General features: G+C 42.6%; 1 pseudogene across 1 annotated transcript; it reads left to right on the plus strand.

Moving 5' to 3' along the window:
• Positions 1–31,791: 31,791 nt before the first annotated feature.
• On the plus strand, positions 31,792–37,217 carry LOC309849969 (ras GTPase-activating protein-binding protein 1 pseudogene; annotated as a pseudogene). Its single transcript has 2 exons — positions 31,792–31,828; positions 36,518–37,217. The product of its transcript is annotated as a ras GTPase-activating protein-binding protein 1 pseudogene (transcript).
• The last annotated feature ends 34,872 nt before the right edge of the window (positions 37,218–72,089 follow it).

Raw genomic sequence — 72,089 nt, forward strand, 5'->3', positions numbered from 1 at the left:
AAGGGGGGAGGAGAGGCACAAACATTCAGTCCATAACAAAAACAGAGGTTGACTTGGGCCATTTTATTCAAAACTGGAACTTCAGCTAATTTGACAGACAGAAACAAATAGTTACCTACACTGGATAGGATACAGATGTGTTAAAGGAGACCGGCATACCAGGACCTGTGAGCACTGGAAGATATAATACAGGAATTTCTTCACACCAGTGACAAGACAAAGCAGAAACATTTCCCTTACCCACAATTAGCCGAGAGCTGTCATTAATATATTTGAAAGCAGTTCCTACTGTATTATTTATACGTTGTGGGATATGGTTATACATTACGAAAATATCTTTTGCTGTCATTCCATGGGGTAGGTTGGTCCTTTTTCATCATTTTGCCTTATTTTTTTTTCATTATCATTGCAAAATCGAGTCTACAAGCATCCCAGGCATTATCACTACTGTATACTGCAAACAACTGGAGCCTGTCTGGTGTGAGTGACATTGAGTGTGACAATGAGTGACACTCTGGTGTGTTAAATGAGCAAACCAGATGTACCATATCCCCAGCAGCCCACGTCTTTGGCCAAGCTTGTTATGACCAGAACATCAGCCCATCAAACTTATATTTGAGATGAATCCAAGCTTTTAAGATAAACAGAATATGAATCCAAAGGAATTTGGGAATTCTTTGAAGATTTAGGAATTTAAGACAATGGGAAATGCTAAGGGCAAAAACAAACAAAAAAAGGATCTAAATATCCAACATGATGGTTTAAAAGATGAACCCTGGAGAGAAGAAAGTATGAAGAAGCTTACAAATAAAATAAAACTACATCAAAATGCTTCATTAAATTCTCCACCAAAAGGTGGTTTGGGAGACTCATCCTCAAGGCTCACTACCTATAGGTAATTTAAGATGAATCAATATGTTCTAAGTTTCAAGCATTCTTGTAGAAGTGTCTGGGTGTGGGTCGGTGTGTGTATGTGAATTTTTTTTCAGTAAAGAAAAAAAAAACCACACACACACACAAAAAAAAAATTGACCAGAAGGGGAGAAAATTGAGAGGCATAAAATTTTTCACAGTTAACACATCATTAAATAAGTAAACCGTCTCTAGTCATCACATCTCAGTTTGCACATTTGGTGACAAAATCAGAATTATTCGATCCTAAATAAGACACACTTTACTGGTCTGTCAGAGGAGGCGATTAACGTAGATCCACAGCAGAGTGGTAAAATTTTTCAGTGGGCACCAATTGTTTCTTAGGAAGGCAACTGTCTTGGTTTTAAAAAATACTCTAATAAATATTTAGGGAAGGATACTAAAAATCTTTAAGCATGTCTTTTAAAAGACGAAGTTTCAAAGCATATAATTAAACTGTTCCTAAGAACAAATGAATGAGGACACCTGGATGGCTCAGTTGGTTAGGCATCTGCCTTCTGCTCCGGTCATGATCCCAGGATCCCGAGATCGAGTCCCACATTGGGTTCCTTGCTCAATAGGGAGCCTGCTTCTCCCTCAGCCTGCTGCTCCCCCTGCTTGTGCTCTCGCTTTCTCTCTGTCTCTCTCTCTCTGATAACTAATAAATAGTCATAGAGCAAAAAGTTTAGGGACAAGAGAAATGATAACGTCTGCGACCAATTTGGTGGAAATGGCCAGTGGATTACTTTTAAAAATAATTATAGATTTGATCGTTTTTAATACACTTTAAGATTTACAGAATAATTCAGCCAATGGCACCTAGAGTTGTCTCCATATGTCTCCCTCCTTCACCCCTACTCCTGCACAGTTTCCCCTTCTGTATGTTACATTAGAATAATGACAGCTATGTGTAACCCTTATCATTAATGAACCAATATTGACATGCTATTACTAATGATAGTTAATAATGGTTTCATATAGAAAAATCTCACCACTCCCAAAACCCTGTGCTTCTGCTACTCATGCATTTATTCTTACCCTTCCTCCTGTACTCTCCCAGCTTCTCGGGTGGCTGGGAGCAGACATGGTATCTTACCCATCTTGGTGTATTTAGCATGCCTAGCACTGTGCCTGGGATTTATAGTTTTTTTTTTTTTGTATGTCTTTAAAATGAATCAGACTCCTAACTGCAGACTTAAGGCAGGTGTCGAACAGTGACAGTAAATAACAAAAGAGGGAATTTAGATACCAAAGGGGTCTGAGATTGCTCCAAATCAGGTCCTGTGGGAAGCAGATGCCAAAAAGAAGGTAAAAATGCAACATATTTACTGGAGGGCAATGTCTATGAAATTAGGGGAGAGAGAGAGGTGGGCAAGGAGATCTTTAGAAATAGTCCAGCTTTAGTACTTGTGAAAACAAAAAGGGAAGTACAACACATTTGGCAAGAGAAACCCCAGACTGAAGTGTGGCTCTGAGCTCTCAGCCGGCCCAACATGGGTCTCCAGAACTAATACCCACCAGAGGATGTCCACACTGCACAGCAATACCGGAGTCCTAGTACCTCCACCATGCCTAGGTAACAGCCAGCACAGCTTAGAGACAGCATGTCTTCAGCTCAGTGCTGCAAAGGGTCCTGAAGGTGATGCAGCTGGAGGTTGTCAGCTGACTGCCTGCCCAGGGGACAGGTTCTCTCTTGAAACAGAGATCTGGGGCATGTTCCGCCGTGACAGTCAGAGACGCTTAGGCCAAGAGCGAAGTCTTTGCCCAAAGGCAATTCCTATTGTAACTCCGGTACATTGTTGGAAATACTGTGGATTTCCAAAACCTCAGAATTATACATTTTGGAAGTTGCATATATAAATATGCTCCTAAGCTAAATAAATATGGATGCATCTGTTGTTTTGAAATATTTCCAACCTATTTAAAGGAGAACATTAGGAGCTAGTTGCTTGCCGCTCGATTGCCAGGCAAGGTTTCCCCCACCTACGCTGTACTTAAATCTACCCATTTATCTATTCCTCCTTTAATTTTTCTGTGTGGGAACTTCTCTTGGGTGTTCACTTCCTAAAAATGGAAATGCATAAACTTACTTGAAGAGTTTCAAAGTTGAATATTTATGCAAATAGGTCCGTGCATAACATGTATTATTAGCAGGATTAAAACTAAAAAGATTCCATTTCTATTGAATAGGTAACGTCTCTTAAAGTTCCTAAACAAGGAGATAAGAAATCATGTGGCCTGGGGGTGATTTTCCAAGGAAAGCATGTGGATGGCATACTAGAGATCATCACAAAGTACAGCAAAACTCTACTTCTTTTCTTGTAGCACTTCTGACATTTCTGTTTTTCTACCAGCTTTTTAATAATGGATACACCCTATGACACATGTCTACCTTAAAGCGTTTTCCTGGACATGTTCTAATGGCTGTCATGGAAACAGCTGAGAACGCTTTATTTTAAAGCCCTGGTGTTAATGATCATATTGAAGTCCATTGCCCTAGACCCTCACAAAGGTATTTTCCAGTCATGCTACCAGCTTTTATATCCTTTAAATAGGTCATTTGGTTGAAACAGTTATATAACTCAAGATTCTGGCTCATTACATGTACTCAACAAATTGTTAAATTAGTCTATGTTCATTTATACTAATGGATCTCAAAATACATATTAAAAAGTAATTTTCTAGAATGAGTTTCATAAAGGAGAAAAATAAGCTTGAGCTTTTCTTCAAACTAGTCGTGCGCTAGTACTCCCTCTTGTTTGTTTAATACTTGTAAATAAATGACATTCTTGATTAAAATGGCTTTTTTATTATCCCTCGAGTAATTCTTAGTAATTAGGTGAAAGTTGTATTTAGTGATCTCTCCAAAACTTGCTGCTCTTCTAATGTTCTCTCTCTCAGCAAATGACATCTCCACCCAGGGGTGCCAAGTTCTATTAATTTTACCCACAACATATATATTTTTTCTGTGCTCTCTCTTTCACGATCACCAAACCAGTTTAAAAAAAAAAAAAAGAAAGAATATTACCTTTTGCCTGGAATATTGCAGTTACTTCTTGAATAATCGTGATCTGCTGCCATGTGATTTCCATGTAATGGCTAGAATAAACATCTGTAAATTCAAAGTTATCATATCATTAACGTGCTTGAAACATGTCCACAACTTCTATTTACAGTTAGGATAAAATCTGAACTCCTACTCTGAGACCAGCCCCATGCGTTCCCGGCATCGTTTCCCGCTTGCTGCTGTGATCACTCATCTCCGGACAAGTAGGCCACTCTTTTCTCTCCCCTAAGTTCACATCCTGAAATTTTCTTCTCCCTTTCTTTTCTGTAATGACTGCTCTTTGTCTCTTCAGTCTCAACTTAAGTGTTGCTTCTTTACAGGGAAATTCTTCCTTAGCATGGAAGGTTGTCGTGCTGGCCTCAATGAGTTTTCCCTCCCTGTATCTGTGCCTTTGACATGTCCTGACTGTGGGCTAAGGGTTCTCTCCTGTCTTTGATTTTGAGCCTGGCTCTGGGGCTTGTTTTGTGTAATAGCGACAATATGTCAGTTCTGAGCCTAGGTCTTAAGAGAGCGCATATACACCTGTGTGTGTGTGTGTGTGTGAGTGTGTGTGTGTGACCTCTGGAGCACCCCGAGTGATATCCCAATGAGCCCTCTCTATGTATTTATGGAGAGAGAGAAAGAGCAGAGGGAAATTTATTTTAAGGAATTGACTGTGGGGACTGTCAAGTCCAAAATCTGCAGGACAGACAACAGGCTAGAAACTCAGGCAGGATTTCTCTACTACAGTCTTGAGACAGAACTCTTCAGAAAAACCTCATTTTTGGCTTCTATTCACGTAGAATCACACAATATGTCTTCTGTTTTTGGCTTCTCTCACTCAGCATTGCGTCTGAGGAGTCCAATACAACCATGTGTGTCATTGGTTCACTCTCAGCACTCTTTAGGATCCTGGCAGGACGTATTGGGTTAGTTTTCAGCTTTGACCTATTGCAATAATGCTGTTGTGATCACCCCTGCACGTGTCTCTTTTGGTGAACGCACATGTGCATGTCCGTCGGGTGCATCCCCGGGTGTGGAACTGCTGAGTCGAAGAGGGTGCCTCTGAACTCCTTCAGTAAAGACTGCCAAGAGTTTTTCCAAAGTGGCTGTACCAACTTACATGTGAACCACCAATGTACCATTGGGCACGGGCTTCATGAGAGCCTCCCCAATGTCTAATATTCAGCCACATTTGAGAACCATTTTTATAGAAGCTTCCCAGAAGCCTCAACGGAGTGATCCAGATTCTTTCTTCTACACTGTTTCTCAACAAAGTCCTGACATCCTTTTCAACTTTTGAAATTTCCAAGCCTGGTTACTTACTATACAACTATCCTTTGACAATTGTCACACACACATACACACACACACACGCACGCGTGCACATACACACACACACACACACACACACACACCACTACCACTACGACTAAGTAATAACATATTGTGTATAGCATGACATCATGTACATCTTGATAATAACATCTCTAAGGATCTATACCCCCATTCGTATTCAATTATAACCACCCTTGTCTCGCAGGCTTCCTGTCAGATCTATTCAGACGTAGGTCCGCACACAGTGGAAAATCTCTAGTTAAGTTCAAACGACCCCTCAGTCTGCCTTCTAAAGCTACTCTCAGCTGCCAGGGGTATATTCAGAATCTGGTAGAGAAAGACTTGTTTGTATTATATCTTAAAAGGGCAGAGATATAAGAGTAGATAAACAATAATTGATCTCTTTGAAAACAGCATTAGGTCATGCTCTCCCTGTGGCTTAGCAACCAGGCCATGCACACGTGGAAGGAATGTCACATGGAAACTGTGAATCCCGGGGGTTTGGAGACTCAGCTCACAGAAATGAGGAGGAAGGTCGGATTCCGCTCAAACTCCATATAATGAAATCTTGTTGTAATGGTTTCATTTCTAGGAATCACGTTCTTGTTTTGCAACAGCTGGGGACCAATTTGTTTCTCTGAAGCAAATTAGCAACCAAAAGCAGTACTCTTCCTATAGCAAAAGGAAAAGGAAAATGATAAACAGAAGCCCCCACCCCTCAGCTTTTTTTCCTTGTAAGCTCTTTGAGGGAGAGAACAGATAACTTTTATTACAGAGGTAACTGGAATATTCGGACTGGAATGGGGAACATAGACTAAATGGAATTTTGTAGAACCCAAAAGTACTGTTTTGGAGCCCAACCTTCAGATTTCAGTGCAAAAACATACAAAATCTATTTACAGTCTTGTTAGCAAATCATTAAGAGTTTGGTACAAACACTTGCTTCCGGTTTACAAACCCATAGCTTTCAAGATCTTCCAAAGTCTAAATCCAGCCACCCGTTCACACCTCATTCCCTCTTTTCCTTCCACCTGTTATCCCATCAAGCTACTCATTTTCCCTCAACATGCCATAGGTCGTCATGACTTTGTGACTTTTCATCTCATTCCCTTCAGTTGGATGACTCCCTCCCCTCTTCACACATTCCATTCTTATTTTCAGACCAGCTCAAATATCACCTCTTCCAGGAAGTCCTCCTTAAATTTTCCGAGTATTAGAAGGTGTTTTTTCTCTCTGCCCCAATAGTATTTCTTTACACTTCTGTTTAGTGTTAACTATACTGAATAATTTTATTTAAATGTTTTATATCCTGTTGCACCTGGACTATATCTCAAATTAGATTTGTCCCAAGAGAAAAGAGAAGGATTTATGGCACGAGGTTAATGATTGTAGAGAACTCCCTGTATTTAAAAAAAAAAAAAAAGGAAATGAGTCATCTGATGGGACACAGGAATGGCTCCCTTTTATAGTGACTCTCGGGCCCCCTACTGTGGCGGGGGGATCCCCCCAATCTTCTCCTTAGACAGTCTCAACACCAGCCCTCACCAAGATCACGGCGGGTGCATGGCAACGACTGACTTTATGAGAATAAGCTTCCCCGATGGACGAACACGAAGAGGGAAGATCAAGCAGGGCTTCAGGAAGGGAGGATGGAGAGGGGCTTCAGGCAGTTCATCTCCCTCCACGATCAGAGAACACAGAGGGGAGAATCGATCAAGGGTGTTTTCATGGGATTTAGATTGCTTTTGTCTTGATTAATCCCTGTAGGAAATAGGTTTCGATCTCTATAAAATAATGATTTTCTTTGCAGCAGCTCCGGCTCACCAGCCACCCCCATGTGTCAGGTCTCTCACGTGGCGGATAGCCCAAGCCTCCTTCGCCAGCCCTCCCCCACTCCCAGGCCAAGTACCGGCACCCAAAGATTTCATGGCCTAAATACATTCTATTTGATTCCAAAGAAGGATTAGGATAATAGCCAGAAATTTTCCACTGCATCTGAGTAAGAATAACAAGGGAGAGTTACAGGAGTCTGAGGGACAGTTCACTGGTTTATTCCCTTGAAGGCATTCCCCTATAGTCTCATTTCTCTTATATCGGGCGAGGGCTCCATTAAGTTTTGTGACAAGTGTTGACTTATGTTGAACATTTATTTATCTATTGGCCTGTGGCTTTATTTACTAAATGCTTCTGTGTCTAAACTGCACTCATCTCACAAATTATTTTTCCTTCATGAAACCCTCTTGCCCGATTTTTGAAATACTTAAAGGAAGATTTCCGTAATCTAGTCTTTAATCGAGCAAGAGACGTGAAGTCTGTCTTCTACGTGATCTCTCTACCTGCCTCATTTGTCTGCCTGTCCCATACAAACTTTAATAGGAACTGATGGATTTAGACTAGCAGTTCTCAAATTCCAGTGCATATTGGAAGCAGTCAGAGGGTTTCTGATTCAGCGAGTCAGGTACAGGGTATGAGAATTTGCCTTTCTAGAAAGTTCTTAAATAGGGCTAATATTGCTGATCCAGGGATTATCCCTTGAGAACTACTGATCCAGAGGAAGCTTGTCACAGACTGAAGTGTGTTAGTACAGATTACTCTCTAGATTACTTCCTCCTAGAAGTACTTTCTAGATTACTCATAGGGAGTTCTAGATTACCAGCTCGAGATTACTAGCTCTAGATTACTTTCTGGGAGCATGGAAGGCACAGTTGGTTAAGCATCTAGCTGTTGGTTTCAGCTCAGGTCATGATCTCAGGATAGTGAGATCAAGCTCCCTCTAACCCCCCAAAATATAAATAAATCCTTAAATTAATCTCTCATCTCCTTAACTCAGACCATAATATTCCAGGTAGATTTAAATCTTATACAGCATACACATTCCTTCTTAGGCTGGTTTCTGCCTGCCTTTGCTTTCTGGGGACAGATGGCCTGCTCCCCTACCCCATCGTACACCAAACATACCCTCCAGTGATGCTGTGCTGTTTTGGTGGTCTCCTGAACATCCAAAAGGCTTTTTCCACTCCTTTGCACATGTTGTTCCTTCTGTCTTATCTGGCAACTTCTTCTTTGACCTTTAAATTCAACTCACACCCCATCTTTCCTAATGATTTTCTCTGAGCAACATCCCCTCTCTGCCTCCCCCCTGACTGCTCCTTCCGACCCTCTCCATGTGCCCACACACAGTTAACTCATTTGTTCTCTAGCTACCACGTGATGGAGTATCTGCTTCTACTTGTACTCACCACACTGTCATTCTGTCATGCTGGCCGCCGCTAACTGAATAGCAGCTCTTTGGTGGCTGGGATGATGTCTTGTCATTTGGGGGCCACAGCCAATGAGTCCTAATATGAATGCACAACTGAGGTTTGATATGTGTTTCATGTGGCTGTCGTGAAATAAGATGGGGAGGGAATAAAGGCATCATGGTGGTGAATGGGTAAGAATCCTAGAAGGCATGGCAATGACGATTAGGGGGATGTGGACCAACTACTTGAGTAAGGCCCATGCCCATGGCTGTAAGGCTCATGACTGTAGATTGTGCTAAAGATAGTGACAACAGTGAAGGCAAGAGCCAGATGCCTTGGGTGTACTGAAAAAAGCGATGTGCTCCACTCTGACAGGTCCATCCTGAGTAAGAAGCCCAGTGAACCGCCTTTGATTCTCTCCAGAAGTCACCTTCCTTGCTTCACCGATAGACTTTTCCATTGACGCAATTTGCTCAGAGGGAGGCTTGCTAAGTGCTTCAGAAGAGTGCCCTGGCCTTGACTCCAGAGATTCCAGGGAGAGGTGACATGCAAAGATGGGAACGGCGGGCAGTGCGTGCAACCTTGCAAGCCCAGAGATGAAACAAGGGCGATTTGTCTCTTTAGACACATGAATTCCTAGGGCTCTGCAAACACACATTTAATGAGATTTTTAAAAAGAAGATTTCCAGTCTTTGGAAAATGTAGACCCTCCAAATCGGCAGTGTTCCTTTTGTGTGGAAGGTGCCAACGAAGGAAGAATGTTTACCTGTGGTCCAAGTATTGCCCCCCTTTTTTGGTCAAAGAAGTCAACACCGTCTTTTTGCCTTCTGGCTTCATCAGTTCTGTTGAGGAAAGAGCCCCACCCTGGACACATGGCTTGGCTGTGCTGCTCATGGCAAGCCTGGAGTGGGGAAGATTTGATGGGGGTGTGCGGGGGCGGGGGCGATTTCCATGGAAGTACCTTTGCCCAAGTATGGATCTTCTCGGGCAGTGAGCTCCCCAGGACTGAAACCAGGTTACATTCCAAAGCCCTCAGCTGGGAGTGGCCTTCTAATGCCTACGCTTTAGTCTGAAGGAAAAAGTCTGTGCAAGGAGGGCTGAGAGCTGATTTTAGACAGAGCAGAGCAGAGGATGACAGATGCAGTTTAGAGAGGAGAAAACACTAGAAAGAGTCCAACGAGAGATTGGTGGATTGGGGAAAATGTTGTCACTGGTCCTAAGGATGCAAAGGGACCTATCTTTCTTCTAATGTTCTCTGACTTTCCATTTGAAAACTGGCAATGATGACCTCCCCACTCTTGCCTTTTTGATTTGGGGATAACCCTTTTCTTTCCACAGAGAGCATATACTCCACAATTGCTACCATTTTTCTTCCAGCCACCCATTTGGACCCTTAAGTTCCATAACTTTATGATTCTTCATGATAAAAAGTGTGGGGGGGGAATAATTAAGCATGTGCCAATTCCTTCTGATAAGTTGAATTTTTGGCAATGAGGAGAGTTTGTAGTCGGCTGTGTGAGGTGCATGGGAGGGAGTATTTAGGTTCATAGGTTCTAAAACCCTTAGAGTTTTAGCCCTGCTCCAGTCCTCCAACTTTACACTTTATTTGGTTGCAGAAAAGCATGTGGGTGCACCTGAACTGGCCAAGAAACCACTTGAATTCTGTCTCATGAGATTTCCAGTAGAACTTTATTTTGTTTTGGCATGGAGCATTCCAAAGCAGGATGGCTTTGCAGAATGGGGCGCAGGACCCATCTGTCCCATTTGGCCTATCATTTCCCAAGCCAGACGTGGCCTTACCTTCAGCACACCCTACTGTCTACCCCTAGACTGGACTGCCCTAATGGTCCTAAAGGGAAGATGACATTACAGGTTCTCCACTTCAGGGGCCACTTTATCTTTATCCCTTATCCCTCTGGAATGCTCTTGGGCACCTGGCTGGTATTAGATCAGGAATGACTGTGCCCAATGTCTCCCACCAAAGTAGGGGAAGTGATTCATCAATCTCCCCTCCCCACCTTGGGGCATTAGGTTAAGACCCTTTAAATATCATGTAGTTTCCAAAAAGTATAGAATTCTTTCTCACCTCTCTCCCTTCTGTCTTCTGGGGATCCCTAGAATCAAAGGTAGCTATGCCAGATCGCGATTTCCTCGGGACCCACGTTTTCCTTACCTGATTTGCCAAAACCCAGTGTCATGGCTGTGTGTTCTGGAAGTCTGGCATATCCTTTTCCCTGCTGCAAATGGCAGCCTGGTTTTTCAGACAGCACAGCCCCGTGTGCTCATGCACAGACGTATGCATCCTACCCCCTAGGCATGGTTCTCTCACTTCCTGACCATCTGGGAGCCCTTTAGGAGCTCAGGAATAGATAAGTATAGAGAGGTAATCACAAAGATGGCGCTTGCGGGGAGCTCTGGCTGGGGACCAGGAGCAAGCTCCCTCAAAGGTCTTGGGCTCTCTGACCTGCAGCAAGGTTTGGCACTGTGGTGTAAGAACGGGGTGAGGGGGGGGGAAGGGTAGTTAAGCCACTTCACCACCTGCTTCCTTCTTCAACCTCATGTCTCCACACAGGAAACTTTTCTCACACCAGAGCTCTACATACGGGCAGGGATGTGAGCTACATCAAAATCTCAAGGGTTAGCAGGTGCTGCATCAGCCACATCAGGGAAGATCATTATCCTTGGGGTGGTGCTGATGCCAGGGAGAATCCCGGGGAGGAAGAGGAGCTGGAGAAGCTCTTGAAGAGCTCTCTTTTCTCTGCCTGAGACGGCCAGGAGCACCTGGACCACTCCTGGGGCTGCCAGCTTACTTGCCTCTGACTCACAGGATGATGGTGATTAAATTTCATTATCATCTGGTTTCCAGCTCTGGAAGCTTTTGGGTGTAGGTAGGCCATACGCTTCAGCTCTGCCAAGGGGTTTTTGACTAATGCGCTCTGGCATTGAATCACCGTAGCTTTTCACACATTCATAATTACACTTCTGAAGTAACACGTATTTCACTGTTATCTCCGGATAAGAGGAGCAGAAAGAACAACAGTGTCACTTAACTCTTTTCTTCTAAGAGATGGAAGCAATTTATGACCTAGTTTTTTGTTTTGTTTTGGTTTGGTTTTTTGTTCTTTGGTTGTTTTTTTTTTTGCTTTAGTATCCTGAACTCCCTTGAGGCCAAAGAAAAGAACACAGCCTTGACAGCTGCAGAGAGGACCAAATGAGGAAATGCAATCACAGCCCCCACACGTGGGAGCAGAAATGCAGGTGTTCTCCAGAGGCACACTTTTCACATGAACACTTCTTCGGGGATAGGATCTCAATAGGCTCCGATTTCCTCAAACACTCCAAGGGATCCATGACACAGGGAAGGCCACGTCGCAGCCTCGGCCAGCGCTTCACTCACCGTGCTGGGCCAGGCACTGTACATAAAAATATAAAGAATGATGTCCATGGGTGATGCGATGGCACCCCGTTATTTTCCAGTTTTAGTTTGTTGTGGAACAGGTCGTTTTGGTTTTCAATCCCCCGTGGGCTCCTCATTAGAAGGATGTTCAACTTACACGATAGTTTCAAATCAGGGACCCCCAAATACAGGGTAACAATGAAATTGAGTTTCCAGAACATGCACAATCTCATTTAAGACTTTGGGCAAAAAAAGTGGAAGAGCTCCTCCTAGATCCATGCCAAGCCAGGAATAAGAGAGACAGGAAACCGGCTGTCTCGATGAGTGTTCAAAGAAGCCCAGATAAAGGGGCCGGAAGCTCTGTACTCAAACCAGTCAATATTTCCAAACCACATTTACATTTGAGTAACTGATATCCCAAACACCTGAATGCACCAGGGAACTCTGATCTGGGGTCCATATGCTCTTGGTTACCCACGCCCCGACACACTCCCTCCTCAGGGGTCTGCTTCTGTTGGGAGCTCTTGCTGTGTAAGTGGGTGTAGAGGGAGGAATTCTGGTCACGGACAGAGGGGCAAGGTAAAGATAGAGGCAGAGGGGGTGGAATGGAATCTTTTCCTACATTTTTTCATCCGAAAGAATGAACACTCTGACCTCATCATCTCCCTTACTAATATTTGCCGTTTTATCATCAAGAATATTACTACTAAGGAGCTACTCTAGCAGGATCTATTCTTAGCCTTCCATTTTGCAGACCGAAAAGGAGGGAGTGACTCTTTAAAGGTCGCATGGCTCTTCAGCGGTGAAGCCAAAGTTAGAAGAATCGTCAGACTTCTAGCTCGGCACTGTTCCCAGGGCAGGATCTCCCTTCTCAGGTGTATTACAGCAGAAACAGGGACTCCCGATGGCCAGGAAGCCCTTCACACTCCAAAAAAAAGAAAGGAAGAAAGAAAGAAAGACAGACAAAGAAAGAGAGAAAAGAAGAGAGAAAAGAAAAGAAAGTAAAGTGACAAAATAAGTGAGAGAGATTTTTATTCTGTCTGCTCCAGTGCAGCTAGTGCAGTCTGGGTGAAACCACGGTCAAGCCCCTTGGAGCAGGTTGGTTTGTCTCTGCCCCACCCCTGCATGAGTGGCCCTTGGTCTGGGTGGACCGAATATGCACGTGGCCATGGGTATGGATGCACCACGTAGATGCGGGAGGCCATCGCTGTGGGCGGCATGCTCACTGCTCTTCTCTGTGACGAGCACATCCTTTATCTGATAGTCTCTACTGTGACCAGGGCCTTAAGGAAGGGAGACCCAAGCCTCTGAACCAGGACCCTTCATACTCATGTTTATATAAAGAAAGATTTATATTTCTATAAAGCCAGAATATCTGTCTCCTGGGCTAGAGAACCACATTATGATCCCCACAAATTCAAATAAATCACGTACAAAGTGAATTGGGTGAACATAAGGGGTAAAGTGGCAGGCAAAGCAGGCAATGGTTCTTCCTACTAGAGGATGGTCTCACGGCTGCCTCTCCAAACCAAACCCGATCAGTGCCAGTAAAGCTAATTTGGTCTGAGTTGCTATGGGAACGAAGAAAGGAGTTCCTGGAAATGTAATAATAATTGCTGTCATCTGAAAGGGCAGCTTTCTACTTCAATATCCTCCCATATGTCTGCATTAAAGTGGTGTTAGCAAAAGGGTGTCAGAAGTCATTTGCATGCTTGTTGGTAAGAGGATAACTTCCAGTGTGGGGTGTTGCTCTGCTGAGCTGATTTGCCGAAGGACAGTTTTTCCATTGTTTCTGGGCCTGAATTCTTTTTGCAGTCCTATATGATTTGGCTGCCTGGGAGAGGATCCAAGCATTGTGTTTCTCATCAGACGCCAGCCTCGTGGTCCAGGTCAGATTGAGAGCCACACATTTGCATGTGGTCAGAGTGTATAGCTTGGCACCATATTTTTGACAAACGCCTCACAAACACTGGAAACTCCCTGGGCCTCTTTACCCAAAGAAATGCTTGTATTTTTGCAGCGGTAAGGAGGAAAGGGAATGCTCATGGATACAGGGCTCAAAGAGCGAATGGCATCAGAAGCACATACCTGAAAGACGGCCTTTGGGGGATCAACTGGTCCTTTGCTATTTGAAGTGCAGCCCACGCACCAACAGCATGGGTGTAAGCTGGGAGGTAGTTAGAAATGCAGAATCTCAATTCCCTTCCCAGACTTGTTGAATCAGAATCTACATTTTCACAAGATCCCCAGGTGATTTGTTCGCACAATGAAGTTTGAGAAACACTGGTCTTAGGTTGTGTTTGGGAAACACATTTCCCTAATTTTACCAACAAGGGATCACAAAGCAAGCCCTGAGAGAAGGAATGACTTGCCCAAGACCTGCCTAAGGACCCGTAGCGGAACCAGAACAAAATTCCAGTATCTCTGAGGGAGAGACTTTTGTCACTATTCCATGAAGCTTCTCAGAAGCTGTGATTGGGAAAGAATTTTAGAAATCGTCACCAAGGAGCACCTGGGTGGCTCCGTGGGTTAAGCCTCTGCCTTTGGCTCAGGTCATGATCTCAGGGTCCTGGGATCAAGCCCCGTGTTCAGCTCTCAGCTCTCCCTCAAATAAATAAATAAAATCTTTAATAATAATAATAAAAAGAAAGGGCATCTAAGAATTTCTGACCTTGTTCTTAGTTTCATGCCCTTGCTGGCACTGTCCCTTCCAACCTCAAACTGTCCATATTGTTAGCCCTGCTGTGCCTGAATTGACCAGTCTGAATATCAATTTTGCGAGTGCTCCATTGGCCTGTGAAAGTAACTCACCGAAGTTCTCTTCAAGATGAAAGCAGAGGCAATTGAGTCTCTGCCCTTCTCTTCCCTCTCTGCAGGACCCCAAGAGGGACAACTGATGGCTTGGTAAATTACTCCAAAGAGGAATTCTTCTTTCATTTTCTAAAAGCTGGAAGCAAGACCTTTTCCTGATAATTATATGAATGAACAAGTGAAAATGAGGGACATAAAGAGATCTCAGATGCTTTTGAGCCCTTCTCAGGGATCAAAAGCAAAGCTCTCTCTGGGCTAGAGCATGTTGGGGGGGTGTCCCATGTTTCATATATGAATCAGCTGTATGAGGGTGAATGCAGACTGTGATAGTTTTGGCTCTCCCTTGGCACCCTCTTCTTCATCTCACCCAAAAGATGAGCCTGTTAGAAAGGGACACATGTCCTGCTTCCAGACATAAAAGATGCCTGGGAACATAATAATTTTCTGTAACTCTCAAAGCCTGGCATAAACTTGGCATTTCTCATTCCTACTGCCCCACTTCTCCCTGTTCTGGGCCAGCTGGTTATCACATCATGGAGCTCATGAATTCCTAGCTCCCTGCTTTTGTGGTAGCCTTTTGTTTCTGGCACCTGTTGCTGTATAACAACCCACCCCAAAACTTCATAGTTTCACACAAATAGAGTTTTATCATCTCTCATGATTCGATGGGTTCCTGGAGTTTGTAGCTGGGCATTTCTGCTCTACATCAACCCTGCTGAGACTGTAGTCATCTGGCATCTTGGTTTGTGGGAATATCCAAGATCATATGCCTTGGCAAGGACAGGTGGAGAGCTGGGCTGATCTGGGTCGTTGGTAGAGCTGCCTGGGAGAGGATCCAAGCATTGGATCTCTCCCTTCTCTCTCTCCACTTGGTCTTTCCAAGTCTTCTTGCTGGCAAGCAAGACTTTCTACAGGGCAGCTCAGGGCTCCCCCAAGCACAAAAAATCAATGTTACCATGCCTTTTTAAGGCTTAGGTCCTGAACTGGCACAGAATTATTTCTATAATATTCTGTTGGTTAAAGTGAGTCACAGGAAAAGCATGGACATCATCAACCACAGGATCCTCACAAAGCCCTCTAGGAACACACAGTTTCCTTCTTTTTGTGAATGACTATCCAGTGCCTTCTTCAAAATCAAGAGTTTTTAACCAAGAAGTCTACGGGTGGGTTCCAAGGGAGTTTGCCAATAACCTGAAGTGGTATTTTTACACAAATTTTGAGTCCTGATGAATATGTACACTTTTCATATGGTTGCTTTTCTGGGGATAGGATCCCAGGCTTTCATCAGATTCTCAAAGGGATTCATGACCCAGAGAAGGTGGCATCACAGGAAATATATACCCCGGACACCGTTCTAGGAATGAGTCACACCTAGCTCTACATATCATCCGCTCAATATTCATGTGTTGATGTGGATCTTTGGAGGATACATTATATGTGTTCATGGTGTACCTCACTAAATAATTTTGAAATTCTACTAGGTAAAAGCCATATATTTTATTTATTTCCAGAATCCCTCATTTTTAGTGCAGTCTTTTAAAATAAGAGATTCTTCATAGGGTGCCTGGGTGGCGCTGGACATTGAAGTGTCTTACTTTGGCTCGGGTCATGATCTTAGCATCCTGGGATCAAGCCCTCCCCCCCAATTCTGGGCTCCATGCTCAGCAGGGAGTCTGCTTGCCCATCCCCCTTTCCCTCTGCCCTCCCCCGCCAGCTCATGGTCCCTCTGTCTCTCAAATAAAGAAAATCTTTAAAAAGAATAAATAACATGGGGGCTTAAGTGGGTAGGAGAAGAATCAATGAAACAAGATGGGATTGGGAGGGAGACAAACCATAAGTGACTCTTATTCTCACAAAACAAACTGAGGGTTGCTGGGGGGAAGGGTTTTGGGAGAAGGGGGGTGGGGTTATGGACATTGGGGAGGGTATGTGCTTTGGTGAGTGCTGTGAAGTGTATAAACCTGGCGATTCACAGACCTGTACTCCTGGGGATAAAAATATATTATATGTTTATAAAAAATTAAAAAATAAAAAACAAAAAAAAGAATAAATAAAAATAAAAATAAATAATATAACAGATGCTCCATAAATGATGTAGGCTGATTTCCTATGATGGATTTATTGGATCTCAATTTAAGAAGAAGGTACATAGAACACTAACCACCACTAGCATTATATTTATCATATACTTGCATCCTCCTTTCCGGTATAAAAAGCCTTTATTTCATTTGATACTTATCTAAATAGATTCTACAAGTTCAGTGGAGCAGATATTACCATAACGTTATTTTGTACCAAGGAAACTGAGGCTTTCATAATCTCCCTCAAAGAATTAGAGAAGGAACCAGAACTAAAGTCTGATTCTCCTGATTTTTACTCTCCCATTGTGTGGCATGATCCTCAGTGATGAGAAAGAGGGAAGACAGTTGGCTCAATGTGAAAAACTAGAAGAGTAAAAATTCAGGTGTATGGAGCCCAGACTTTGGAAGTTTGCAAGTGGAACATAGTTTAGTCTTACAAGAAACCAGAGATGACATGGTGTGGGGAGAGAGCTGTCTTCCCATCCCCTGGCTATGAGGCTTTCCTTGGATGTAACCTCTTTGTGCCCCAATTTTCTCAGCAGTCAAACCAGTGAGAAGTGGTTCCCATACTGACCACACAAGAACCACCCAAGCAACTTCTCGAAATTACACACGTCTAGCGCTCATCTCAGAGATATGGAGTGCAATTCAGAAATTGATTTTCAAAAAAAAAAAAAAAAGAAAAGAAATTGATTTTCAAAAGTCTACATAGATGATTCTGCTGATTATCCAGGCTTGGAAGGCTTGAGCTAGATAACCTAGAAGATCTCTCTATCTTGCTGTCCTGAGATATGGAGAAACCCTGGAGTGGTGCAGGGTGGCTAGCTGTGCAGAAGATTTTGAGTTTGATGTAGTCTCACTTGTTTATTTTTCCTTCTGTGGCTTTAGGTGTCATATCCCCCCCCCCAAAAAAATCACTGCCAAGACTAATATCACAGAGCGTTTTCTCTACGTTTCTTCTTGTTTTATAGTTTCAGTTCCTACTTTTAAGTCGTTAATCCATTTCAAATTAATTCTTGTGCATAATATAAGATGGGACTAGAAACCCAACAAAGCCTGTTCTCTAGGCCCTAACCCAATGTCTAGGTCTTTAAGTCTTTGCCCCCAGGAGATTCCCCTGCTCCTAATCCCCTTAGCCACTGACTGGTTTTCTGAATTAACCCACATGAACCCTCAGTCAAAACCAAATGCCATCACCTACTAGGAACTAGATACTGAGACCTGATATCTCACATATCTTCTGAGATCATTGATTAGGTAACTGCGTACTCCTGAATCTGACCGAAAGTCACTAACATTTAGCCCGTTGAAGACTATAAATTTGGAATACTGGCCTCTCTTTATGAATTCTAATTTTCCACAATTTAGAGAGTCTTCTAGGGGTAGGATCTCTCTGGTGGGCATATGGTCTAAGTCCGAGGTTCTCAAGCTTTTGCATGCAGGAGGATTACTTGGTGGACTTGTTAACAATTGTAGGTCTCACCACAAGACTTTCTATTTAGCAGGCAGGGACTGAAAATTTCCATTTTTCATGAGTTCCTAGGTAGTGCTGTTGCTGCTGGTCCAGTCTGAAGACCATACTTTGAGAGATTCTCGTCTAACTTATGCTCACATATGATAATAAAAATTTATCCGAGCCTACAGTTTCTATGTATATTCTGTTTGGTGATGTCCAAGATATGATGATCACCCATTCCCGTTTTATACCCAGTAGAGAGTGGGAACATTTCCCCAGCCTGAGCTGAACACATAAACATCCCTATATATACCTGTCCTCTTTTGAATGAAGGAGAGAATCTTGGTAATCAGATGTTAAAATATCCTCCATTTCCATCACTACTAGGAAGAATTCATGAGAGAAGAGTCAAGAGGGAGGGACCCTGAAGGATAAGTCAATAAAGTGGACCTTCTTGAAAGTGTAAATGAGTGTGAGTGTTGCCCACTCTGACAGCAGATGGTTGGCTGCATCAGAATGGAGAGTTATACTCATACCAAATTATTTGGATCTTAATAACAATTTGGCAGATTATATCAAGAACTAATTTTCTCCAGTACTCCATCCAATTAACTTATTTGCCTGGAAACTACTTTATTACCAATTTTGCAGAAGAGGTGGGTCCTTTTTTTACTTCTTGATAAGCATATTTAGCTGTTCTCATCATCCCTCCAGAATTAGGGCTTGCACAATCCCTATCTTTGAATTCAAAAAATTTCCCAAAACTTTTTTTTGAGGCTCATGGACTGATAGATTCTTTATGAAGGAAAATGAGGAAGTGAAACAGGCATTACGGGATTTTTCTTTTTCAGCCTTAAGGTCATCTTGCAGTGCACAGAGTATACTTTAGGGGCAGTTTTTGTCCCTTGCCCCTTTAAGGGCTCAGACTATCATGAGACTGTTGAAAGGATCTATCATTTGCATTGGGAAAGGTTAATGTATTCCTTCCAAATATACACTCCTGTTTATGCAAAAGCATGTCTCTTCTATTAGCCCTGCCAAAGCTCTAGTCCAAGCTTGTATTTGAAAACTGATGATTTCAGGTAGATATAAAAGGATTTCTGGGGCAGAACATGTTCTTGTTAATGAATAGGATGCAGTTTTATGTAGTCAAAATCACCTGGAAAGGAGCTAGTTTTCATCATATGGAACACTTAGATTCCTCTTAAATATTCCTGTGTGTTACGAGAAGGGCAGTTCTGCCCAGCCGATGTGCAGGCAGGCACTCTTTACCCTGTGATGGAGGCCATCTAAGATGGGGGACACTGCCACATGTGTATGGCTGCCTGTTAGCCGAGCTAATGACCAGCTCAGGGTGATTTGTGGGTCCTCACTCCACAGGTCTTCTACTAACAATCCAGCAGTAGAGAGAGGGGCAAGGGAACCCCACTTTTCAGAGGAGGAACCTGAGGCATGGTGGAAAACAGATGGTCTCAAAGTACCAATGACAATTTTAGAGAGAACCAGTTTCCACAATTTTCATCCATTGACTCTAACAAGAATTTGGGAATGTGGTCATTTTAAAGATATGTAGTGAAACCTACTTGCTTGACAAAATAGGAAACTGAGGGCGATTGAAATTAACTCCTAGTACTTCAGAGATACAGCTAGTAAGAAATAGAGTCTGGACTTTGACCTTGCTGTCTTGACTTCTAATTCAGGGCTTGCTCCACAATCTTCCTTCTCTTGGACTGAAAAATTACATGCGGAAGATCATTCTCAATCACAAGAATAATGTTATCATTAAACAGACACTTTTATGTTATGACTTAAGGAAGATCTGGGTAAAACTCCTTCTCCAAATAGCTATCCTAAGGCTCATTAGTTTGTCCCTGGAGTTCTACCTGTGGAATTTCAAGACCTTTTGTTCTTGTGTCTTTGTATGCCAGACCTCTGGGAAACCTTGACCTTACATCTTTGTTAATCATCAGTTTAAGAACAAGACCCTGAAGAAGTCAAACTGGGACCCCTGAGGGAGCCCAATGACAGCCAAAAGAAAGGCCAGTCAGGCCAAAACAGATGCCCTGCCAAGGTCTATAGGGATTGAATCAAGCCCAGGAACTTTATAGAACGTGAGAATCCCTGAGCAGCGCTTATCACAGACACCTCTATGCTCCCTATATTCTCAACTCTCCTAGGGTGTAAACTGGTTAAATTTTTTTCAGGGAGATCAAAGGAAACCACTTGACACCAAATGGCAGTAGGAGGTGTGTGTGAGAGAAAGAAGGACTTTGCTGAGAGGGACAAGGTATTTATATGTTGAGCGTTTATATCTATTTTGTCCTATTTTTACCACCAATTAACTCATCATCTTCTCCGCAGCTGGATGCCTCTCTGAATCTAGTTACAAAAGAATCCCATCAAGTCGTGGATCAGAGCATCACCCCAGCTGCCTGGGACCTGAATCTGCGGGACTCAGGAGTGCTTACATGTTTCTGTGGGATGGCTCAGGATTGTAGGCATACCTTCCCCTTTCTGATTAAGTCCCCATCCATTCTGAGCATGGAGATGATGGAGTAAGAGACCCTGACAAGAAATAATATAAGCCAGGAAGGTAGACTTGGAGCCAAGTTCAGAATCTTCAACTTGGGAACTGGATGATCTCACTCAAGAGCTTCCTCCAGATGATACTTACAAATACTCTATCAGAGTCATTGTTCTCAGACCTATTGCCCCAGACTGCAAATCTCTGTTTCCTATTGTGTAAAATGGGAATGGTTTATCATTTACTGCCACATACCATACTATCTAGGGATTCAATGAAGTAACATGTGAGGTCTTGATCTCTAAGAGGCATATATGTGACAGCTATTATTTTGGCTCTGCGCATAATATCATTCCTTAAAGTGTGTGTATGTGTGAGGTGAGGGATGAGGCTGTAAGAGGGGATACTGTGAAATCTTCATCAAATTCTCTCCTATCCTCAGGTTGAACATTTAATTGACAAACACGGTAAATCATTAAATAATTCTTTGTAAATCATTGCAGACTCTTTTGTGTTCCATTTTTCTACATGTGATGAACTAATATGAGAGCCCAGATTGAAGATTTCAGGGGGATTTAACTTACTTCCAGAGCCTTGGCTTCTTGACAACTTTGTTTCTCAAAGTGGGAACCCAGCCTCTTCATTTCCCATCATCTGACTCTCCGGTTCTTACTTTAAGGAGTGAAGCTCCGTGGGGAAACACCGATGACTATGCATCCGATTCCTTCTCATTTGGATCACTTTCTCAGCTCCCGGTTCATTTCCGGAAGCACAGGAACTCCAAGATGTGCAAGAGTCTGGGACAGAGCATTCTCTCTCCTCGCCTGCTAACGAGATAAGTGCAGCAAGTTAAGGCAGCCACAGGAATAACAAACCCTCCAGCACACACTTCCTCTAATCACCATGTTTGTGTTCTTGCCAGTCTGAAAGTGATTTCTGTGATGAAGTGAGGTCACGCTCCATTTCCTCCCCTCCCCTAATTCTGGCCTTCTCAGGAGTATCTGTAACATTTCCTCCTTTCCTGGTAGGGTTTTGCCACTAATTAATGCATTTTTTCTATTGATGGCATTGTGGGCTAGCTTAGGCGTCTGGATCCCATCTGCTACTCTTCCAGAGTCTGAGAGGGCAGTGGGGACAGTGAGGGGTCGGGGGACAGAGTTTATCACTAACCTTCATCTCTGGTGCTTTGTATCTTGGTGAGAAGGTCAGAGATAGAGGGGGAATTAAATATCACTTATGGGGCATCGGAAGCACACCTTCTGATATTTTTACAAGTAATCAATTACTAGTAGGTTTTTACAATAGATTTAATGTCCTGTAGCTCCTAAGGGTGATATAAAGCCCAAATATGGCATGGGAACTTGCAGAGAGAGAAAGAAAAGGAATAAGCACAAAACCTCTGAGGACAAGAAGATCTACATGAGTTCACTTCTATGCCCCTTATTAGGCACCTTACAGGACATCCAGTAACAAGAGTGACCATTTATTAACACCTATCCTATGTCAGCTGCTATGATAGATCTAAGCCTATATCACCTAAGTGTCAGCCCCTGACGGTCCCTAAGTGCTCCAGCTTCCTAAGGTCCTGTCTTTTCACATGGAAGTGACAGCTGGCTTGAATGTCCATCTTAAGTGTATCCGGATACTCAGAGCCCTTCTCCTTGGAGACAAGGAGTCTCAAGGGGCTCATAATTTTTCCATTCCTTCCTGGTTCTCAGTTCCCTCTTTTAAATAATGTATGTGACATTATCTTGCATTTCATTCTGAAAACTAGCAAAACAAATGCAAAAGAAAAGAGTGTAGCAAACCTTCACATTTCAATCACCCAGTTTCAACCATCCATGGTTGAATTTATCTAATCAATTTCTTCCCCTTCCTACCATCACTAGGTCATTTTAGAGCAAATTCCAAACATAGTATTATTACCAGAAGCGATACTGTTTTCATATATATATTGTATTTTATTCAGTATATGTGGCAAACAGACTCTAAGGCGGTTCCCATGGTCTCCATTCCTTGGTGCTCACATCTTTGTATAATCCCCCTCTCTTGAATGTGGGCAGGACATTCTTCTAACCAGATTTACTTCTAACCAATAAAACATGGCACAAGAGAGAGAATGCACATGATGAAGTAACACGAGACTGCAATATCCATCTTGGAGAGTCTGGGAGACTCTCTCCCTTGGTGGCTTTACAGAGGCCAGCTGCAATGTCATGAGCTCTCCTAAGGAAAGGGTCACAGGGCAAGGAAATGAAGGTGGCCTCTAGCTGAGAGTTAACAAGAGACCGAGACCCTCAGTCTGGTAGGTTGCCGAATTCTGCCAGCAGTCACATAAGCTTAGAAATGGACCCTTCCCCATCCTGGTGGACACCCTGACATAGCCTTGCAGAGAACTCAGTTAAGCTGCATTCAGATTTGACCTATAGAAACTGAGATCATACGTGTGTGTTATTTTAAGCCCCTGAATGCATAGTAATTTGTTACATAGCACTAATTAACTACTACAATAAAAGCATAAAGACTTTTTCTTTTTTTTTTTTTAGGGGCACCTGGGTGGCTCAGTGGGTTAAAGCCTCTGCCTTCGGCTCAGGTCATGATCTCAGGTCCTGGGATGGACCTGCATCAGGCTCTCTGCTCAGCAGGGAGCCTGCTTCCCCCTCTTTCTCTCTGCCTGCCTCTCTGCCTACTTGTGATCTCTCTCTCTCTCTCTGTCAAATAAATAAATAAAATCTTAAAAAAAAAAAAAAGAAAAACAAAGACTTCTTTTTTTATTTTATCACAATAGCATGACCACATTGAGAGGTAATTCCTTCATGTCATCAAATATCCAACTTCTCTCCAAGGTTCCCCAGTTACGATTTTCTTTTACAGTTTGTTTATGTAAATCAAGACCTAAAAAGTCTCCATATTACTTTCAGTTGCAATGTTTCTTAAATCTCTTTTAGTTCTGAGGTTACCTCTTTTTTTTTTTTTCTTTACATTTACTTATTGAATAACTGGGTCATTTGTCCTACAGAGTTTTCCACTTTCTAAATCTGTAAAGCTCATTTATTGATTTTATGTTATTTCATTTTATTTTATTTTGAATTCCAGTACAGTTGACATACAGTATATTAGTTCCAGGTGTATAATACAGTGGTTTAACACTTCCATGCATCACCCAGTGCTCATCACAAGAGCCCTCCTTAATCTCCATCAGCTGTTACCCCCATCCCCTTACCCACCTCCCTTCTGGTAACCATCAGTTTGTTGTCTATTGTTAAGTTAACTCTATAGTTAAGAGTCTGTTTCTTGGTCTGTCTCGCTCGCTCGCTTGCTCTCCTCTCTGTCTCTCTCTCTCTCTTTTTCTCTAAAGCTGTTTGACTTTCTATAGTGTTAACATGATCCTTTAGCCCCTATATTTTGAATAAATTTATAGATCCAGAGGTGTGATTAGATACTCTCTTTTTTTTTGAGAGGACAAGATTACTTTCTACATATTGTTGCGTACGTCTGACTGCATCATACTGGAAACTCATAATATCTAGAATCTGCTTTGGGGGATGTTAAGAAAAATCATCGGGTACAGGTATTGTCGGCTTGATCGAATCATTATAAAGTCTCTCAACAACCTTTCACTTAATAAACTTACCTGCCATTAATGATCATTTCCGAGGCCCAATACTTCATTATGGTTACAACATAGTAGAAATAAATTATTGCTCTCCACTTTATAGATTTCCTCTTTCATGTGCTTTCTTTTCCACTTGGGCTCCTGCCTCCTGACATGGTGCTAGGGTGACCAACTTGTCCCTGTTTGCCTGGGATTTCCCTATTTTAAGCACTGAAAGCCCCACATCTAGAGAAATCCTTCTGTCCTGAGCAGACATGGAGGGTTGGTCATCCTACTTGGTGTTGATGCCTCTTCACTTTCCTTTAATGCTTTCTCCTTCTTTTATTACCTGTGTCCAACTCCTCAAACCCTTCTTCATTTCTTAAGTAGTCTTAGCTGACTCTAGCCCATCAGCTTATGCCCAGAGGCCTCACCTTCCAAGTAACCCTTTCCATAATAATCTGCTTCTTAAATAATGAGAGCTCCCACTCTTCCAAAGGAATTCTAAGCTCAGTTCTTAAAGTAACAACTTATTATAGTGCTGCTAGATTTATAACCATCATGGAATATAGGTATTTATATTCCCATTTTAGAGATGAGATCCAAGTAACACATATGTACAAGTATTATATAAATAATAGAGTGTTGCAAGAATGGGGGATATTTCAGTGTAAAAAAGGAAGTGGTAGGAGATTAAGCTCCATTAAAATGGATAGTAAAGGTTTTTTTGTTTGTTTGTTTGTTTGTTTTTTGTGTTTTTCTGTTTTGTTTTGTTTTGTTTTTTTACTTAAGATTTTTGTTAAAGAGTTTGAACCCTACTGCTATGGGCTGAATTGTGTCTCCCTCAAATTCATATGCTAAAGCTCTACCCCCCAGTGTGGTTGTATTTGCCCACAGGGACTTTAGGAGGCAATTAAGATTGAATGACGTCATAAAAGGTGAGATCTAAGCTAATAGGATTGGCAGCCCACACCATACCCACACTATGGAAAAGCCATTTGAGCAGCAAGAAGGCAGCCACGTGTAAGTCAGGAAGAGGGCCCTCAGCAGAACCCAAACCCACTGGCACCCTGAGCTCAGACTTCCAGTCTCCAGACGGTAAGAAAATCAATTTCTGTTGCATAAGACACCCAGTCTATCGTATTTTGTTATGGAAGCCCAAGAAAACTAATACACCTACCTTATAGACAATGTTGAATTACTGGAAGATTTTAATAATGAAAGCAACCTGATCAGATTTGTATTTAAGGAAGGAGAATTTGTGGCAATGTGGAGGGGGGAGCACAAGTTGGGAAGAGTTAGAGGCAAGAAGAAAGTGAGGAGGCTGGGGAAGCTGGCCACATAAGAGTAGGGGGGGTGGTCCTAGAGTGACTAATCTGCATTTTATTCTGAAATGTGTCCTTCAAGTAACTTATCACTGACACCTCACAATCAAGTAGTGGAGTAATGAACTAAAATATCAGAACCATTCTCTTCAACGTTTCTAGAGAGAAATTTTGCAAAGATACAGCTCATGCACCTCCCTGAACTATTAGCACACACAGAGGCAGGAATCACAGGAGAATCTTCTATCAAGTTCATGGTAACATAAGGTCAAACTCCCTAATGTAGAGTTGGGGCAGAGCAGCCTTGTTGAAGGAGGGTTAGAAACTGGAACTAGAATTCTGCTTCCAATTCACTGGTCTCTTCACTGGAACTGTTGTCTTCAGCCTCACAGAAGTTCTGAGAAACAAATAGATCCACCCCGCCATTGAAAGACACATGAGTATGCCTGACTGGGCAGCCAGAGAGGCATCTTGAGAGATACCATGAGAGAAACTAGTAAAGAGGCCCAGGGTTTCCATTCTACCCTCACTCGAGATTCATCACGTTACCTTTGCTGTAAAGGGGAGGGCATCTAAAAAGACACATGAGTGTTAGAGGTAAAGGATCTTATACACCAGTAATTCCATCCTCCATTTCACTGAGCCTCAAAGAGGTACAACAACTAACCCTCAGTTGTGTACAGTGTCTGCACCAGAGCTGGGACTTGGTGTTGGCCTCCTGAAGCCCAGTCCGGTATTCTTGCTACAAACAAAATCTAGACAGCACTCTTCTTATCTCACCGTTGGAAAAGAGAAGCTTAATTCGGGCTGCTCTAAATGTGATTGGCTCTTAAGTTCCCGAAAGAGCCTCAACATCTCTTCATGTCCCCCCAACTCCCTGTGCAAGATATACACACATTGTGGAGACTGCCAACCAGCTATGTTCTGTCTTGCAAAGATTCTCATGGTAAGAGCTTCCTGACTCGAGAAAACAATTCATACAAAGAACACAAATTACTGGGCTCTTTGTCTTTTTCTTCAGATTTCTTAAATCTGTTAAAAAAGAAGGTTCTCTACTTCCATGTCACCATTATACTTTATCACCTAAAAAGAGGAAGACACGAGTTGATGAAAACACCAGATTCCAGGCATCTCCCTTCCCCAGAGGCAATACAGTAGGGGATGAAGTGCATGGGCTCTGGTCAGTGGAAACAAAATGTATCTGTAACATGAAAGCAATTTTTTAAACAATTACTCACTTCCTAGGGCTTTTCTGAGGATTAAATGATGCAATCCCTGCAAGGCACTGTGTCCAGATTCTAGCATATGGTAAGCACCCAAATCAGTAGAGCTTATTTCTCTTAGAATGAAAAAGAAATACGCACAGCTAGCTTCTCTCCAGCAAGGCAAGAATCAAGATTGAAATACCCTGTATTGCTTAGAGAAAGATGTCATGGCAAGAGATTTAATATATTTTATTTTAAAGTAGAAAGTTATGTGGGCAAAACAGATTTATCTTCCAGAGCTTAGTCCCAAAGCCCACATCTTCTTTGAGCAATCTCTACAACATACTTATTATATGGGGGCGCTGCCTGCTTCTGGATTCAGTGATGTCGTCCATCATTACCATGGTAATAATAAGGCCAATAACTTGAACTTAGGTCATAGCAGCTAAAAGGAAGGGTAATCAGTTTGCAAATAATTAAACTGAAATCCATAGCTACTTAAGACTCAACCAAAATTCCTGGGGATAGTTTGTAATCAGCTTAAATCAAGGTAAGTCTTCTAAAAGAACAGAGAATGAAAACCTAAAACAAGCCAAAAATCTAATCATCCTATCTTTATGGTGCATTTACTATTCTGGTGAGTCACAGAAAATTAATAATATCCCAGAGCCTAGAAACAAAGACACAGGCAAAATTCTTTCCATTTAATGGATAAAATTGTGATGATTCTCAAACCTACTTTTTCATGAAAACAAGGCAAATGCATCCTATTTTATGTTGAAAATATTGATCCCTTACATTTTTCTTTCTATAATCTCATAGATTTCAAAGTTAAAGAATTTTAAAAGTAGAAAAAATCTTCCAACACGATTTTATAGATTTTTTAAAAGCCGTATTCAGAGTGCTGATATGATGTGAGCAAGTCCCAGTACTCCTGAGGAACCCAGGGAAGATCAGGACTCCAGTATGCCAAGCCATAATTTGTCTTTTCTATGACACTAGGCTACCTTTATTGAGTCTCTGACATTTTCTTGTTCTGCTTCAACAGAACTTTTCTATCTAGTGAGGAGGTGGAAGATATTGAATCTCTTCCCAGCTGCCCCACATCCCAGCAAAAACAAATAGTGATGTGTGGGGGTTGACAGCATCTTTGAAGTTTCCAAAAATGCCTCTGATCTGAGGGAGGGTACAATCCTTATTTCCATCTTGCAATTATTCTCCTCTACAATCTAACTCCCGCTGAAAAAAAAGAGCCCTTTTTCCCTTCCAAACTTTCTCTTCTCTCCCATGGCCTTTTCAAGCATCTTGCCAGAGAAGCTGGTTAAGAGGGCTCTGTGTGTTCAAGAGATATAAGCAATTGTATTCATGGTCTCTCTCTTCCTTGGCTCACTACCTACAACGTCCACTATTCAGCGTGGTACAATCCAAACTCCTCAACCTCAGGATATACCGTTCCACCCTATCCAAGCCGACTGGTCTGGATTGCCTCTTGCTCGGCTCCCTGGCACACACTGCTTTGCTCTTGTCATCCCACAGGTACAGTGTCTTCTTGCCTCACCACTTCCTGGCACCAGCCTCACTCCTCAATTGGGTCCCCCTTGATCCTCACCAGAAAGGAGGCACAATAATGTTCAGAGCAAGGCAGGCAGCTGTGCCCCACATGTCCATCCGCCACTAACCCCCAGCAGGAGAGTCTTAGACCTGGACTAGCAGAGCTGCCCATGGCTCATGTCTTTCTACCTGCCATAGCAGCCCTTCCCTAAAAGTGGTCTTCTGTCTTGGTCCTTGCTGTTGGGTCCTGGCTAAATTATCCTGCTCACAAGATTAACTCAGGCTTCATTTTTCCCTGTTTCTCAACTTTAACCAACAGCCGGGGCTCCATTCTCTGTAGACTGATCACCAAGACATCAAGCGCCTGCTCAGCCGGCAGACTGAGACCCAGCAAGCGCACTTCCCTGAAGTGGTTCGATGCCAAAAATAACAGCTCCCATCGGTTGTGTTTATTTATGAATTTAATATTTATTTGTAATTTTATTTATATTATTTATTTAATTTGTAGGTGTCATTTATGTTTTATTACAACATTATGAAATGTTTTATCAACATCTCATTAAACCTCATGAGAACCCTGATCATCAGAACATATTCATATTTGAATTTTTCATATGAAGAAATGAATGCTCAGAAAGGTTAAGTAACTTCTTTTTTCCATTTTTTAAATTTAAGTTCAATTAATCAACATATATGGTTTCAGAGGTAGAGGTAGAGGTCAGTGATTCATCAGTCTTATATAATACTCAGTGCTCATTATATATCACATGCCCTCCTTAATATCTATCACCGAGCTACCCCATCCCCAAGCTCCCTCCCCTCCAGCAACCCTCAGTTTCTTTCTTATGGTTGAGAGTCTGTTATAGTTTGTCAATTGTAAGACATTGAATAACTTGGCCAAGATCATTCAGCTTATGAGTTATAATGACATCTTCTTTCAAACATGACCTCAAATCCACCTCCTTCATGAACACTTTCCAATGATTATTTGCTCCTTGGCTCCTGCTCTCAGTCTATGCTGCTGCTTCATGGCCTCCCAGTATCACAAGCTGTAACCATCTGTGTCTCACCCTTCATAATGATCCTCAAGGACAAGGACCTCTTCACAACAAAAAATGTTGACTCCTCCAAAGACAGAGAACATCATAGGAAAGGGTGTTGTTTGACTCATTCGATTTTCAAGCACGCATGAGTGAACTGGGAGGTAGAATGGTTGCTGTTTAGAAATACAGATTAACTCCCCTGTGTGGCCCCTCTGATCAGTGACTCAAGCTTCTTTACAGGATGGGCACAGTAAGTCCTGAGCCTGCAACTGCTTCCTATGGACAGAGGATATCCCACCAGGAAAGGCCCATGGCTTCTTATTCATGAAGCTTCCTGAGAGCAGCAGAGCACAGCATACAAACAGGGAACCACAAAATTTTGCAGTGGGCAGGCATACTATCACTACTTATCAGAAGAGGAGATGGAAGTTCATAGCATTTAAGTAACTTGTTCAAAATCATTCATTAGAAAGAGGCAGAATTAGTTCTCAAACCCAAACCCCTTGTCTCCCATCCACTGCTCCCTGTTACAATACACACTTGCTTTTTCTTGCATGAAAGAACTCAGTGACGCAGGCTCCAGATACAAGAGAGAATGCAGCACAAGAAATTTCCATTTCTAAAGATAAATAGACACTAACAACTTCCAAATTCCCTAGCTAAAAATACTTTGAGACAACGGTGACTAGACCACAGCCTAATGCAGCCTTGATGGAAAGATCATATTATTCTCCAGCCTCCCAAACTCTTTTGTTCCATCAGATGTACATCTCCCTTTGCCTTATTCCCTCTGGGTCACAGGAATTGCACAGACAGTGTCTGAATGACCAAGGGCACCAGGGATCTATGATAATTCAAATACACAAACATAAGGCCTAATTTTAGACTTTCTGAACACAGTGGACATTCTGGGGGTCTGAAGTGCTTCCGTTTCAGTTGTTTAGTCTATGGTTTCTTGTTAGTTAACAGGGTTGGCTTAAAGGTCACCCAGCGCAGTCAGCCCCATCATAAGAAATGGAAGAAGGTCTGAGCAGTGGAAATCACTCAAGCTATGAATTGCATTTGGAAATTGCATCTTCACTAACAGTCAGAAGCCCTATATGTCTTGCTATCTGAGCTTAGAAGCTCATTTGCTGACTGTCAAGGACAAAAAAACTTACTTCTCAGTTGCAGAAAGGGTGAGTCTCTGCTCACTTGCAAAGAGACAGGAAGGCTACTCCCACCAAAAATAGCTTTCTTACCTTCACCTGAGTCACTGGCATTCTATCTCTGGTCTTTGGGTCTTTGTGACCTTTGAAAAAGGTCTCTCCATGGACCCAAGGACAGCAGTGACCTTCATGTGTTTTCACAATACTGCTACAGCATAAGAAGCTGGAATTGTGGTGGGGGGGATGTCTCTGTTAGCAGAGAAGGACCCTGTATATATACTAAACCTTCCAGGGAAGGAGCACTCAGTGAGCGGAAGAGAAGTCTCCACAATGTCCACCAGCCTGGTGAGATGGGTACACTGTACAGAGCCAAGGCAAGCTATGAGAAGCATCCATGGGACACACTTTGTTAAATCCTCCTACTGTGTGCCAGGAAGTGTACTGGCTTGTGTGAAAGCAAAAAGCATCAGTCACAATCTCTATTTTCATAGATAGCACCACCTAAGGGAAAACCAGATATATACTTGAAGAACATATATTGGAATGTAATTTATAAAATCTTTTGGAAGCCCAGAGGCAAGAGCAATGAATTCAGCCCACAGTTGGGTGGAGGAGTCAGAAAAGTCCTGATGGATAAGGGGTCACTAGAATTTGGTATTGAAGGATGAAGATGAACTCATTCCAGGTACAGAAGAATGAGGGAAAGGCAGTCCAGAGAAAACCTATAAACAAAGACAAAGAGATGCAGAAGGACCTATTTGGAGGATAATGGGTACTTTGGAACAGCTCAAGCCAACAAAAGGTTTTGAGCAGAAGGCCTGGGTTAGCTTTGCATGTTAGAAAGGGGATTCTTTTTTTTTTTTTTTTTTTTTTTAAGATTTCACTCATTCATTTGAAAGACAGAGATCACAAGTAGGCAGAAAGGCAGGCAGAGAGAGAGGAAGGGAAGCAGGTTTCCTGCTGAGCAGAGAGCCCCACGTGGGGCTCAATCCCAGGACCCTGGGAGCACAACCTGAGCAGGTCAGAGGCTTTAAACCACTGAGCCACCCAGGTGCCCCAGAAAGGGGATTCTGATGATAGTGCCCGGATGGGGTAGAAGGAGGCATCTGGGCGAAAGATGACCATTTGGAAATTCACCTGTTTAAGTCGACCAGGTGAGAGCAGTGGAAGGCCTGATTAAGGCAAAGGCCATGGGGGAGAGAGGAGAGAACTCCTGTCTGATGTAGACACTGGATGCTTTGGATCGATGTTTTAAAATCATATTTGAAAAATGAACTAAATAGGTGTATGGTTTCCAAGCATGCAAAACACTGTCACCTTCATGATTTGATGTCAGTCATTTCCTAAACACTTTGAAGGAGGCAGAGAAATCATCTTATGATGCTATTTCATCTTATTTTATTCTTCACTTAATCCAAGGTTTCAAGATTATTTTCATAAAATCGAACAAAATACGTTCTTATTTTTTTCTCCATTCCTGTATTAATTTTGTTCTTGTATTTTCTTTTTTTTCTTCCTTACTTTCTATTTTTAGGTGAAGTACAGTTGACATAGATTGTTATGTCAGCTTCAGGTGCACAGCATTATGACGTGATGATTCTATACATTACGCAATGCTTACCACAAGTGGAGCTACCATCTCACTCCATATAATGCTATTATACCACTGACTATATTCCCTATGCTGTACTTTTCATCCCTGTGCCTTAATTTACTATATAACTGAAAGTTAGTACCTATCATTTCCTTCACCTAAGTCTCCTGTCCCCTCCCTACCTCTCTCCCCTCTGGCAACTGCCAGTTTGTTCTCTGTATTTATGAATCTCTTTCTCTCTTTGTTGTTTGTTTGTCCATTTGTTTTATAGATGCCACTTATAACTAAAATCATGTTTGTTTTTCTCTGTCTGACTAATTTTACTTAGCATAACAGCCTCTAGGTCCATGCATGTTGTCACAAATGGCAAGATTTCATTCTTTTTATGACGGAATAATATTCCATTGTGTGTATATGTGTGTGTGTATCTTCTATATCCATCAGTCCACCAGTGGGCACTTAGGTTGCTCCCATATAATGATACTATTTTATAAAGAGATGCTCAGAAGAAACGGAAACCAAAAAAAAAGAAGGCGGGATGTTGTCCAAACCATAGGACCTTCCTCCTGGACAGTGACCCTAAGAGATACAAACAGGAGCATGGATGCATGAGGATGAGGGAATGCGGAAGTGTCAGGAGAACAGAGAGACAATCACAGAGAAGGTGAGATCAACTTCCCCTGGTCTTCCTATCAATACACAACCATGTGTTTGTGTTTCTGACCTGTAAACAAGGAGAAGAAAACCTGCCTTGACTCCATTGTCCTTATATGCCACCATCCCAGTCCTCCAAAACACTGTCCAAACTTGCGGTCTCCAAAGCCTCTCTTTTCATTCTTCCTTGAGCCCATTCTAAAAGGGTTTTCCTCAACCCCCCTCCCTAACAATTCTTGTCAAAGTCATGAAAAACTTCTCTCTATCTAGACTTAATGATTAATTCTCAGCCCTTGTGTCACCTCAACTACACTCAGCTTTGAACAGAGCTGACCACTCCCATCCTTGGCTGCCCTTTCTTCACCAGGCTCACAGGATGCCCACTGTCTTGGTTTCCTCCTGCCTTTTTGATTCCTCCTCCTCTGTCTCTCATGGGTTCTTCTTCTACCCACAACTCCATGTGAGAGTGACCCAGGGCTCCGACAGGGGTCATCTTTTCTAGTGATGCTCACTTCCTGGGAGATCTCAATCACTCACTGGGCTTTAAATTTCTTCTGTTTGCCAAAGACTGACAAATTTAAACCTTTCTACCTTTAATCTCGGTCTCTCACCTGAAGTTCAGACCCATATATTCAGCTTCCCACTCAACACCACTTCATTTTTCTAAGTAAATATCCCAAACTCAATGTATCAAAAACTAAAATTCTAATATCGACACTCCTCCAAAAATGTTTTTCACTCTCAGATATCCCTACTCTTCCAGCTGCTCAGCAAGATTTCCAGGAGCCATCTTTGGCTTTTCTCGCTTACTTCACACCTGATCTAGCATCTGTTTCTGTGTGATCTACCTTCAAAATGCATCTATAATCTAACCACTGCCCACCAGTCCCCCTGATATTACCCTATTCTAAGCATCCATCATTTCATCCCCAGATGACTGCATGTTACAAGGTGAACTCCACTCCTGACACACACAAAAAAGTTAAAGTCCTAACCCCCAGTACCTCTGAATGTGACTTTATTTGGAAATAGGGTCATTGTAGGTGTAATCAAGTTAAGAAAAAGCCATTTAGGAGAGAGCTTAATTTGATAGGATTAGACAGACACACCCAGAGAGAAGGTAACATGGAGACACATAGAGAGGACGGCCATGTGAAAATGGAGGTAGAGATGGCGCCACGCAACCACAAGCCACAGACCTGGAGCTACCAGATGCTGGAAGACACACAAAGGATCCTACCCTAGTGGCTACATACAGAACATGATCCAGCCAGCAGCTTGATTTTAGACCTCCAGCATTCTGACCTGTGGGAGAAGAAAGTATCTGTTGTTTTAAGCCAGCCAGTTTGTGATGTTTTGTTACAGCAGTTCTAGGAAACAAATACACTGCAACAGCCTCCCAACTGTTCTCCCTGCTTCTACTCTTATCCTAAATTTATTCCCAACAGAACAGTGCAAATAATCCTCTGAATATAAATCATACCCTGTCATGTCTCTACTCAAAGCCCTCACCTGGCTTTCTACCTTACTCAGAAGACAATCAAAGTCCTCATAATGTAATGATCTATGAGGCTCCACACGTCCCCATTACCATTACCTATGACCTCACCTTTTACTACTGTCTCTCTCCTGTACTCCCATCCGGCTACCTTCCTGCTCTTCAAACATGGCAGGCATGTTCACATGTTAGCGTCTGTGCTCTAGCAGTTTCCTGGAAGACGATTTCCCAGATAATCACATCCTTCAAACCTGGGCATCAATGTCAAGGACACTTTTAGTCTCTCCTAAAAATCTCCCCCACCCCCTGACACCCCAACCATCCTCATTAATACTGTAGTCTTCTCTGCCCTCATAAATCCTAATTTCCTTCATCCTGATCTGCCTCTTTGTTTACGCCATAGCCCTTACTGTCTCCTATCATACTTTATAATTTTCTTATCTACTTTTTTCATCTTTATTGTCTACCTCAACCCACTAGAATATAAGTTTCAAGAGGCAGATGTTTTTGTTGCTTTTTTTCATTGTTTTATCCTAAGCATCTCAAACAGTACATAGCACATATTGGAATTTAATAATTATTGGTTGAAGTATCAAATTTTTGCTTTATCATTTTTCCTAGAGATAGTCCTAGGTTAAACATTGACTGAAACAGTGGTGTGCATGTGTGTGAGCATGTTAGCATGTGTGTGTGTGTGTGTGTGTGTGTGTGTGTGTGTTGAGGAAGGGATGCAAGTTGGAATTGGGTTTAAATCCCAATCCTGCAATTTCCAATGGGAAATTAAGTGGGGGGCACATCAAATGCTTCAATTCCATCATCGTTGAACAAACCCAATTTAATATATATTCCAATATAATAAAATAATTCTTACATCGCAGAGTTGGAAAGAATAAATTTGAAAATATATTCAAGTGTTCTGGTACACTAGAAAATACTCTAAGAATACTTCAATTAGTAGCATTTTGTGTGTTCTGTTTTTTTTTTTTTTTTTCCTTTGTAGTTCTATTTTTTGTCAACATTCCCTGATTAACCTAGGAATTCAGTTCACCAGGAAGACATGGTATGGGAGAAATGGCATCTGGTTTAGCACTGGACCCTTGTTTTGGCTTGTGGACAGCAGTATATAAAGCCTCTTGCCATAAGGGAGGGCCTTCAGGCGTCCGCAGGGCAAGCTAGCTAACTAGACAATATCATATTGGCCTGGGCTTCCTCTGGCTTTACCTCTGACGTGCACAGCACAATTATCTTTATCCTTCTATTTTTTTATAGCCCTTTTGACTCACTGGAAATGTACCTAAGCCAACTATCTCTCCTTGTGCTTTTTACCGAGCTCCAAATTCAGATGTTCAGTCTAAAGAAATCTTGGCTGAGGTGAAAAATTCCTTTAAACTCATGTGTTCTGAACATTAACTTGCTCAACGATATTCTTGCCAGCCAAAGGAGAAAGTCATACTGATAAGGAAGAGCAGGACCAAAGAGCTCCAAACCCAGAGTTATGATTCTGATACAGTGCTCTTCCCAACGAGGTATGAAAACCTCAGATAATTTGTCCTCTTAACTTAGGTATCTTTGATCTTATTTGTAAGTGGAGGAAGAAAGCTATGTTTATTTTCTCTAAACCTTGAGATTGCCATGCTGACGGTAAAATCCGTCTTTGGATTTAGAGTCCTGGCAGAGTCCACACGTAAGGGGTTCAGGGATATGGGGGGAGCAGGAAGAACTGCAAGAGCGTGGTATGGGCAAGCAGCTCGAGTGACCACCCAGCTCTGAGCTGGATGACGTCCTGCTCTAAAAGGTAGTTCCTTCTTTTGCAAAACAGAAAAATAACACCCACCCCATTACATAAGGTTTAAATCATGTCATACACATGCCATATTCGCTATAGGGCTTTAACACATAACAGAAGCCTCCTGGATGGTAGCAATTATTATAACTGAAATAACCTGGAAGTCACATTTGTAATCACCATTCACCAAAAGAGCCATTTTAACTAGAGAGATAAAGTAGTTGGACTTTTTTTTTAAAGAAATGAGTCTTGTACTAGGCCTGAAGTTTGTATAGAATTTTCACAATTAGAGGTGGACACAGCTGTGTGAGGGGATTTTGTCTTCTGCCATGCTGTGGAGCAAAGCTTGTTCCACTCCCATTCAGCTGTGCAGGTTGAATTGACCAAAGCAATAGTTATAGAGAAACCTAGTCCCCTGTGGGTGGGGCAGGAACTTGTGAGGAAGTATTATACATTGCTAAACCAGGCCCCAGACATGCCTCGCAGATTTTATGGAAAGAACTCTTCTTATGTCCATGGGGGGTTGGATTCAAATGGAAAGTCAGCAGATGCAGTTTATGGACAGAAAGAAATTCATAAGAAAATGATGTCACAAAACTTTCCCCAATTGTCACACTAAGAGGTGTAATCCTCATGCCATCTCAGAATGATGGTGTCCAGGTAATGGGGTTGCTCTCTAATAACAACCAGCTTTTTAGGAGATTCATGAAGACATTTGCCCTTGGTCCTAAGGGCTCTGTTGCAAATAAGTTCTACATTCATATCTCCAGATACCAAGATGAGGTCTTTGATGGCTTTGTCACTGAGCCTCAGGAGAAATCTGAGGAAGAGGGAGAGAAACCTGAAGAAAGACAGAAGACACCTGAGGTCGTACTTGATGATTCTGGAACTTTCTATGATCAGACTGTCAGCAATGACTTGGAAGAACATTTAGAGGAACCTGTTGCTGGGCCAGAACCAGAGCAAGAACCTATCTTTGAAATCCAACAGCAAAATCTGAGCCAGTATTAGAAGAAACTACTCCTGAAGATACGCAGAAGAGTTCTTCCCCAACACCTATGAACATAGATCAGACCATACAGGAAAACTTAAGGACATTTTCTTGGGAATTGGTGACCTTCCATCCAATGGAGCTATTCCAGTTACTGGGATACCACTTCATGTTGTTCAAGTACCAGCTTCATAGTCTTGAATGGAGTCTAAGTCTGAACCTCAAATCCACTGCTGAGGCCTCAGAAGGATCAAAGAATGTGAGAACAACAAGCTAATATTCCTCCCCAGAGGGGCCCTAGACCCATCCATGAGGCCGGTAGACAAGGTGATGCTGAACACCAAAGAATAGTAAAACACCCTGATAGTCACCAACCTGCCCTGTGGGTGGACAAATTGAAACTTCAAGATTATTTTTTCAAAGTTATAGGAATGTGGTAGGACTCTGCATTAACAGTGGCAGGAAATTACCCAGCTTGGGGTTTGTTATATTCGATGATTATAAGCCCCTTAGCCACAGGCCCATCATGTTCAAAGGTGCGTTCCATCTGAATGTGGAAGAGAAGACCTAGGAAGAAGACCATCAAGACAACTGCCAGTGAGGACCTAGAGGCCCTGGAGGTTGGCTGGATGATGGACTGAGCAGCCCTCTCCATGGAGGCATGGTGCAGAAACCAGGATTTGGAGTGGGAAAGGCAATTATTCCAAGGCAGTGAATTGCTCCTCGCTGGTCTTCAGGCAGCAGTACACCTCTTCCAGTTTCTGCAGAATGGTGGGTTTCTTACACCAACGTTTGGTGTCCTAGATTCTGATCTCGGTCTACAATAAACTGCTTAAGATTGTACAATTTTACTTTTGGTGTTAATGATATATGCTCCCTCTCTCTCCCTTCCTTCTCCTCACCTTTTAGTCCTTCACTTCCAATTTTGTGCAATGATATTTGAGGAAAAACATATTTTTAAATATTGAAGGACTGAATTTCCTTGCTTCACTTTAGCATATTCAGACTGGAAGGGTTTTTTTTTTTTGTTTGTGTTTTGTGTTGTGTTGTTTTGTTTTTTTAACAGCCATTTCCCAAAGGAATGTGTCTTGCTTTTTACTTACATTTGGTATGCTTCATTCACTTGAATATTTCTATTTTCTATGTGATTCAAAAGTCTGTGAGAAACACAAGATTTGATAAACATCTTCACAGCAGGAAAGAAAAGAATTTTCACAAGTAGAAAGAAAGAATAATGGCCCTTTATGTGAGAGAATGATCAAGAACAATGCTGAGAAGGTAAAAAGTAGCATAGGGTCTTTCGGAACGAAAAGTACAAAATCAAATGATTTGGTGGCAAATGATAGACTCATTAGAAAATAATCAGATAGTGAGGTTGATATTTGTTGCTATTGCCCATCCAGCTGCCATCTGCACCCCTTAGTCAAGTCAAAGAACCCTCCTTGTTTGTGAAAAATCCATCTCATGCTACTCAGGAAGGAATGACACCCCCCTCCAATTACACAGGAATTACCTAGTACAAATCAACTATTACAAAACACTTAAAGAAACTAAAATCATTGAAGAGACAAAATGTTCCTCAAATTGAGGAACTAAATACTTGAAGAGGCAGAATAAATAAAACAAGACAAAGCCATCATCAGAAGAAAGGTAACTATCTTCAGAGAGCTTTGGCAGGATTTTATATTCATAACAAATCAACTTCAAAGAAATTGGAGATTAATAGTTTAAAAAGGAAAGAAGGCTACGTAGAGAGTTAAAGAGGGGAGTTAGCAGATTAGATCATTAAGTGAGAAATGTTTTAAAACACAATACAAGAGATGGAACAGATGACATAAAAGTGGGGATATCAATCACACGAGGCAAATTCGAATGGAGCTATAGAAAGAATTTCTACTGGGTTTAGACTGTTGGAAAGAATGAAATCCAGAGCTGTCCACTGTTGTATGAAAGATAAAGCCAAGCAAATAAAGGGAGAACTGAGCAACAAGGAAGGATAACGCTAGAATTCCACTTCTGGCCATGTTGGAGAAAGAAGGACTGGACTTATCCTCCACACAATACAATAGCGAATGGGACAGAATATATGAAATAGCAGTCTCGAGACACTGGAGAGTAGGCAAAGCAGATCTTGTATCTCTACGAGACAGAAGACCAACTAGAGGATTTTCCAGATTGCCACACAGAAAGGAGAAACCCAAACAAAGAGCCAGAGATGAGAGTCCAAGGAGGCCAAGTCAATGAGATGTGATGGAATGGAATCTCCAAAAGAAGAAAGATGCATGGAAAGAGATCTTGGTAGAAAAATCCCCTTGAAACTTTGGATAAGTACTGATCTATGTATGAGTGAAAGGAAACTTCCCAAGATTAAGAAAAAGACAATGAAAAAGTACAGCTGGACAATTTCCACACCTTATATAGGGCAGGGATTCATTCATGTCCCCAAAAGCAGAGTTAAATGACCTCACAATACAAGGGGCCTCAGGCAAAGCCCTCAGAAGATTGTGGCTTCAGTCATGATGTGAAATTCTCCCTAGACCAAAGGCAACTCTGGGCATGCCTTAACAAAAATTAAAAGTAACTTCAACAACAACAAAAAAAAAGTAACTTCAAAACGATTCAACTGATCCCAAGTAACTTAACCAAATGTCATAATGCCTTCCAACTCTACTTAAAAAAGAATACAACACAGCTTCAGCACATGATGAAATAAAATTCCCAATGTCAGGTAAAAACTTACCAGGCAAGAAAAGAGCAAGAAAATGTGACCATAAGCAGAAGAAAATTAATCAATGGGGGGGGGGGAATATCCTTTATGACAGAATCAATGGAATTGATGGACATTACAGCAGCTGTTTTAAATATACTCTACAGGAGGGTTGGCAAACCTTCTATAATGGGCCAGATAGTATATGTTATGGGATTTGAAGGCCAGATGATCTCTCTTTCACTACTGCTCATTTGGCCACTATAGAACAAGAGTAGCCATCGACAAGTCACAAATGTTCACGCCAAAAACTGGTAACAATCCAGAAAACCATCAGTTGGCAGGTGGATAAACAAACTGGGGTACATCCACCATTAGAACACTAGTCAGCAATAAAATGAGTAAGCCATTTCAATAACACAATAAAAGGGATGAATCCTAGGAGTATTTTGTTAAGTGGGAAAAAAAAAAAACCAGTCTCAAAATGTTTCATACTATATGATTGCTTATAAAAAAAAATTCTAAAAAAGGCAAGACTCTAGTGACAAAAAGCATTATTGGTGGTTGCCAGGGACCAGGGGTTGGAAAGAGGGGGCTGATTGCCAAGAAGTATGAGGGACCTTTCTGGGGTCATGAAAACATTCTATATCATGATCGCAGTGATGGTAACAAAACACTTCACATTTTTCAAAACTCATTAACTACATACTTGAAAGGGTATTTTTTTTTATAAAAGTAGATTCTTTTTCTAAAAAAGTCAACTATAGAGATCTTAGAAATGAACAGGTTAAGAACTGAAGTATTAAACTGAGCTTCGTAATTGGCTGACTAACCCAATGTGCACAGCTGAAGAGTGAGTCAGCATGCTGGTAGAATACGCCATGAAATTCTCCTCCAAAACTGCATAATGTTCAAAGACTGGAAAGTATGGTATAGTTAGGAAATGTGCAGTGTAGACCTAAAAGTTCCATTTTTTAAATGTGTATTTAAACGCATGTATATGAATGTTAGTGGAGGGACAGTTTGGAAGGATGTATGCCCAAATGTTCAAGTGGAAATGAGAAGTAGAGGAGAGAGAATTTCCACATTTTGCTCCATTTGTTAATTAGTCATTCTTTTCCCTACTCTATTCTAGAACTCACAGGAAACAACAGCAAAGAAAATCAAAGTACCAACTTATTAGCAGGGCTATACCTCCAAATCATAGTTCTGATAATGGACCGAAGTTCAAAGCCTAAAGATGGGTTTGAAAGGCCTCCTCCTCTTCTGAACCCAAACCCAGATTTCCAATTAGCAGCAACTATAGGAGGCCAAGGAGAAGGGAGTTCCTGAGATTACTGAAGGAATAAAAGGGAGAGAGCTTTCAATGCCAGGCTTTTCTCTTATAGTCGTGGCACTATGGGAAAAAAAAAAATGTAAAGGGCATGTTGAAGAAGAAAATGCAGAGAGACAGACAGACAGACCTGGTTCTTAGGTTAAGAGCAGCTGGGGCAGGGAGCAGGGGAAGCAGAGAAGAAAACCCAGTGCCCGACCCCTGGTACCTCTTCCCAAGAGTGTTTTCCAGGAACAACCTTAGAATCAGATTAGTGTCTTCTGCCTTGGGTGAGAGATAAGAAAGAAAATGTGAAGCACTTCCCTTGGATCAGAAGAATAGTTAAGAAGTTGTCTCCTCCTCCATTCTACACTCCCATGCTGGACTGGCTACCTATTCCACAGAGCACTATGAAAATGCAGGACCTCTCATTCAAAACTTGCTAAGAATTTCAAAATGGTAACAGCAGAGCATTTAACCCAGTCCAGGGCCCTCTGAGTGCCAGGCTCTGTGAGATTGTGTACTCATGAAGGTGACCCTGCCCCATCGTATGTCAGTCTTTGTAAACGCTGTGCTTTAGGCACAACCTTCAGCCAACAGGATGTAGCTGGAGGAGAGAGATTGAGACCATTAGGTGATCTGGGGCACACTTTGCTGACCCTTCTTCTCCTCTATATCTGTATCAGTCAGGGTCTCAGTAGAAATAGATGGCATCCTCAAAAAGGGGTGGGTTAAGGAAGTTAGATAAGGGAACTTCACATTAAAATGTGGCAGAATTCAGAGAGGATGGAAAGCCATCCATTTCCCAAGCGAAAGAGCAAGGGGAAGGTGTGGCCCCTAGAACTCTGTTGGTGGAACAAGGGAAGGCCTGCAGCCCTCCGTGAAGGGATAAAGCAGTCCACCGAAGGTGTTGGGGACGTGGGTCAGAAGAAAAATATCCCGACCCTTCTCACCTCCTGCCCCTGGATCTCCTGCCAGGGCTTCCCACTAGTGGAAGCAGAAGCCAGAGGGTCAGGCTGCCGAGGGAGGTCTGCCTGCAGGGCACAAGACTGAAGTTCTGGTAAAGGATTCTGGAGGTACAGATGGAAAGTGCAGCCTGGCACCAGGGAGCCGGAGGGAGAAGGCAGCCCACAGAGCCTCCTGAGAAGAGTTGGAAAAAATTATCAAGGTCACTTCCAGCCCACAGTAGTCGCAAATACACAACATATTCTCTTTCTCTCATCCAATTAGACCCAGTATCCAACTTAGCACACCAGGAGGGTTACACAGTGAGCACCTAATGGCACCAGAGACTAAATAATATAATGCCAGTCATGTAAAACTGCCCCAGATTTAGACCATGCAATCTCTTTCCCAGAAATAAGAAAGTCAAAGCCTATAATAAAAAATACGTGAGGAGAGGGAAAGGTGCCCTAAGGACAATCATCTGAGAAAGCGTGAACATAGGGGATCTCCTGATGAGCACGACCTCTTTAAGGAATATTTAAGATGCCGTGATGGCAGAGATTCCTCGTAGGTGATTTCAGAGAAGAGCCGTCAATTAAGCAATTCCAGGGGCTTGGGATCATTCTGTATCCCATAAACACAGTCAACGTTCCCCTATGTAGTAACAGTCTGTGCTGAAAAATCTAAAGCAATTACTTTTGTCCTCCCAGCCTTTCGAGCACCTACTTCAATCAGAAGAAAGGTTAAAACAAGTGCTAAAATTGCCCCTTTGTCACCATGAGGGCAGCGCTGTGCTTGATGGAAGCATTCGAGATTCCTTTAAGCCTTTTGGTGGCCAGGTGACAAAGGTGGTCAATTGGGACACTCAAAAACAGCAATTGCCCAAAGAACTGGGAACAGGAACATTTGAAATCAATATCCCTTGAAAAATAAAGTGCAGCTCATTGCGTTCCTATTATAATTTTGCTTTGCTTCTGCTTTAGCCCGGAAACAGTAATGACGGTTGAAAACCATTTATTTACTCATTCTTTCCCTCACGGCATTTTGTTGTGTTGCATTCATTTCGCTGTCTTTTCATCTCTAGCTATATGTGGGACATTTTGATAATAAAAGTCAAGGGAAAACATTTCACTGTAATGTCATCCTCTAGCTGTGTGACCTGAGGCAAGCCAATCCACAGAAAAATAGCCTTTAGAAGCTGAAATGAGTTTTAGCACCATCTGCAAACACTCACGATATGGACAGGACATATAGGGTTAGAGAATAGCAGAGTCTCCAAGAAAGGGAGGACAAGAGCTTTATCCTCACAATATCCTCTCTAGAACCACGCCTTCTTCAGCATTGCACAAATATTTGTTGTCGCGTATGTTTTTTTTTTTTTCACTCTGAAATTTCATGACTTCATCCTGAGCTCAGTCTGCTTCCACATTACACGACTGCTCAGTAGACCTTATTAAGACCCCATGTCATTTCATTACCCCCATTATGCCACAAATAATAGGTATGACTTCTCATGAATTATTTAAACTTTCGGTCTTGGTTTCTTTATATGTCAAGTGAAATATAAATAGGATAATGTGGGCAAAGTATCTGCAAAGTGCTTGGCCCATAGGAGTATTCAACAAATGGTAGCTTGTGTTGTTGGTGGTGGTACTGATAGTGGTGATGGTGGTGGTGTGGGATGGTGGAGATAGTCCATAGTGTCATCTTTCCAATTCCTATATTAGGATGCTAACCCTATCTATTAGAAGGAATGTTAGGAAAAGAGTCTTGAGATGGAATTATGGTACTACCTATGATAACCAATAATGATAACAATAATTGATAAACTCAGACAGTTACTGACCATCCTCACAGCTCTACTAAGTCAGTGTGAGAGGATAGCACAGACACGTGTACACACACGTATGTACACACAGAGTGGATACTCAAGAGATGCTTGGGGAATGAACGAATGCCATGGGACTGAGTGTTCACAGGATTCTGACAAAGTAAGATGGCATGCCAGCTCACTGTAGAGGACAAGGCATTCACTGTGACCAGGTCACCCTCTAACACAATTCATGAGTGTGAAGAATTCACATGCAGAGGCAGAAGTAGATATCAAAACCTTGGGATAACACAGTATCATGTTTATTTCTACCACAGGTGCTGTTGGTAAACATCCATGGTGGTGGGGGGTGGGAATCAGAAACAATGTGGTTGAAGACAAGAAATTGAGGAGAAAATGATCCATTTTACCTCTTGAAAATCAACAATTTTCTCTGGAGTAGGTTCTTGCCCTGGTAATATTTAGAAGGGACAAATTACACAGAAAATACAATCGTTTGGGGAAATTTAAATGGTGATTACTACTTACAAAATTCAATGTAGTTGTATTCAGCGCCTCCTCCACTACCTTGAATAAAATTCACACATACATACAGACACATGCATGCACGCACACCAAGTACCATCCTAACTGAAGGAGTCCAGCAACATGGTCCCAGCTTCTTTCCTGGATTGAGAGATCAGACTTTTCCTCGAGAGGCCAGACCGCACCTATTCCTCCGTTTCTCCCAAGCATTCCTTCTCAGCCACTTACTACTCTGTATATACTCCCCCTCGGGCTCTCCCCTCTTTCTAGAGCATCAACTATCACCCACCTGCTGATTGTTGGCACATCTATAATTTCAGTCAAGACCTATGTCTTGCGCAGCAATCCATCTAATGGTGGCGTGACCATTTTCACGGAGATCCCCTTCCGTCATGCCAGACACTGCTCCCACTGCCAAGGATGTCCTTACATTTTCACATTCCACATCTGTTTGGGCAACACCATCCTCCCGGTCACTCAAGTCTGGGTCATTTCTACCTAGTACATTCCCTTTGCTACTGAGGCTCCGTCACATGCCCACCAGGTCATCTCACTCCCAGGGACATTTCTAGTACAACACTTAATGTGTTGACCTATAATTATTCATTTGTACGGTTTTCTCCCTCATGGGTCTCTGAGCTTTTCAAAGATAGAAAGTTAAGCATGCAATAAGCACTTGATGGGTGATTGCTAAATACACTGCAGGATTTTACCAAGTCGGAGTTGACCTATGTAACCCTGATGTAGAGCATTCTGGGTTGCAGGATACCTTCCTGTGGCCATTCTTTTCATCTGCTTGACTACAGAGAGCAAGGTTATGAAACCTCCTCTCTGGGCTCAGTTACTCACCAGAATCTGGGCACCTCTTAGACCAGCCATACCATGCTGAGTGTACAATAACCCCCAGCAGTTTGTCCCCAGACAGAATCCTAAGAAACATAAAACCTCAGGAAGGAAGGTGAGATCTGAGCAGTGTTTTGTTAATCCAGAGATGGTAGAGTTGAAAAGAGCAAAATATATATAGTCTATTTGTGAAATACTATTCTCCTTAAAAGTAGATTTAGCTGAGGGACTGGCAGTTGATTTATATTCCTGTTAAGATGCAAATGTATAATTTGATCCAAGATGCATAATCTCACTGTCTCCTGTCTCAATATCACCATCTAATAAAAGGAACAATCTGCATATGACGTGATCTAGTATTTCTTGTCATGAAGTTTATTTTCTTCTTACAAGTACAAGACCAAGACCAGCATCAACCTTGAAAAAGATCCCAGCTCTTCTATGAGTGAGAAGCTGATGCAGAAATGTTGGGGGAAATGCTTGTTTGCATCATGTAGGACATGTCTATCCTATGGACGTGTTCATTAGCTTTACTGTGAGGGTCATTTCACAATGGACATATATCAAAATAGCACAGTGCAAACCTGAAATATATATAACTTTCATTTATCAATTTTACCTCAATGAAGCCAGAAAAAAAAAATGTATATCCTATAAGAGCTTCCTTTTAGGGAGATGAATATATATTGCTAATGGGAGAGATGTGATTAGGTCTAAGATAAATCTCCAACTCAAATAATATCAAGCAAAGAAAAAATAGAATGCAAAATCATATGTGCGTTCTAATGGTATTCATGCAAAAAGTTTCTATACAATTTAAGTAAATATTGAAAAAAATCAGGGAGTAAAATACACTTTAAGAGTATGGGTAGTGGGATTATATAGGAAATTTTCTTTAATGTCATAAATGCTAATGTTAACATGTTTAAGGTGAGAGTGTAATTTTAACATTTAAATATATTAATCCACTTTCCCTATTTGTCAACCACAATTCAAATACCAGCTGGCATCCCTTCCGTGACATGACTTGAGGTTTTCAAGGATATAAAACTACATTGAATCTCAGCATCCAAATAATTCGTAAAGCTATGTTTTTCCCTTCACCCTGACTTTGAAGTCCACACAGGAGAATCTGTACGTCTCCAGAGGCCACCTGTCCTTCAAACTCTGTAAGTACCGGAGCTCAAGTACCGTGAATAAAGTAAACACAAAGCCACATCCAAGTTCCGTGCAGCAGGGAGGGCTCGGATGATATGCATGCAGATCCAGCGCGGGTGGGACATCAGCCCCGGAGCCCACGCCTCAAAGCTTGTCTCATCTTGTCCTCCGCCACCGCCCAGTCCTCTTCGGCGGCCCCGTGGACAAGCAGCTTGAGAAGAGCAGAGGACTCCGTTCCAGAGGACTCCTTTCCAGAGGACTCCCTGACGAACGTATGCAGATCTTTTTGCCACTCATTGAATATTCAAGAACACGTCCTGAATATTAATATTTATGACATTTCCCCGAATATATATCTGGTGTGTGACTGTGAAAGAATCGTGGAGATTAGTGATTTTCTTTGAGTCCCACCCGTGGAATCAAATCTGCATGCTGTAGGAAGAGCTGCAGGAAGCCGTCTGCAGCCCGCTGGGTCTGATTCATCTCCCTTGAGGGCATGAGCTGGCTGTAGTTGATAATGATGTCTCTCAAATTTGGGTCAAGGAGAGCTCCCTTTGCCTCATCGGACCGCTGCTTTATCAGCTAATTTCTCCTTGTGTCAAAGGGATAAGGAAACTGACATGGTCACCTCATCAGGACAAGGAGAAAAGAATCCAAAGGGGTGAGGAAGGAGGGAGACTTGGGGAGAGAAATGTAGGACGGAGGGGTGCCCCCTCAGCCCCAGAATTACTAAGTGTCCCTTTTGTCAGCTCCGGGCCTCTGTGTCTTTGCTGCTGCTCACCCTCCCACCCAAAAGTTCAGCCTCTTTATTCTGTACCCACCCAAATCCCACCGTATTCAAAGTCCCACTGCATCCAGCATTCTCCCCCAAGTCCCTTTTGGTGGTTCTCATCTACCCTGGATTCTTCCTGCAATTACAGCAGAGGAAGAGCAGTCTACGTGGAAAGACAATGTTGCTTCTCAATTTCTGCCACTCAGACCTCTAAGCCCTCTCAGACCTTAAGAATTAGCACTGTCTCTGAGGTCTTCTGCATCTCCGTTCTTTTTTCCCAAGCCCTGTCCTGCCCTGTGTGTCTACCTACTGAAGAGCTCTAGGCCCTTCAGTACATGCTGATATTAGACCTAAAAGAATTTTCCTAAAATATTGCTTTGTTCCTGGAACTGCCTTCTTAGAAAACTTTCATGGCTCCTCATTGCTGATAGAAGAAGTTCCAATTCCTTAACTGAGTACCCTAGTCTCTCCAGTATATGGTTCCCACCATCCCTAATATCACTGACTTCCCTAAATATTCTTGAGTTACAAGAAAATGGAAACACTCTCACTCTTCCTCCCTCCAAGGATCATAGCATGGTCTTTCTTCTGCCTGAACTGACTGTCCTCTTTCCACTATCTAAACTGCATGCCCCTCATAAGCACGTCTAGTGCACCCCAGCCATGCCCCCAATCTGTTCTCTCCCTTAACACTTGTATACATTACCCAGAGCACTTGTTTGGCAAGCACATATTACTTTTAGTGTTCTGGAATAAAAACAAAAGAAAACAAACAAACAAACAAAAAACCCTCTTGTGATTCATGTTTTCATAAGAAGTTATTCAATTGAACATATGAAATTGACATTTGTTAGGTCACAGATGACCAAATACTGACAGTTTCATGTGGCTCAACATGCAAACGCAGTTAGAAATACAAAGCCAATTCTGTCCCCCATATCCAGGGCTGCAGGCATAGAATCCATGTTTCCTTCTGGAAACTTTTTTTTTTAAATTCATCAAACAACCATTGCAGTTTTTCTGATTGCACAGTGGTTGAGAAAGTCCAGTAAGTTTTAATATTTTTTTCTCACCAAGCGTCATTAATTCAATCAGGAGATCTATGTCTGTATTATGCATGAGCCCCTCTACTCAACAGTTATTCTTTGATTCGGAACCAGTCCTAGGTTTCTCTACTCCTGAGGGTCTTGAAAATAAATTTCTCAGAAAGCTGTTTAAAAAAAAAACCTACAGGGGCACCTGGGGAGTTCAGTCAGGTAAGCATCTGTCTTTGGCTCAGGTCATGATCCCGGGTCCTGAGTTCAAGCCCCATGCCAGGCCCCCTGCTCTGCCTAATGCCTGCTTCTCCCTCTCCTTCTGCCCCTCCCCACTGCGCATGCTTGCTCGATATCTCTCTCTCTCAAATAAATAAATAAAATCTTTTTTAAAAAGTACTACAGACTATTTGACTTGCAAAATTATAACTTATAGCTCTGGAAGCTGGGAAGTCCAAGATCAAGGTGTCTGCATGGTCACATTCTGGTGCAGGCTCTCCTCCTGGTTCACAGCTGGTGACTTACTGTGCTCTCACTGGTGGAAGGGGTCGGAGTTCTCTCTAGAGTTTCTTTTTTTTTTTTTTTTAATTTTTTATTTATTTATTTGATATAGAGAGAACAAGTGGAGGGAAGGGGCAGAAGGAGAGGGAGAAGCAGGCTCCCCGATGAGTAGGGAGCCCAATCCAAGACCCTGTCCCTGGACCCTGAGATCATGACCTACGCTGAAGGAAATGCTTAAATGACTGAGCCACCCAGGCATCCTTCTAGAGCTTCTTTGATAAAGGCACTAATCTCATTCGTAAAGGCTATGTCCTCATGAGTCAATCACCTCTCAAAGGCCCCACCTCCTAGGACCTAAAAGGTTATTTTCCTTTTAAAAGACAACAATCATTTGCAAAACTTTTAACTATTTATTTTTAAAATTTAGAATTTGGATTCAAAAATAAATCTAGCAATGTGAAAATTATTAACCACAATTAAAGCTACCATTTATTGAGCATTTATAATATGCCTAGTGGTGTTCTAAATACTATAACAAATATTTAGATGTTTAACCTTTCTGAGTCTGAGACTTAAGTGGCTAAACAATCACCTCAAGGTGCCGCAGCTGTTCTTGTTAAAGCTGGAATTTGAATCCTTGCTCATTAAGTCCAAAGACCCATCCTTAACCACTGAACTATACCGGCATTCAGGCATCCTGAGAACGTTCTAAGAACTCTATGTGGTTGCAAACCTAGTGTGTGCATTTGTGTAATTGTCCTGTGCATGAAGCTGCAATTGATTATGACCTGCTATGTCCCTTTGATGACAGAGAAAGCATGGGATTGGAAGGGACTGCTCCCATGGCCACATGGAGAACTCGTTGAAAATTGTCATATCACGTAGATTTTGTGGACTTCAGAATTAAGGGCTAGGGAGTTCACAAATTATTGGATTATCATGGTGTCTCACTCCAGTTTTAAATACATTTTAATTTTAAAACACAGATGTGTTTTGTGGGAATGGAAACTTTACACAAATTTTTAACATAAGCATTAAACTTCAAAGAAATGCCTTGCTCTTGACCTACTATCTTTCAACTCTCTGGGGTTTCCATTCACTTCCCCTGCTGTTAGGAGAGTGGAAAAGTTTGAGATTTATTCTTTGATCTATTTTAAAGTCTCTGCCATTATGCAACAACATTTGGCTCATAGGAACTAGTTGATTCTCTTTCTTTCTTTTTCTTTTTCTTTTTCTTTTTTTTTTTTTTTTTGAGAGAGAAAGATAGAAAGAACAAGTTGTTGGGGGGCTGGTTTGGGGAGGGGCATAGGGAAGGAAAGAGAGAGAGAGAGAGAATCCCAACCAGGCTCCATGCTCAGTCCGACGTAGGACTTGATCTCATGACCCTGAGATCATGACCTGAGCTGAAATCCAGAGTCAGATGCTCATTTCTAAAGCCCAGCAGAGAATTAATACCTGATCTAGTGCTATAGGCACAGGACGGCCCAATGCCTGGGACCGGAGACTATTAATCACCACTGCATCTTCTTTCCCAGTGCCCTGAGCTGAACTGAGAATGCTCCAGAAGTCTGTGCCCTTGTCACCAAGTGATAGCGAGAATGGTAAGGAAAAGCATGGTATAGGGTAAAACTTGAGGGCTGAGAAGTCACCCAAACCTTGTAGGAATCCTGGCCCCGCCGCTCAGTTATTTACCCTTCGGGGAGTTACTCAGCCTCTCTGAACCCCAGGTTCCTGCTCTGTAAAATGGGGATGAAGATAATAATAGTTTGTAAACTAATTGGGAATATCCAAGCTATAAATACATGTAAAGCACCTAGATCAGAGCTGGGCATGTCGCCAGTTTCCAAAAAATGCGAACATCACTGTGGTCATGAATTAGGAGAGATTAGCAATGCTCTCCCAGGCAGTTCCAAGTTTCCAATCACTGTCTTTTTTTCTGTCTCATATATGGAGAATAAAAGTATCCATTAGCACCCCTTCCTTCCTTGTCACAGCACTGCCTGAGACCTGGCAGATTCCCGAGGCCAAGACTATCAAACCTGCCACCTCCACTTGAACTTTACGACCACCCAGCTACTTCCTCTCCCTGTGCCTCAGCCTTTTTTTTTCCTTCTCCCTTTTGAAATTAGTGTCTCATCTAATCCATTTCTCTTTTTGTCTTTTATATAATACTTCTCTCCTCTCAGGAGTTCACACTCCTGAGAGTTCCCTCACCTGAAATTCCTGGCTTTCCTCTTGACCACCTCTGTGAGAGCCATGCACTTGGAGGCCAGACTGGGTTGGAACCCATGCTCTGATCCCCAGCAGGTGTGTGACATTCCTTGTCCACTACCTCTCTCTAACCTTCAGTTTCTTAATCACCACAATGAGAATTGAGATTTTTAATTCCACAAGATCATGAGAACTCAATGAGGCAGCATACATGATGTGGCCGGTAGGCACATAAAAGGTGCTTGGAGAAATGTAGTCATAGTCACCTTTGCAACTATCAAAGCTCAGTGCAAAATCCTCCTCTTCCAGGACACACATCCTCATTATCTCCAGTCACACTGGTGGTCTGCAGCTCTCATGTCCGTAACTCCAGGGTGCTGGAAGATCTCCATGGATAACTGAAGTTCAATTCTAGGTCCACGACGTATTCACTACGTGTAACCTTGGGTAAATCCTTCAATTTCTCAGATTCTCAATTTCCGTATCTATTTAAACATGACAAGTCACACACAGGTGGTGTAAAAATTAAAGAGACTGCATGGAAGCCCAGCGTAGCATTTTAGAAACGGATTCCAAGATGGTGCCCACCAGATGTTAGTTTGTACCAAAGATACTTTTTTTTAAGATTTTATTTATGTGTTTCAGAGAGAGAGAGAGCACAAGCAGGCAAAGTGGCAGGCAGAGGCAGAGAGAGAAGCAGGCTCCCCACTGAGCAGAGAGCCCGATGCAAGATGATCCCAGGACTCTGGGATCATGACCTGAACCAAAGGCAGCGGCTTAACTGACTGAGCTACCGAGGCATCCCATGTACCAAGGCTACTTTTGAATGGCAGGTATAAATTCGGTCTCTCCAGCCTGACCTTTTCAAGGGCATAGGTTTTTGTTTTGCGATTTTTAAATTATCTTAACAACCTTAAGCTTTTTACAAGTGAAGACCCTAAGTCTCTTGGTCATTCTAAAAAGATAAAGAGGATGCATTCCATTGAAAAGGCTTGTTGCAGATTCGGAAGTAAGCAAGGAATTAGAAGGTAACTAGATGGGATGTTAGAAGGAACAACTAATAACGCCACCATCCATGCTCCTTTGCAGAAAAAATGGCTGAGGTTCTCCACCCTCCAGTGCAGGGGTAGTTGCTCTCAGTGTCCTCCTGTCAGAACCCATGACAAGACAGACTTTCTCCTCCAGAACCATCTTTCTTCAGTGCCCACGCCTTTCAGCCACAACTGGAGCTCAGATAATTAAAGTAATTTCTGTTTGTGCCTAATTGTGTCCACCAGAGACCCATGCAAGCCTGCTCATGTCGGGAGGATTGGGAACAGGAGCTGGGCTGAGGATCCCTGAGGGAAAGAACCATTAAGTCAAAGTCAAAGGGATAGAGGCAGCCAATGACCTGGTAGGACCACGGGTACAGCTGATACCTCACAGAACAAATTAGAGATTATTTTTCTCTTTTTTAAACCAGAATTTCTTTAGTACCCCTGTTATCTGAAAATGATACACGAGTCAACGAAACTCTGACGAGGAAGCTATTGTCCTAAGAGACTTTCCTTCCAACAGTCAAAAGATCTGAATTCAGTCTAGTTTCTCCTTCTGAACTTGAGCATGTTCCTTAACCTGTCATGGGTCTTAGATTCCTCCTCTGTGGAAGGAAATAGGCTGGAGGCTTTAAGTCTCTCCCAAGGCCAGAGTTATCCATTCAGAGTCTCTCACCCAGATAATCTGAGGGTTAACTACATGTGTACAGACCCACCCAACTCTATTTTTGCAGAAATCATGGCCCACAGGCATGTCTCCTATTTGCGGCGTGAATCAGTTTTCTTGATTACTTTGGTCTTCATGATTTTCTACCCTTCCTGCTCAGCATCAGAAGCAATGCCTTCTGTGGTTGCCAGTGCTGATGTCAAGTGTGACTGCTGGTCGCCATGACCCTCTACTGCGCCTCCTCCCACCGGGGCTGCCAGTGAGTGCTGGAATGGCTCTGGCTGAACCACCCCTCATCATGCTAAAGTCACTGCAGCACACTAAGTTACTGCTACAAGTCGGGGCACCAATGCTCCGGAGGCCTTGGGCTCCCCATGCCCCACAGGGATTTTAGGCAAATAGCTCCCTTTCCATACTTCCCCTATATCCAATCTACTCTAAGGCTCAGGTGTGGTTGCTCAGATGTGGCTTGGCTGGCTTGGCACTCTGCACCTCCCAGGACCATTCCTCCTCTCCAAGCCCAGCCCTCTGGCCTTGAACACAAGGTGGGCTCCCCTACCCTCTGACCTTACACTTGGTTCTTTCTAACCTCTACCTGATGAAGGCTCCTGAGTCCCTCATAAGAAAAGCTCTGCTCACAGGCCCACCCCACCACCATACTTGTTTCTCAATCACAGGATGATTACAAATTAGATTCAAGTAGAGACCCGCTCACATGATTATATGAAATAAAGGCTGGATAACCTCAGCACGGGAAGCAAAAATTGAGCCGGCTGGAGGCAGATCAGTGACCTAATACTAACTGGCAGTGGGACTCCTCCATGCATTGGAAAGGCTGGGGTCATAGCCTACCTCTGTTAGGAGAGGTACGAGAAGAAGAAGGAAGGAAGGAAGCTAGTCTTTTTCTTCTCTCCCTTTTTACATCCTATTATATTCTTTCTCTACTTTTTCCCCTCCCCTGGGACGGCTGAGGAATCATAGTCTGCCTGCTAATAAATATTCCCTTCTGGAATTCTAGAATGTCATAATTTATTTTCTTAAGTATTTCTAAATAGGAAAACAAACCAACTGACATTTCATTAATGTTGCTACTACTATATAAGTCAAGCCCCCTATTGGCCGTGAGCTTCTACTGTCATTAGGATTCACCTCCTCAAGCTAAGCAAGTGTTCACCGAGATCAAAGAGCAGCTTGTCGGATTAGTCTTTGCTAATTAGCCTTCTTCCAGTCTGAATTCTTGGTGCCCTCAGGAGTGCTTGATAAGGCCCCCCCAGTCTATAGGTAAAGTGATTCTTAGCAAAGCTCTCACATTCTGGGCCTTTGTACTTCTCTCCGTATTCACTTCTGCTCACTCCCCATATCCCTCCAAACGAACCCCCGACACAGACACACCTGCACATCACACCACATACACCCACGTGCATTGATTATCAAGTGTGAAATTGCGTGGTGCACCCTCTGCTCAGTTTCGAACTTGGAAAAGGGATGTGTCACTGTGGTCTGGAATGATGGGAAAAGCGGGGGTGGGGGAGACCTGCTCCAGGATGGTGTATTCAAGAAACACGTGTTAGCTAGCATGAGGCTCTGCGGAATGAGTCAGTCAGAGAAAGACAAATATGGAGGCATGAGGGAAACATGTTATGGGGATGAAGGTACACCCTTGTCATGATGGGCACTGGCGGATGCGTGGAAGTGTTGCATTACTACGTCATATACCTAAAACTACTATTACACTGTATGTTAACTTGAAAACTAAAAATTGGAGGAGGAGACGAAGCATGAGAGACTGTGGCCTCTGAGAAACAAACTGAGGGTTTTGGAGGGGAGGGGGATGGGGGGGTTGGGTGAGCCTGGTGGTGGGCACTATGGAGGGCTGGGGGTGGAGCGCTGGGGGTGGTGCATAAACAATGAATTTTGGAACACTGAAAAAAATTAAATTAAAATTAAAAACTAATAAAAAAACAATTTAAATTTAATAAAATAAATTTTAAATAAAAATTTTAAAAATAAGAAGAAGAAGAAAAAGAGGAAGGAGAAGGAGAAGGCGGAGGAGGAGGAAGAGGGGGACAGAGAAACATGTTAGCAAAGGGAGTTCAGGCTGGAAAAGATGAAGGGAATGGCCAAGGCCCTTTATTGCCAGGATAAAGGTTTGTCCCCGGGAGTAGTGCAGGAAGAGACCCAGCACAATGGCTTTGGGGATCCTCACAGGAACTGGCTGCATGCATGGAGTTCCAGCATAAGGAGGGTCTGAAGTAGGGTTGCAGCAGGAATGGGGAGGGAGAACTGTTATAAGTAATCCAGAAAGAAGAAGGAACAGGAAAAGGGGTAAAGACACAATATCTCCACTGTTTTCAGCCTGGTACTTTTTCCCGAAGCCACGTTCCCTCTGAGGCAGACGTTGTCAATTGTCCCAGTTTATCTCTTCTTGTCTTCTTCCAGGGGGAACCTTCTTGATCTTTAGCTACACATGACCAGTCAGAATATAGCTCACATGCTCCAATCCCCTTGTCCTGCGAGTGGTCATATGACTAATTTCATCCCGATGGGACGGAAGTGGAAGTGTGGGGCAACGTCCAGGTTGTGGCTCACAGTCAGGGCCACGCCCTCTGGTTTCTCTTCTCATCTCATGATGGCATAGGGGGCCATCACGGACCCTGCAGACCAGAACCACGGCCTTGGAATGGCAGAGCAAAGAACAAGGAACTCTGGGCCCCTATTGTTCCCAGAATGGATTATGGCTCAGATATTCCAGCGTGAGGGAACTCAGGGTGTCTGCTGGTGCAGTCAGTTAAGTGCCTGACTTTGAATTTAGACCAGGTCATGGTCTCAGGGTCATTAGACTGAGCCCCATATTGGGCTCTGTGCTGGGCATGATACCTGCTTAAGATTGTCTCTGTCTGCTGCTTGTGCCAACACTCTCTCTCTCTCTCAAAAAAAAAAAAAAAGAAAGAAAAGAAAAGGAAAAAAAGAAAAAGAATAAAAGAGTGGAGGAACTAATCTTTAAGCCACTCTGATTTTACCCCTGTTTTATGTTACTGAATCTACCTCCTAGTTAATACACTTTCTATTGCACAAATAGAAAACATTTCAAAAACATTAAAGTTTTAAATTAATGTAAAAAATATCAAATGTTTTAAAACAAGGCAATCTTATATACTAAAAATTATCTCAAAGATATCGCTACAGTACTTTGAAAAAATCTGTTGATAAGCCTCAAAATCCTTAACCCTCACCAGGTCTTCAAGGATCAGTGGATGCCAAACTTCAAAAAAGGAGAAAGTTGGTTTTGGGGGTTTTTTTTTTTGTTGTTGTTGTTTTGTTTTTCTCAACGAGAGAGAAGAACCTGGCATTCTTGGAGAGTAAACCAAGGATAGCATTCGAGCAGAGATGGCAGACTTAAAGGAAAGGAAAAGGCCACCTTGTGCCACTGGGATGCTCCCTCCATGATTCCTCAGAAATCTCTAATAAAGGGTGATAAACCCAAGAATGTCTGATGTGAATGTCCTTTTTAAGATAAATTTACTCAGCGACCATCATGTCTAGACTGATGCAGAGTGAAACAGACAAGCTACAGGAGAAAGAGGCAGGAAGCTCAGAGAAGTATGGCAAGATTACAATCAATCCTCTAGGTATTTCGAGAACTCTGGGAAGAGGACTGTGGATAAAAGCAACATGACCTGGATCTCTCAGGACAGGCCATTCCAGCAGACAACCAGGTCACTGCAGAAGTGCAACCCCCATTACGATCATTGATGAAAACAAGAAGCGTAGGTTGGGCATTGCTGTGAAGTGCCATAATATCGTAAAGCCCACCTCAGACACAGGTGCAACAAGAACTGGAGCTTCAGCCAGGGAACCTACAGGGTCTTCCAATTTGTCATGATCAACATTCGGGGCTAGAGAGTTCTGTGCTGTGGGGGCCATCCTATCCATTGTAGCATGTGTATTAGCCTCTCTGGCCTCTCCCCACTAGCTACCAGTAGCCATGTCCCCCGGTTCTGACCATTAAAACTGTCCCCCAGGGGACAAAATTGTCCTCTGTGGAGAACCAGTGCTACATAGATTTATAGGTCATCAGTATGGAGGTCATGGCTAAAAGTGGGAGTCAGCTGGGTTCTCTGGAGACAGAAGACGAAAAGACAACAAACTACCTTGGCAGATTCTCAAGGAGAAGGAACAGCTCGAAAAGATGGACTGTGTATTGCTCAGCGATTTATTGCCCGATTGCCTAGGATGATTCTATCCAGAGAAGAAGGAAAGGCCAGGACAAGAGAAGCAACGGGTCATCAGTGATGATATAGAAAGGACACAGGACAGGAATATGTTCTGCCTCCGTCTATTGCTTTCTCCTTCACTGGAGAAAGGTGGCCTTTCTAGAAATCTGTCCGCCAACGTACTCAAATATCTGTTCCCTCAAAAACAGAAATAATTCCACTTTATGGCATCTGCTTATGGAACTGCCCCCATCGAAGGCCATGACAGCAGGTTGATGCCGCTCGCCATCGTACACCGAGCATCTAACACATGTCTGGCACATAGTATGTGCTCCGAAATAGTCACTGCATTAATGAATGCATGAATCACTAAACAAGCTGGTCTCATGAGATACATTATCATCACCTTCATTTTATATGTAAGAAAACTTAACTATCCGTTAAGTGATTTTCTTACATAGGTGAAAGCCGTATGACCAGTATAGCCATATGACTGAAATCCAGGCTTGTCCAATGCTAAATTCCATTTTCTTTCTGTGACACACCAGATATGTCCCATTTGTAGACGGCATTTTGAGCATCTCCACGGCCTCTCTGTCTCAAGAGCGACAAGTTTCACAGAGGACGCTGGGAGCAATGTGTGTGCGGACGCGCACTGCGGGAGCCTCTCGCTTCTAAACTCTCCGGCTCAGGTGTGATCTCGCTCCCTGGGAACCTGGGCTATCACCCGTTTTACTCCACTATCCAAATATGATTCACATTCTAATTTAAATTCTGTTTGGATACACAGCTGAGTCCTCCCAGCCTATTCTCCTCCCCCAAACTACCTAACTGAAAATTGGGTGGAGAGGTACAAATAGTCTGGTTTAACTAGTAGGCTGTGTTCCCAAAGGTTATTTAAGTAGATTGTTTGGAATTTAGAATATAATTCTTTGCTAAAGTAAAAAAACAAAAAACAAAACAAAAAATCTGTTATGAAGAGTGGCTAGGCTTCCAGTTTAGACCATTGGGTGTCACTTAACGCACAGGCAAAATGAGTTTCAATACAAGTAGCCTTTGTCCGGGTGCCTGGAAGTTGGAATAAAGTTTCCTAAGTAAGGATAGACTCAGAAAAAGCCTTTAAAAAGATAGATGAAAACCTCCTACTTTGTCCTAAAATAAAAACTCTGCAATTGCCCTGTTATAAAACTACTGGCAGAAAGAATGGCTTACCAACAACTTCTCTAAGACCCAAATCATAATTTTTATTTTTTTTAAAAAATAAACCCTACCCCCAATGTGGGACTCAAACTCATGACCCCAAGATCAAGAGTCGCATGCTCTACTGACTGAGCCAGCCAGGCTCCCCTAAGGTTGTACAATTGTTCTTTTTTTCCAAATCCTAATTTTTAATAGAACACTCTGAAATGTAAGTGCCTTGTCCCCAACCTTCTATACTCACATCAGTGTTTAATTATTTAAGATTACACTTTGCAACAAATTTGACTTAGAATTGTCAAAAGGACGTTGCACTGATCTATGATTATCTTTCTGCTGACTTACTCTTTCACTTATATGTCTAACAGGCATCTAAAAACATAACAAAGCCACAACAAAACTCACATTTCCTCTTTAAACCCCTACCCACCCTGACCAAAACGTTTTTTTTTCTAAAAACTTTTCCCTTCTGCTCACAAAATGAGACATTATCCAAGTTTGGGTGTTCAAGCCAACCATCTAGAATTCAAGATTAATTGCTCTGTTTTGTCATGATCTACTCTTCACATCCAAACCATGATAAAATTTTATCCATTCTGCCTTTAATAATCTGTCCTAAATCTGTCTTCCTCTCTTCAACTTCACTGTTACTAACACAGATGCCATGTCTCTCCTCCAACCCATTGAAAAGTGCTTTTAAGTACCTTCCCTGAGCAATTCTTCCCCTACTGCCCAGCCTCTATACGTCAGCTGTATGGAAGAGCACAAGGTTTGAAGTAGAGCTAACCAGCTTAGGAGGCAGCCTTCCTTTACTCATTATACTGGCTTTGCCCAGTCCTCTTGTCTGGCCCAGAGAGATGATCACTGGATCCTCCACTTCATAAGGCAGATGGATAGAATCCAGGCTCTTACTGAATGTGACTGTCCTTCAGGTTCTAGGCTATTTGAGTACAGGCAATCTATCAATCCTATTAAAATACGTGACTTCAGGGCACCTGGGCGGCTCAATGGTTTAAAGCTTCTGCCTTCGGCTCACGTCATGATCCCAGGGTCCTGGGATCAAGCCCCACATCGGGCTCTCTGCTCCACGGGGAGCCTGCTTCCTCCTCTCTCTTCCTGCCTCTCTGCCTACTTGTAATCTCTGTCTCTCAAATAAATAAATGAAATCTTTAAAAAAAAAAAAATACGTGACTTGCGGGAGGCTTGCTGGCTCTGTCAGTAGAGCATGAGACTCTTGATCTTGAGGGGGTAAGTTCAAACCCCCTGTTGGGTATAGAGATTACTTAAAAGCAGAGTCTCTATCAATCAATCAATCAATCAATAAGACTTAAATTCAAGGGCACCATTACATTCCAAACATAGAATTTTCATCTAAATTCAGACCATCCTATTATAATCAAGTTTTATAAGTCTGCTTTTGAAGATAACTTGATGACCAAAAATGTCACCGTGTAGCATTTTGATTGGAAAGTCTCAGTCTCTACAGAGGACACTGTCCTGACAACCCTTCACCAAAGTAGCCTTCTCGGTTCTCTCTACAGGTTTTCCAGAACTTGGCTCACAATGACCATTCTGCCTTTTTCACCCTCACCACTTCAGATAGGATACTCAGACAGGTCTCTACATGACCCCAGAGACCTAATCCCTAGTTCTGGTTTATCTCCTTGCTTCCCTTGCCCAGCCCAACAAGAGCATAAGAGAAAAACCAATTGGTTACATTAATTTTCACCAAACTAACTTCTCCAAGTTGGATTGAATAAATAAGCACTGATGGACCTTTCTTCCAGATACATTCACATCGGTTAAGATGAAGATCTTTACAGTTAGTGGGATCGAGGAAAATATAACAACTCTTCTGACGATGTGTAGAATATTTTTTTTAATTTAATTTTATTTTTTCAGTGTTCCAAGATTCCTTGTCTACAGAAACTTATCTGAGGAAGGGGCAGCTTAGCTCTGTTAGAAGCCTGACCCTGAGGTTAGTTCTGCTGTGCAAGTTACTGCTTATCTTCTGGACCCAGAGTAATATGATGCTGTAATTTAGTTCATCAAAAGGTTTCCAGTGTGGATTAGTTTAAGTTGTTCTTTAGGGGCAATCACTCGCTTTGGTTAGCTATTTGCATAATAGTGGCGAGTAATATTTCTTTCAAAAGGCTGAACTTCTTAGGAAACTACTAATAGTAACTCAGCCAATCATTATTGCCCATTAATATCAGAAGTTTCTCTGATGTTAATGAACTCTAGAAACAGGCTTTAATTGGTGAAAACATGACTATTTTAGCTGGCTTCAAAGATATTAGTAATAAGATGCTCTTGCTGAAACTCGGTGCTGAAAACATCTGGATTGTCTGTAATATTGTGGAGATACTCCCTTCACTTGTATGAAGTAAGACATAAGAACCTAGTGAGGCCTGTAACCTGTGTGCCCCAGGCAGTCCTACGTTGAGCCATTTGTTTGGAAATCTCTAGTTTCCTGATGCCAGCTATAATCCTGGCTCCAGAATATTGTTGGTGTGTTCAGATCATCTGAAAGAACAGAGGCTGAGTCTTGAATGGGCTTACGGGATAGGTTTTATGAACTGTTGCACCTGCTTACTCATAGATGTCTACTTAACATGGTAAATGTAAACATTTAAGGCAGAATTTGGTCTACTTTTTTGCTTTCCTTATAATCTAGCAGCAGGATTGTTGGGACAGTTAATCTCAATCCTCTCCAATTATGAATGCCTACTATCCGTGACCAAATTGGCTTAGATGAGTTAGCAACATAGAAAGCGCATAAATATTTAAGGTTAGTCCCCTTACCCCAGCTTCATGACAGCAAAGCGCAGCCAGGCAGCAGCAAGAGTTCAGGAGACGTAGCAGACTCACTGCAGTAGGTGGGAGGGTCATATGATAATTTGTAAGTCAGGGATTGAAATTAGGGGACCAGTCATTGAGAAGCTCCTGAAGGGCAGGGGATAGGAAGGACTGGCGAAAGCTAGTGGCAAAGCAGTGGCAGAAAGGAGAAAAATGTGGTGGAGCAAAGCTCAAGGTAAGGTTCTTTCTGTATGTGGTGAGGTCAGGGGTTGCTGCTCAGCTGGGGCAAAGGATCCAAGAAGGGTCCCTTTAAAGGGTACATGCCAGTCACACCCATAGCATTTGTTCGACCAGACATCCTTGAGACGGGGACACTCGTGCAGGCAATGGCTGTCCCATTCAGAAGAGGAGTAATATGGGATGCATTGTGTTTTCAAAGTGCGAACAGTAGGTACAGATATGTGCATGTACACACACACACACACACACACACACGATGCTGACACTGGCAGAGCATGTGAATGGGTCTGTGGCAAGTAAGTTTTTGTGGAAGCTTGGAGACTCCTTCCTGCTGAAGACTTTAAAAAAGAGCTTCACCAAGGCTTTATGCTGATGAATCAATTCCATCGGCATTCCCTGCTGCTACCCTCAACATGGCAGGATGTTCATATCCCCAGATATTCCAGATAATAGGACAGGATTTTTTTTCTTAGCATGTGCAATTATTTCTGTATTTCACCCTCCACTATGCAAACACTCAACATGGCAGCCTAAAAATCAGAATCTCTAGGGATAAGGTGGGAAATATGAATTCATAAAATCTCCCCCAAATGATTCAATACAATCAAGTATAAGAACCGGGGGCTCCGGGGTGCCTGGGTGTGAAGGTGGTTAAGCAGCTGACTCTTGGTTGTGGCTCAGGTGATGAGCTCCAGCCCCACACTGGGCTCTGCATCAATGCGGAGTCTGTCGAAGATTCCCTCTCCCACTGCACCTCCCCTCTTCCCTCTGTCTAAAATAAGTAAATAAATCTTTTTTTAAAACAAAACAAAATTAATTACAAAAACTGGGTTTTCTGTGTATGATTGGGGTCTTGTCTTCAATTCTCTCCTGAAAGTCATGGGGGTGGAGTCAATCTACCTTCTCTCTCTTAGGTCCTTCTCCTAACAGAGAGGAAATGAAGCTGTGCATGGGTTGCCACGTTCACAGGAGTTCTTAGGGGCCTTTGCAAACAGGTCCATCCACTTGCTCCGGCAGAACCAGAGCAGACCCCACAGAGCCTCTATTGCCAGGCAGTTGAAAAGATGTAAGTTAGGGAAGAGATAAGAGAAAGGGTGTGAACCGTAGAGAGAAAAAGGAATCTGTGAAAAGATGAAAGGATTTTTGTTTCCATAAAGTGAAGAACTGAATCCACATCTTATGGACATTTTGTTCCTCTGTGCAGGAGAATAACCAAAAGGGCTCCTTTAGATGTATGAGTTTTACTAGAAATGTGACGGTATAGTATGGATGATGTCCGGAAAATACTATTTGTTATAAATGGCGGGAGGGTTTAGTGGACTGTGTGAGCACTGCATTCAAATACACATACTGGACATGGAGTATTTAGATAAATGATGTCTTTAAAATGCAAAAATTAACATCATATTTTATAAGATCAACCTCAAACATGCCAAAAACTTTCATCACTGGTGATGTGGAGGAGAGTGTTATGCAAGGGATGATGGGAGATGCATACAGATTTTGCATTAAGACCCATATTTACTAGCAACTCACAGTATGTTATCTGGTTATCTGGGCTTTCACGGATCAAGCTGGAATACATAGGAGAGAAACTCCTTAGTAATTGATAAGAGGTTCAGATCTCAGAGCTTAGCAATAGTCTGTGTATTTCCAAGTGGTCCCTAGTGCTGGCAGAAGATGAAATATATGACAGGCAGAACTTTAACAGGGGGAGGGGGTCAAGAAGGGAAGAGCAAGGAGCAGGAAGGGATGGAGGAGAACGAGGTCTCATGGTGTCTTGGTGTTGCTCAAGTACAAAATAAATTAATTGTAGATTGAACTGTTAAGTAACAGGACCTGTCTGGAGAGTCTTGAATATCATACTCAGAAGTCTGAACATCAATAGACAAAGAGGGGTTATCAAAACGGTTTTAAATAGGGAAATATGACAGATCAGATTCATGGTTTTGACTGATCACGTGGCTTGCAGGGTGGAGGACATCTCAATTCATGAGAAAAACATCTGGGTCATAAGAACTGTTATAGTTTATTTACTGTTTAATTAACTGTATAATTATGTGTGTGTGTGTGCCCACCCACGCATGTGTGTGTGTTGGTAACATTTACTGTGTCGTATAGTACTTTGCAGTTTGTTAACATTGATTGGCACAAGGAGCCTGCGATGTAGCCAGGCATTATTATCTCTCCATTTAACAGATAAGGAAACTAAGCCTGAAGAGAGTAACAGCTCGCCCGAGATCACATAAACAATGAGGGCTGCAGCCGTTCTCTAGACCAGATCACTTCATGTCTGGTATTTTTCTAGGACTCTGTATTTTCAAGACTGCCATCTTCTAACACAGTCTACTAAATCCTTTAAAATCTTTTGAAATCAGAAGAGTGATGGGGAATCACTTTGTTTTCTCACAGGGAAAGATGGAGGGAAAACACGTCAAGTTTTCCAGGCCACCTATGCAGAATGATCAGGGTTCTCCAAACCTCCATGCCTTTGAGCATGCTGTTTCACTACCTGGAACACCTTCCTCCCTCAAAGATTTCTATTTCCACAGCACATTGTCATCACTTCCTCCAGGAAGCCTTCCCAGATCTCCAGTGCCGGCATCATGCTCTTTCTCTGCAATTCTAATACTCAGGGGTCATGTTTATCACAGCACCTACACCATATTGTAGTACTTATTCACTGCTTTGTCTTTTCCACCAGGACCATGAGCTCCTAAACCTAAGAAACATTCCTCTTTTACTCCTATATCCCCCAATTCCTGGCACAAGACGTGGCACAGTCCGAGTACTCAAAATCTGGTTATTGGCTTGAATTTGCTAAATAACATTTGCTGAAGGAGCCACACGCAACCTACCAAGGTTAAGGTTAGAAATGAAATCTATTCACCATAAAAAAAAAAATCCCTGCACCTTGCACCAATCCTATCTCTTCTAAGCTCTAATCTCCTCTGCACAATTTATCACCAGAGCAACTGTCTGAAAATGCTTTTTCCTTATCTCGCAGGGTCATAATAAAAGCTCGTTTACTTTAAGCAAATGACATTTTTTTTTCACTTCTATTTTTTCTCCTGCTCTTTTTTCCCTTCTATTTACTTATCTACTGGCAGCAAGAAAAGAAAAATGATTCTGATCTCTATTTAGATATTTGATATACAACGTGTTTAGACAGGGATAGCTATAAATTGCTAGCTAGGCACAGTTTGAATATCTAAAACCTGTTTGTTCTATTTTGGATTCGGGATGGCAGAGGAAAGAAGGAGGAAACGCACACACACCACCTTGAGTAGACTTAAAGGTTCGAATGGTTATTATTTCCAAGGCAATGTATGAGTTCCTGATCAACATCAATCACCAAAAGGAATTCATTTAACCCCACAAAAACTGGAAATTAGCTACAATCTTCAGAATTCAACCTAATCAGTCTTGGTTGAGCCCGGGTTCAATATGGCCACTCACTGGCTTTGTGAGCCTTGGGCAGGAGCGTGGCTCTCTGTGCCTCAGTTTTTTCACAGGTAAAAGGAGGAGTTGGGTCTAAATAAGATCTTGAAAGACCCAATTCCAACAATTTCTTGCAGAAGTCATCCCAACATATCTATATAGTTTGCTCTGTCATGGAGTGATTTGCTGGACTCACACATTGAGTGACTAGACCACGTCTGATCTCTACCAGACACACGTCCTCCCCCGGAAAAGCTCTGCCACAGCTCCCAACAAGAGTGTGCCTGCTGCAATCTTTCCCTTTTTTCTTAATGAAGCTGAACATTGGTATTTTATAAATGACCTAATTTGTTCTTCATCAACTACTTCCTAATCATGGAAGAGCACATCTTAAGAAATATCTTTCCAAGGTTATAAATCAAATTGATGTTGCTTCAAAAAATCCTTTGAAATAACAGTCTCTCTCAGTGCATTTAAAATACTTGATTTTGAAAAGCTGTTTGACTTGTAACATTTGGTTTTCACACTTCTGGAGAAACACATGCATTGCAGTCTGACGCTGACTTCATGGAGCCCTCCGAAATTTCCGTTCCCAAAAGATAAGTGGGTTCTCCGTTTAGTCTTTGAGAGCTGAGTAGATATATTGAGCAGCTCAAATGCTTTTCTTCATGCCTTCAGGTATCCAAAAATGTTCTTCGACCATCCATTATTATCAGAATAAAGGCCAACTTCTCAGCTCTCCTCCATGATTTGGTCTTACTTTCCAGATCTGTCTTCCACTAATGCCTTCCCCTTCTATGAAATTCAACTAAGCCATGTTCCTCAGTTTCCATGCACACCCTGGACCTTCCCATCTCCCATCTTTGCTGACATCTGCTCCCTCTGCCAGAGTCACTTGTCCCCAGTTCTGCAGACACATTAATGACATCACATGTATGTCCAGTGCCAGCCGAGTGCTAGGGTTAACGTAAGAGGCTCTTAAGGGGCACCTGGGTGGTTCAGTGGGTTAAGCCTCTGCCTTCAGTTCAGATCATGATCCCAGGGTCCTGGGATCAAGCCTCACATCGGGCTTTCTGCTCAGCAGGGAACCTGCTTCCCCCTCTCTCTCTGCCTGCCTCTCTGCCTACTTGTGATCTCTCTCTCTCTCTGTCAAATAAATAAATAAAATCTTTTTTTAAAAAAAAAAGAGGCTCTCAGTACATAATAGGTCTTAATTCACACATTCATTCATCTTTATTCATTCATTTGTGGTTCCTGTACATTGTTGATCAAACTGAGACCCTCTATGCTAGGATAAAGAAGAACAGAACTGGCCACATCAATTGTTACACTGTTAAAATTGGGGCCTTTGCTTTAAAATTATTAAGAATTTCAAAATAGTGACAGCAGTGCTTGACAAACACAGGTTCCTTCCTTCTGAGTCTGGAACCCTGTGTGGCCACCCAGGTTGCAAATCCATAGGGCTAGCCCTGAAAAAGACACTGCCTCTGACCCAGGAGGCTCATTAGGATGAAAAAAACCAGTGAATGAAAACAATTATTATCTGATGGTAGGTTCTGTGAAATGTGTGAGCACAGGGGGCTGGGGGGGAAGGCAGCACTCCACCCACACCGTGGCAGGGGGAGCTTGTGAAGGGGAGAGGCCAAGAAAGTCCTATGGAAAGAGGCAAAGCTGAGCTTTACAGTTCAAATCAGTGTTGGGAAGGAAAGAGGGAGAGGATGGTGACAAACGTGAAATCGCTCAGTACAAAGGATAGAGAAATATGTCTGAATCCAACTCCCCTCTTAAGGCAACCACTTAGACATCTTTTTTTTTTTTTTTTTACAAACCTCAATAAGAAATGTACATTTTGACCCAGTACATACGTGGAAACAGAGCTTCCAGATAATAATACGTACACTTACCGTGTGCAGTTTCGCTCCTCTTTGCTTCTTGTAATAAATTTACATTCCACAGTCTGAAAGACTTGCTTTAAGAATTATTTCAAATGTTACCTTCTTCGTGAACCCTCCCTAAGCTATTCAGCCCTGTGCCATCTGAACTCCTGTTCTGCTTCTTTATGGCATTTTGTTTTTTAGTGCCTGTGATGTGCCCACATCTCCTGTTAGACCATAACTTGAAGGCAACTTCAAATGCCTTTCACGTAATACTATGTTTATGAAGGCCCAATAAACGTGTATTGAGTGACAGTGCAAGCAATCTGTCCTCTTCCTCAATCCTGACCTGAAATCCTTCTTTGGACCACCCCTGCTTTGTCTTGATGTCATGTCTCACCAGTTTAACTAATTTTTTTTCTTGCTCAAGAGAGCTCCTGAGCACAAATAAATAGAGCCTTCTCCTTGGTCCACGGGATCACTGGTATCAAGTCTATTTCATTCTGTGTCCTGCTTCCATGGCTTTTTTCTTAATCTAATATCAGATTCTAGTTATGGAATCCCAAGACTTCACAGCACTGATGCAGTCCCTGCGGCAGCACCTCTGTAGTTAAAGAGCAAATGCTCTTTTTTTTTTTTTTCCTCTGAAGATTATTTATTCATTTGAGAGAGAGAGGATGAGAAAGAGAGAGCACAAGTGGGGGGAGGAAAGGGGGAAGGAAGCTCCCCTCTGAGCAAGGAGCAGATGCAGGGCTCGGTCCCAAGACCCCAGGATCATGACCTGAGCCAAAGGCAGACACTTAACTGACTGAACCCCCCCAGCATGACAAAGTGTAACTGCTCCTGACTTTGTGGGTTTTTAAATATTTCAATGATGGTGTAGAATTTAACTCTAATTTTTTTGTAACCACTGAGTTCCAGAGATTTTCATGTATCTTGCCAAAATCCTTAGATCAGTCTCTGAATACAGTATCATTATTAGGAGTTTCCATTTTACAAATTTACACAATGTGTTAGAACCAAAGACCATGTTCTCTCCATGATGCTAATCAAATTCAAACAGTGACAAATGTATCAGTGGATTCACAACAAACCAGCTGAACACGGCGGCCCGCGGTGTGACTCTGGGCAGAAAGGAAATCTGCCAGAAGTCTTGTGGCAAACCACAACTCCTTACCATCTGGGTTTTGCGTGAAGCCCAACTTCCTGCCTCCCTCCTGAGCTTGGCACTGATAGCCTCGAGCGCCTGTTGGTCATGGGTACTGGGCTCTTTCTGAGCCAGTGGTGGATATGTCACAAGTTTGTTGCCTAGTAAAGTTGGTTTTCTTGTTTTTTTTTTTTATTTCCCCTTTTTGGTGACAGGAGCAAGAATGTACTTCCTTCTTTGCTTAGGTGGCATGCAGAGGATTTAACATGAGTTAGAACAGAGTCCAAATGTGCTCAGAGATGTCCCCTGGCACAGGGATTCGCATCTGCTTCCAGAGAAAAGAGAACTCCTTTCCATTCCAGAGGCCAGGTCGCATCCTGTGTGGGCCTGAAGACACATGGACACCTCTTCAGAGTCTCTGCCCCAACCAGACACTTGGGACAGAGGTATCTCAGAGAGTAAACCCAGTGTCAGAAAAAAAAAATCATGGGCTGGAGACAGTGTGAAACTCACTGTCATCTACAATAAGGGCATCGTGCCAGAGGCAGTGTGGCGAAGTGAAAGGAGCCTGAACTGAAAGCAGATCTGGTTTCCATAGGTACAGAGTCAAGTATCATGTATGAAAGTGCTATGTGCACAATAGAATAACACCACCAGAATCACGCCTTCTACTTTGACTCTTGATATTGCAAAGTAATTGAGGGGAATCAGCTGGTTTGACTCTCTTTGAGAAGCAGAGTCTCTAAGAAGGGCGCCCAGAGGGTCCCAGGTGCCCAAGGCCAAGCCAGAGTTGTGGGGCAGACCTTCTGGCTAGGCTCCCTGCAATGCCATTAACTGCTGTGTGTTTCTCATGGTAGCTCACACTGCCCGGGCACAACTGTGGCCATTCAACTAAGGAACTCATGTTAAATTGAAAATTGTACTGAATTCAGGCCTCTGTACAGACATTTGGCCTCCAATTTTAAGAGCACTTGTTAGCAAGATCATTCCCAAGCTCTCAGGTGAGAGTCTGTGTCTACCTCCATCACGCAGTGCTAACGGGCCTTGAGGAGCCCCCTGCCAAGGCTCCCATAATGTCAACAGCCCCATCTCTTGTCCCAACAGCCAGTACTCTACCTTAGCGAATACCAGCTCCAGTTTGAAGAATCCCAGGTTTACCCTCAGTGGTACAACCTACAGAAAGACCAAAAGCAATTTCTTTCTTCCACAGTCATTACTTCCTCCACAGACTAACGGAAACTAAGCTGGTAGGAGCAGAGTGGCAAACCTCACACAGAGGCTGGCTGCATGGACATGCCACAGGTACCCATCTTCAGAGGGCCCTGTGCCTGGGTTAATGCTCTGGGGTCACCATCTTGAAATTCTTGATAATTTGCTTACAAAGGGCCCTCAATTTTCACTTGACACTGGACTCCACAAACGACATAGGTGGTCCTCATAGAGCTGAAACTCTCCTATATTCTGAAAATGCCACACAGAACCTTGGCTTTCCTCTGTTCCCCCTTGCCTTCCCCACTGAAAACAACTTCCTGTGTGTGGGTTGAGGTGGGGGTGGGGATAATTACACAAAGGTCTCACATTCTTTCTTCCATGACTTAGGAACTTTCAGACAAACAGGCATCTATAATGGAAAATAGGCAGAAAGGACACCAAGTGTTCAGCCTAGATTAAATATAAATTATTAATGTTGCATTTTCTAAATAATTCATTATATTCAATAACTCACAGATTCTAATTCAGACAGCGTGCATAAGTGTCTACTACCTGTCTGGTCTTTTACATGGATTTCTTCTTCATCAAAATGACTCAAGTTCCAGGTTTCTGGAGATACAGCAATGAATAAACAGATATTGTGCAAGGGCCCTCTTTAGGCATAGGAGAGTATAAAATGAAAAAGATATGGCTTCCATCCTCAAGGAGACATTCTAATAGGAGAAACAGATGAAAATAATGCAAAATATGCAGAATCATAAGCACCCAAAGAGAAATGCAAATCAGAGATGAGAATGGGCAGGGTTTAGAGAGAACAACAGAAAGTCATGAATCTGTTTTTTTATTGGGTAGAAAACAATCAATCCCTACCTACAGGTTTGATATTGAAAATCTCCACAACTTATGCAGAAAGTTGCTAATTAAAATGGGAAATGGATCAAAACTTCAGATGTTGAATTTTCAATAAGCGTTTGGATCATGAAAACACACCTTTATGGGAATTTAAGTTAGAAAGGCGGCTCTCCAAAGACCATCTGTGGGGTCAATTAAGCTGGTGGGTAATTCAAGAGATGGCCATCCCAGGAACAGACAAACAGATAACATGGGGTTATAAATAAACTACCAGTCCTGTTTTAAGAAAACAACTGATCCATCCATTATAAGTGAGAAGCTGAGGATTTGACACCAGAACTCACACAGAGCTCCGATATAAACTTCATCTGTCATGAGGCTGTACCAGCTGGGTGTCCCACAATTCAACTCAATTCAGACACTGCCTACCTGCAGACATAGACTCCACAGGTTAAGGATTCAGTCATATAAGACTGCCCTCCCTTTAGTCAGTCACATCCCAGGCTGTATTTGGTACTTTGACTCATCGGCTATAAACCAGAGGCTCCCATGACCTCCTCCAAATCAGAATGTCAATCAAAAGTCCAGCTTGTTACCCTGACTTCTGACCAGCCAGCTGTGTTCCAAAGACCCCTCCTGGGGTTCAGTGAATCTGCCAGAATGGTTCACAGGCCTCAGAGAAACATTTTACTGACTGGATCACTGGTTTATTACAAGAGACTAGAACTCAGGAACAGCCAGGTAGAAGAGATGCACAAGGCAAGGTGTGGGGGGAGGGGCACTGAGCTTCCTTCCCCACCCCCATTCCCTAGACACCCACTCTCCTCTCATCCCCACGTGTTCACCAACCTGGAAGCTTTTCTGACCTAGCTCTTTTGGGTTTTCTGGGGGACTTCATTACACTTTCATGATTGATTAAATCATTGACCATCATACCCTCAAGCTGATAAATGGGGAAGGGACAAGAAGCCTTATTTCCAAGAGTTTGTGGGGAAATTTTAATTAGATGGCACCTATAAAGTGCTAAGCAAAGGTGCTGCCTCATTACTGTTGCTCAATAAATGTTAGCTATTTTTATAAACTTAAGTTTGCTAAGAAGGTAGCTTCTTGTGGGTTGGTTGGTTTCTGTTTTTTTATGACTTGGGAATAATTATAAAATCAACCTTTGAACTGAGTGCTAGCTGAGTCAATTTCCCTTGAACAGGAATTTTAAACCTAACACCTGCTTGCTGTCAAGGAGCCCAGAACTTTCACTACTAAACGCCTTTAAGTTGACTCAGGGGTCATATTAAGAAGTGCTGTGTAAACTCTAAAGTGTTTCATTACTACTAGTGTTATTAGCATTAAACAAAATCTAGTCAAAAATGGTTTGGAATGTCTTGAGGGCATACTAGTAGAGGAGAACTACACATACACGCACGCACCAGAATGAAGTCAGAAGGTAGAAGCAGTTCACAAAGAGAACAAGAAAAAACCCAAGACTTATTTCCAGAGGGTGACGTTGGTGCATGAGGGAGCTGTTGTAACAGGAGTTTCAGAGGGAATGAGGAGAAGCCTCCCAGTGGAAGGGCAACACGGGAAGGGAGGTCAGAGTGACGTCACAGGAAGATGGCTCATGGTCCACCTGGGGAACCTACCGCTAGGACCGCACACGCATCACAACATCACATGGCGAGTGACAAAGACTTTTCACAGGAACTGATTTAGTGTGAAAGAAAATCTCCATCTGGGAGCGGGAAGGCGCGGCCCTGTGAGGGATGTCCTGTGTGTCCTGGACTTGGAGGGAAGGTCAGAACGTCGAACAAGGGCAGAGGTTGCTCAAGGCAATGATTTGAACCAGATAGAACCATACGGTAAACCCTGACGTAAGTCTTCCTATTGTGAGGGGGGCTAAGCAGAAATGTTAGTATCTTTCTGAATTAGGAACTGAAGCAAAATTTCTGTGTAGTTTTACTTTCTAATTGTTTCGTATATGTATACACACAACCAACCTGTGATACAGTGCTTAAAGTAGGTCCTACTGAATTATCAGGGCTTCTCTTCCTCAACCTCCCTGTTCACTTGCTCAGAAAGTCTGGCTTCCCCACTGCGACTTACATGCCCATTGGCTATACTTTTTGCAGTAAAGAGGCGGAATCTGTCCATGGCCTTAGAGTCCATGAAATGAACTAAGCTAAAGGTCACCTCCCTACCTTCCATTAGACCTTCAACAACTGCCGAAATAAACAAGCCAAAAAGAATTTGGTGGGTTTTAGCAGGCATGTTGTCACTGTCTTTTATCATAGCCAGAAGAGGGGTCCTTGTGCAGGGCCCCTCTGGGGTCTGTTCCCACTCACGACAGACACATAAAGAAGTCTGCCATCGAGCGCGAACCTG

The sequence above is a fragment of the Mustela nivalis genome, assembly GCF_964662115.1.
Source record: "Mustela nivalis genome assembly, chromosome: 16".
NCBI classification, from domain to species: domain Eukaryota; kingdom Metazoa; phylum Chordata; class Mammalia; order Carnivora; family Mustelidae; genus Mustela; species Mustela nivalis.